Genomic DNA, 72089 nt, shown 5'->3' on the forward strand with positions numbered 1-72089 from the left:
GATGACTTCCCAACCTGCTGACCATAAAAGGTCTTTGATGCCAAGTCTAGCAGTAAAGGGAAAATCTGGGTTCAAACTCAGCTCCAGCATTTTCTATTGTTATAACTTGCGTAATATCACTAAGCCTCAGTTTCATCTCTATAAAATTAGGAAAATTTACCTACTATATAGATTATGAGGATCAAATGAAATCATGTGAAACTATTCTGCAAGGATCCTGGTATCTACTCAGTTCTTGCCTCCTCCTTCCATTTTCTATGATGTAATCTTATAGAAGCAGCAACAAAGGAAAGCAAAACAAGAAAAGCTCAAACAAGCAAATAAATAGATAAGCCTAAGGGGCCAAGAAGAAACTCTACATTTGTAAGTAACTGATGACTGTTTATACAGTTATTAATTCATTAATTATTGAGAGCTCTTTCTGGGCCTGGCCCCATGGTAGGCAATGGAAATACACTCCCACCCTCATCGATAGTCTAATGGCAGAGACGACAATAACCAAAACATCACATCAGTAAGTATGAAATTGTGGCCTTAGTTACTGCTGTTAAAGGACTCTTGATTAGTGCTAATAGGAGAGCATGTAATTGGAAGAGATAGCCCAATTGGGAGTGGGAGGGGGCCAAGAAAGACCTCCTTGAGAAATGAATGGGTTGGGGTATGAAGGGGACAGTGATGGTTATCTAAACCAAGGTAGGGTCATTGGAAAGGGTCAAATCACATGGTCCTTGGAAATGACAAGTAATTATCTTAATCCTTAAAGCAATGTGAAGTTAGGGAAAGGTGTAAAGAAATTTGGGATTTGAAAAGCTTTCTCTGGAATCAGAGTAGAGAACAGATCAGAGAGTGGCTGCAGGCAGGTAAATTAAAAGACTATGGCAGGAGTCTTGTAATTTATAATTTAGTTCAATTTTCCATAAAATAATTGTAGACCTATTCATTCTACTTTGATAAGTCCTAAGGAAATATACCCCCAATACTTGTACATTCATCAGAAGTGATCAGTGACTAACACTAGACTAATAACAATACATTTCAGAATGAATAAAGTTAACTAAATGAGTTTTAGGCAGCCAAGTCAGTGTTAAAATTCATAGATCTTTTTAATGACCAATAGGTCATAATTTTTTGGTCATTATCAATTTTAAAAATTATCTTTCCTTCCCAGCTTGGCCAACTTGATGATAACAACTTTCCAAGCAATATTGGAAGTTTGACCTCCTTATTAGTAAAATTTGTACAGACATCTCAAAAGTCCGGATTACTCCAGATAAAGTTTGGATTTGGGCTTTACCTTGGCTCCAGTTATTTGAAGATACCATGAGCCAAATTAATCTCGCACAAATTCCTAATTAACTGAAGCTTTTTACTTGATCTTCAAGTAACCCTTCTAACTGCCCTTAAAAGGAATAGACCATAAAAATACTGAATGTTGTCAGAAAAAGTTGTGAAAAGCTCTGTAACGGACCACAAAGATTATGGGACATCTACAATAATAAAAACTAGACAGGGTCTAGGGCACTGTTTGTGGTTATCTGTTTTTCATTGTTTTTGATATATTTACAGATCTGTACATTGTAAAAAAATAAATAACAATCCAAATGATTCTTGTGCATAGAGGTACCATTGAATAGTGTTCAGTGAAAAGAAGTGACTAATTTTGCATCTTTTGTAAATTCATTTCAGCATTCCTGATGTTTCTCGGACTTCTCCTCTGAACAGGTTCTAACTTCTTATTGTCTTTCTCATTAATTCATGCAGTAAATAGAGTCTTTAACCTGCATTCGTTTTATATGAAAGTCTCGATTTTACATTAAAAAAAATTGTCCTTATTCAGTGTCTAGTTTAGGTGTCCTTCGCATTGAGCTGGAGGGCTGAGAGACACACAATTTGACACCCACAAAACAGTTGCAAGCTACACCTAATGGACCAGCAGGGGGTGAGGTGGGGTGGGGTTTGAAGTAAGTAGATTTTACAATAAAGACTTCTGGTTGCCTCTAGATTTGAGAAAAGAGGGAGATTAGGGCTGGAGTAGCTAAAAAAGATTGCAGAGAAAATATAGGATTTCAGGGCTAGGGCTTCAGAAAACCCAGAAAAGATGGAAGATAGAACTTGCTGTGATAAGATAGAGAGGAAATCAGCATGGTCGGTTCAGAGAGATGTGCTCTTTGACAAGGCCTGGATAGAAGAAATGCCCAGGTGGCTCTGTTGGTTAAGCATCTGACTCTTGATTTCAGCTCAGGTTGTGATCTCAGGATCCTGAGATTGAACCCTGTGTAGGCTCTGCACCCAGCCTGATTCTCTCTCCCTTTTCCTCTACCCCTCCCCCACTGCTCCCACTTTCTGTCTCAGAAAGGAAGGAAGGAAGGAAGGAAGGAAGGAAGGAAGGAAGGAAGGAAGAAAGAAAGAAAGAAAGAAAGAAAGAAAGAAAGAAAGAAAGAAAGAAAGAAAGAAAGAAAGAAAGAAAGAAAGAAGAAAGAGAAAGAAAGAAAGGAAGAAAGGAAGGAAGGAAGAAGGAAGAAAAAAGGAAGAAAGAAAAAAGGAAGAAAGAACAAAAAAAGGAAGAAAGAAAGAAGATAATCAAGGCGAAATTTTGTTCGGCATCTACTACGTACAAAGCAATGGGTGCCAGAGATTCTCAAGCCTGACTACCCATTAGAATTACCTACGGGAATATAAAAATGCTGCTGCCCAGGCCCCATGATCAGCGATTTGAATGTAATTGGTCTGGGAAGGGAGATGCCAGGGAAAACCCTCCAGATGATTCTAAAATGAAACCAAGTTAGTGAACTACTGTGCTATGCGATTCACAAATGTCCTTTGATTTAATTGTAACCATTCTAGTAACTCCCTAAGAGAGGTATTTTCATGCTGGTGTTCTAGAGGGGGGAACAAAGGCTCAGAGAGACTTGGTGATTTGCCTCAAGAGGCTGCCAAGAGACTGAGGGAAATCCTGATTAGTGGTGGGTGGTTTGTGGAGAATGCTCCAGGTGGAGAGAAACGCAAGTGGAGCAGTAACATAGCATTCCTGTAGGGTATTAAGGAAATGTTCATAGAAGCAAATAGGACCCACAATAAACAAATGAATATAAAGGTAACAAATGTGACTCATTTGGGGAGTCTTATGAAAGTGGGGAGTCTGGGTTGGAGACTCAGCCTTTCTGATCTTGCCTGGGAGATGCTGATGATGCTGGTCCCCAGTGCACATTCTGTTTTTTTTTTCAAAGATTTATTTATTTGAGAGAGAGAGAGAGAGAGAGAGAGTATGTGCACAAGTGTGGGGAGGGGCAGAGGGAGAGAGTCTTCAAGCAGACTTCCCACTGAGCTCAGTGCCTGGTACAACACGCAGGGCTCAATCTCAAGACCGTAAGATCACGCAAGACTTGAACCCAAAGCAAGAGTCTAATGCTCAACTAACTGAGCTACCCAGATGCCCCCACATTCTGATTTTTAACTTCGGGTTTTGGATACTGGAATAATCTTGTGCTGAACTTGGCAATGCAGGTTTCTGTGACTCAGTCTTCTTTTCTGTATTTGGGGTCAATAATTGATCCTACTGATAGTGGGGGTCAAGAAAGAATTCTTGAGACATCCTCAGTTCAAAAAGGTGGTTTTATTAAATCATGAGGATGGGACCTGAGAGCAGAAAGAGCTGCCCTGGGATTGTGACAGGTGTCTGATTTTATACTTTCAGCTTGGGAGGGGGGTTAGAGGTAGAGATAAAGGAAATTTCCAAAGGAATTTGGAAATTAGAGTAAATTCACAGGATCCTGGGGGGTTGGGATAACGTTAAGCTAAGATTGCCTTTGCCTGTAGCAACGCATCAATGTAGAGGCAACTGAGTTCCTAGAGGCAGATCCCTCTACCTATTTCAAGCACTTGTCAATGGGCTGTAAGCAGTAAGAAAATTTAATTTTTTCCTTTATCTTTGTTTCCCACATCACTACTATGTGAAGGTTGTTTATGCATTAAAGCCCTCCATCCAGGATGTAGTAAACACTCCATAAACTTTCATTATAACTCTGTAATTTGCTTTAACTTTTAAAAGACTTCCCATTAGAGCAACATGGCATCCTTCTAGGGGTTAAGGAAATGCTAATAGAAGCAAGAAGGACACAGAAAAGTTAGGGTAAGGAATATGCACCCCCCTCTTTGCTGACATTATTTCCACCTATGAAAATAACGAGTATGTGTCTTGTGAAATTGGGTGGCCTAAGTGTACAAGTGTAGAACCGAACTTTTAAAAATGTATTTGGGTTTATTAAACTCCATAGTAGTTCCAATAACTGCTTTTTGTATAAAATGGATCTCAATACATGAAATAAAGTAGGAGTCTTACTTCTGTCTTTTTATTTTAGACACATGGTAGAATTCATGGGAATCCAAATATAGGAATTACATTAAATTAGGGATATTTTATATTAGAAGTCAACTACGCTGGAAAATGTTCTTAGGTCATAAACAGAAAGCTATGATAATATAGATTATATAAGTAGATTTTAGTAGCTAAGATACCGCTCATTTTCAACAGATGCTCATTTTCAAAAATCTGTTTTTCTAATGTATGTAAAGCTGAGAAGCCCCTCCACACTTTGCCCTCCCTGTAGAAAAATTCTTTAGAGAACTTTATGTTAAGAAATTTCATGGTGAAGGAGAAAACAGTTCTACATTTTACTGTCTGGGAGTTTGGGTTCTCTCTTATAGTATGCAGTATGGTTATCGTACTGGAATAATCTTGTGCTGAACTATAAGCTGGTTACAGATCCTTGTTATTAGCGTCAACGATAATTACACCATATATCTTTGACAGTTTTTACAATCTTCACAAGGTTTTCACATACATTATTTCATGTAATATGTTCCACAGCTCTGAGTGGGAGGGCAGACAGTTACAATTGTTTATGAAGGAAGACAGGTGAGGTTTGCCCCAAATTACATAGCTGATAAATGAGGAAACAAAATTTAGAACTGAAGGCTTCTAATTTTTAACCCAGTGCTCTGTACATGACCCATCTAGTATTGTATGGAGATTCTGACAGTGAACGTAATAATCTGTAATAATCTGTAGTGCTTTTGTTACATATCGTCAACAGAAATGCAAAGGTGTAGGGCAATGAACCTGGGGGAAAATCCAGAGAACAGAAGAAAGCCTGTTCTAATTGTGTTGCCTTTCTATTAGACATACATATATGTATATTTCAATATATATGCATCTATATTTTACATTTTTCGAGATATAATGGACATATAACATTGTTTAAGATACACAACATGTTGACTCGATGCTCTTCTATATTGTAAACTGATGACCACAGTAGCATTAGCTTCACCATGTCACATAATTGCCATTTCTTTTTTTGTAGTGAGAGCATGTAAGATTTACTCTTTTACTGTATTATATGCAGTATTATTAACTGAAATGACCATGCTATATATGATAACCCCAGAATCTATTCATTTCTCTTTTTTTAAGATTTTATTTATTTATTCATGAGAGACACACACACAGAGAGGGGCAAAGACATAGGCAGAGGGAGAAGCAGCCTCCATGTAGGAAGCCCAATGTGGGACTCGATCCTGGGACTCTGGGATCACGCCCTGAGCCAAAGGCAGACGCTCAATCGCTGAGCCATCCAGGTGTCCCAATCTATTCATTTCTGACTTAAGTTTGTACCCTTTGACCAACATCTCCCCATTTCCCCCACCTCCCTTCCTCTGGTAATCTTCCTTCCCTCTTTTTCTATGAGTTTGACTCTTTGTTTAGATTTCATATATGTGATATCAAACAGTATTTACCTTTATCTGACTTACTTTATTTAGCATAATGCTCTCATGGTCCATCCATGTTGTCACAAGTGCCAGGATTTCCTTCTTTCTCACAGACACATCTTTTGCCTTTTTTTTTTATACCTGAGAAATCAGTGGAAGCAGGTTGCAAGATGATAATCCTTTTTACCAAGTTTTCTGGAGTGATGATCCAGAGTGATGAACCAAGTGTTTTTGGTTTTTAAAGATTTTTATCTATCCTTTCATGAGAGACACAGAGAGAGGCAGAGACATAGGCAAAGGGAGAAGCAGGCTCTTCACAGGGAGCCTGATGCGGAACCCTAGGACCCCGGGATAACCACCTGAGCCAAAGGCGGATGCTCTACACTGAGCCCCCCTCCTCCCCCGGGGTGTCCCTTGTTTTTGTTTTTTAAATTAGTTGGTGGTTAATGCTGAATGAGATAGTATCCAGCTGGGAAAGAGATGGAAAAGCATCAGAAGGGCTAATTCCCAAGGTAATTGCCCTATCACAGTTTGGTTCTATGCCCACCCCTCACCTAGGCAGGCAGGTGGCTGGAATTTCTGGAGGAAATCCAAGCTCCTCTCTGGGATGTCTTCTTTCTCCTTGCCCTCCCACTTCCATAGTTGGCACTTGAGAGCATATATTTCCTCCCTTTTCCTCTTCCTTCCCATGATGATCTAAATAGGAGATACTTCAGTACAAGGGAAAGAACAAAGTTGATCATGTCCACAAAAAGATTGAAGACCCTACCCTACAGTACTGTGAACACATTAGACAGGGCAAGTAAGCAGTGAGATAGAAAACACTTCTTCTTTTTTTCTCTTTTTTCAAGCCAATTAGTATGGTGTGCTATTTAGCTAGCACGTAACTTTCTGTAGTTTGCTGGCTTTGTTTTGGAAGCTTGCTAAGGATTGGCTGTGTAGGATTGCCCCTGTTCTTCTGAACTTCAGTTTGGTTTCTGCATCTAATTATCCACAAAGTCCAGAAAGATCCCTTTGACTCGAAAACAGTTGTATTCATTTATTTTCATTTGTCCTGGAGGCTGGTTGATCTGGTGTTGGCTGGATCATCTGAGAAGTGGGTGCCAAGATCAACTTAGAAGTGGAAGAGATTTACAGGGGGCAATCCTTGTGAAAGTTAAAAGGGAGGGGAAGCAGAAGAAGGCAAGGAGAGCCTTCGGAGCACGATACAGATCTGACAGCTGTGAAAAGTGAAGGGGAAGAAAGGAGGATTGGGTATGGAGAGCCTCTGACTATGGTGCCTCTCCAAGAAGATTGCTACTAGAGGAATCCTGCACAGGTAGAGTGGTGATCCCTTGCACCACTTGCGTGCTCAGTCATTGGTTAGGGGATGTGTCTTATGTAGCACTTAGTCGCAGCTTTAATGCTGAGTCAGGTTCTGAAAGTACTCACAGCCAGAGCTTGGCAGCAATTTTTCTCTTGAAAGCAGATCTCAACAGGGTATAACCATAGCTAACCTCAGCTGGGGGAAGGGAAGCAGATGGTCACAGAAAACTAAATGCCTTGGTGCGTAAGTGAGAGGCTAGATCTAGCCAATGGACTTATGCCATCTGTCAATAGCATGCATATAGATTCATGGATCCATCCCTCCACTCATGCATCCACACATCCACGCATCCATGCATCCACCTGACCACCCATCCACTCATTTATTGCTTAGATGATAGCAGTATTTTCTCAAGCTTCTGTCAGAACTAGAATGTATCCTTGGTGCTGCCATAGAAACCAAATCTGGATTTTGCTTCTTCTGCTATTAAAGCCATAATCTCTGAATGACAACGGGCTTGTGTCTCCACCCAAATCTGCCTGCATCCCTGCTTGTGACCATAAGTCAACCTATTATCCATCTGAGACTAATCCCTTAAACACACCCTAATTTTTGCCTGACTGACATGCCTCTTTCTTGCATCCTACTGATATTTTGTTCCATGGATGGCCTATTACTCATGTTCTAGCCCTTTGACTCAGTCATAAAAGTCAGATCACCTGGCATAAAAGGAACATGGCAAACGATGAGTTTCACTGCAATATCCATGGGTTCAGAATCAGTGAGAAAAATTAAGGAACAGCAGAGATGGTGAGCTGGCTTGGCTTCATACCTTCCAATTTTTAGGCCACTCAAGTTGTTTACTTTTGAAATGAACCTGGCCTCTGTTAATAATATTTCATAGAGCCTCTTTCCAATTCATATGGCAACCAGCCATAAGAAATCATGGGCTTCATTTTGAGAGCACATTATTTTGGAGGATGAAGATGGTGGAAATGTCCAGGGTTTGGCATGTAAAAAAAGAGGTTGATTTTTTAAAGAAACATTTCTGCTAATTGGAATGTAATCTTCCTCTGAATCAGTATGTCCCTAAGGTTCTTTCATCTCGTTTATCCTATTCCTTATTCTATCAGGGAACATGGGTCTCACCATAATAGCAACCAATTCCCATTTCTTTCCTAGAACAATATTTATTTTTTGGCAAGTCTTCTCTCATGTGGGCTTAAAGAACCACATGTGTTTGTAGGCATGCTATCAAGTAGTTTAAAGAACATAAAACTTGTGGTAATATTTTTGGGAGTAAATTTTATCGTTATGGCTTTAAAACACAATCAAATAAAAACAAGAATTCCATTAGTAGTTGAATATTGTAATAATAGAGTTGAGGATAAATTTTACTATTATAGGAACTATAAAACAGCAATAATAAAAAACACTATTATTGTGAATAAATTGTTTGAGATGACTAACTAGAAAGCTATAAAACACAACGATAAGGAATAATCTAATCACCAGGAAAGATGTGATAATAATTCATCCTTGTTAGTGAGGAGTCCTTGGTTCCAGTTCATTGGCCCTGGGTGCTCTAGGTTACTGTTTTCATTCCATAAGGTTGCAGAAAGATAATCTTTGGCCAGTGAGTTGGCAGGAAACCACATATTGCAGTGCAATTGGACATGGGGATTGAGGAAAATCCAATTATCAGTGACTGTTAGGAAAACCCTGTGCAGCAATGTCAAATGTTCTCACAACATACTTTAAAAAATTATTTGCAGGTTTCTACTAACAATTTTATGTATTGTTTGTACATTTGCATGTTTTTCTTATTTTTATTTATGTTCTTTTGCTTCAGAATAACTGCATGGAATTATATATCTATTGGAGAGGGAAGCCTATTCTAATCTTGCTTTTTATTTGAATTACTCATGCATCTCTCTGTCCTGAATCCATCTTGGTCCAATTCCAAATAGGAGAATGGGAAAAAACCACCCTCAACTCCTCAGTTCCAGTCTCCCTCTGTGGAACTCAAAGCCCCATTAAAACCTTTGCTTCAGACCTAGTATGACTGAGGTGACTGCTCTGACCCTGCATGTGAGTGAGAAGAGTGTCATGGTGTTGCATTTTACCTCTCATCCTGAACGTCATCAAAATTTGAATTCAAGATTTCTGAATTGATGATATCCTAAAGGGATGATGGAAGATCATCACGCTGAAGTTGCTATTATGGTGAGACCATGTTCTCTGATGATTGAGTTTTCTATACTCACTGCCTCCACTTTCTCACTTGGCTTTCCTTCTTTAACCAGCTCCAATCAGGCTTTTGTCTCTGCCACATGTTGACTGAAATTGCTCTTTTCAAGGTCTCCAGGAACCTCTCTATCCTGCTGGATAAGATTGCTAGTTCTCAGTCCTCATCTGACTCCACTTCTGAACAACATTTGGCCCAGCTGGTAACTCCCACTTTCTTAAAATGCTTTTCTCACTTGGCTTCTAGGACACAACAGTCTCGCAGTTTTCCACCTACTTCCCTGGCTGTTCTTTCTTAATTTCCGTTGCTGGATTCCTCTCTTGTACCAGGACCTCTAAATGTTAGACCAGCCCAAGGCTCAATTTTTGTTATTGCCTTCTCGATCTATATTCACACCCTAGATGAGCTCCTCGTGTGGCTTCAAACACCATCTTTTACAAGCTGGAATCACAAATTTATGTACCTCACCCCAACTTCCCTCAGCTCCAGCTTGCCATAGTTGCTGCCCATTTGACAATCCCCTCGATATCTAATAAGCATCTCAAACCTATAAGAGCCAAATATAATTCTTGAATTTTCCTCTCCTCAAATCTCATCCTCCCTCAATTTTCCTCATCTCATAAAAAATCACCACTATTCACTCTCTTTCATGGCCCCAAAGTCTAGGAATTGTCCTTGAGTTTCCTAATTCCTTCACATTTCACAATTATTCCATAAGGAAATTTGTTAGAGCTGCTTCTAAAATAAGCTCCCAGTGTGCCCATTTGTACCGTCACTACGTCTGAGGCCCCAACATCTTTGCCTTGGAATGCTGTGGTATCCTCCCAGCTGGCCTTTCTGTTTCCATTCTGTCCGTCTCTTGCCTACACTCTATGCAGCAGTCAGACAAATTATTTAAAATATAAAACCAAAATCTTTTCAGTGATTTCTTAAAATAATATTCAAAGTCCATACTATGGTCTGTGGTCTCTACAAGATCTATCCCATTGCCTATTTCCTTGACCTCGTCTTCCATTACTCTCGCAGTCCCACTTTACTCAAACACTGACTTTCTTCTAGTTCATTAATGGGACCAAGTTCATTTCTTCCCTGAGACCTCTACATATGCTACTCCCTTTACCTAGCACACCTTTCCCATAACCTTTTTCATGAGCCATATCATTTTAGAACTTAACTTGAAAATCATCTTAAATAAATCAGAACAAACCTCTCCATCTCAATATAGTCTTGGCTCATGATCATCTCTATCTTCTTATTTTGATTTCCTTTACTTGAAATTGTATTATTTATTTGTATACCTGTTTATTGTTCTCTCAACTCTATTTTGAGTTCCATAAAGCAGAGACATGGTCTGCCTCATTCATCTCTGTGTGCTTTCATCTTTGTACTATTGCCTGGGATATAGTGGGTACTTGTTACATTTTTATATGAGTGAATGGATGAATGAATGAATGAGTGGATACAGAGCAAAGGATTTAGACTGAGCCCCCAAATGCCAAGGACTCCGTTTAAGTCCTCTATTTCTCTGCACTAAAGCTTGCCTTGCTCAGTTAGACTTTTAGCAATGATCTTAACTTGAGCTTTTACTTTTTGGTAGTCATGTTTGAGATTTAGGCATATCTGAGTTTGTCTGAAAACATGATGGGGTATCTGAGAGAGTCCTTTATGTGAGAGTACTGTGTGGGGAAATCCACTTGGAAGAGGATTTAAAAGGTTTTCACTGCTCAGATTTGGAAAGACCTGAATTTGTTTAAGAAGCTGGTGATGTGATCTCTCAGAAGAAGAGAAGGCATTTGACTCAAAATAAAGCTTTAAGAGGGGAGTGGAAATCCTAACACTAACCATGCCTACCATATCTGGGGCAGAAGACATAAAATCCTCTATGCCCAGAGACCCCATAGGGAGGGAGGGTGAACAGCAGGAATAATGATCTCCTAAGTACAGGTGACGGGGATTCCTCAATGAGGACTTCACATTGGGAAGAAACTTCTTTCTGGATCTGTGGAACCAAGAGCTTGTATAAATTTGGTTTTCAAGGATAAAGGAAAAACCCAATGGTAGTGTTTACTGCTATATAAGAAAAAAGCTATTTGAGGACATGATAGAGTTAATAAACAACTGCTCACATAGAATTCTGCTGAGACATCCATTAACTGACTTACCTTATCTTGATTGTGTGAGCCTCTGCCTTTATGCGTTCTCAGAGATGCTTGATCCATTGACCTACAGGAGAAAGCCTAGGATTTTCTAGTTCTCTCTGCAGAAGATGAAGCCTCTGCTTGGGACCCTTTGTCTTTTGGGGATCCTGATTCCTGAGGGGCTGGGATATGATGGGTGAGTGTGAAATGGGAAGAGGGACTGACTCTCTTGACTTAGATGGTCTAAATAGAAAGCTTTTTTCAAGATCATACACACTGCCTACTCATACACATTGCCATGAGATGAGAATAATAAAGTCTGTGGAAGTTTTATTATTCAACACTACTCTAATAATCTTTGAATAAATGAATAAATATCTAATAAACATTTTCCAGCACAAAATATGATAAATACCAGTAGATATGTCATATTTAATGATTGAAAAAAGGAAATGATAATGAAAATTCTATATCCTTCATTTACAGTTTCACAATTGGTAAATCAGATTATTCTAATTTTTGAAAAAAAACGTTTAAAGCGTTTAAAATTTCACCAAGATCTAGTTACTGCTAATATTTTTGGATAGATAGATAATTATGTATTCAGTACTACTGCCAGAATTTTTGAGTTAAATTATATTGTAGGAATTTTCCTATGACATTCATAATACATTTAAAACATATTGCAACCACGAATAATATTCCATCATTGCTACCCTGTGGGGCATATGGTTGATTTCTACTTTGCCATTTTTACAAATAATGCCATAGTTAGCATCCAACCACATGAAAGTTTTTTGCAAATCTTTATTTCCCTAATATAATTTAGAAGAGGAATCCCTGGGTCAGAAGCTGAGAAAAATGTGAGAATCTTGCTATGCATGGCTAAATTGCCCCCTAAAAAAGTTGCATCAGTTTACATGTGAAAATACTCAGTTGATTTACTTTGCATTTTGTTGATTTCTAATAAAGTTAAATGTTTTGTCTTGATTATTACTCATTGTATTAGTTTATAAAATGTCTGCTTTTATTATTTGCTTATGTTTGTGTTCTTTCCTATTCATGATGCAGAACTTCTCTAAATATATAATATATATTGAATTCTGTGTGTGTGTATGGTATAGTTTTCATATAAAATGTATATTTTCCTTTGTTCACACATGGTTCATCCTGTTCATTTGATATATATCACCAAACATGCGTGGTTCTTTTGCTTTATAGTTAAAAGAATCTTGCAACAAACTTTCGTAGACTAGGGAAATTTACTCTGATTGTTGCCCCGGATGAATGGTGCAACCTCAGCTTATCTTTTAGCTTGATAGTCTGATTTCAAATATAGAAAGAGAGCCCACGATCTCCATGGCACTAAAATCTGGTTGGACATTGCCATCTAATGTTTTTCATCAGTTTGCTTGGTTTCATATAGATACTGCATTTATCTTTCCGAGATTATTTACAAACTAGAGACAAAGACTTACATATATATTGCAGGGCTTTGATTGGGAAAAAGAATCACCTTGCTTAGAAGTTATCAAGAGCCTTAAAACTTACACATTTGTTTGAAGTAGTAAGTATCCCTGTCTCTGGAAACTTATTTTGAGAAAATAAACTAAATATGGAAAGAGTTTTATGTGCTGAGATGTAGTTTTATTTGTAACATAAATATTATGTAAAATATTATAATGTTTGGAAATGACTTTAATGTCCCACACTAGGTTATGTAAATGTTTACATGTGATATATGACAATGGAATATTATTTATTAGAATAATGATTATGAAAAAATGTTGATAGCATGAGAAAAGGCATGTTTTATGTTAAAAACAATGCAGAATAGAAAATGTAATAAGATACTTAGAAAAATAAAAGGAAAAATATGTACCAAAATGGTCATTGTTATAATTGGTAGTGATTTCCCCCCTTTTTCTTCAACTATTTTTCATTTTGTGAATATTCTTTAATGAAGATTTTAAAAAAATGTTTTTCAAACCCAGGTTAGCTTATGGAAGTGATGTGGCTCAGGCAGTGGAACTCAGACAGGATGGCTTCCATTGGATAACTAAAGTGCAGCTTCTGACTGCACTTGGGGAAAACATTTAAAATCTGCTAGTCTTGGTCCTTAGTGGTTGTTTGCATCTTCATTATTATTTACTAATAGAAAATATGTCCATTTTTAAATGGCTCTGACCAACGCAAAACATAGGTTACTTGTCATTTTTGATACTCTATCCATTACATATGACATAATAATAGTCTAGAAAACCTATGATTAACAAAGATTATGAGTTTTGTAATCTTTCTTTTCAGCATTTAGGGAGGTGGACTCATATATATTGCACACTCCCAATGAAAGTGTAAATCTGTAGAATGAGCTGGGATTTAGCAATATGAACCAAATGCCTTGAAAATACTCATTATCTTTGGCCCACTAATTCTCCTTCTTGGAATGTAACTCAAGGAAATAGACATGAGCACAAAGATTTATGCAAAAAGTCATTAACTCCAGAATTATTTACAATAGCAAAAAACCAAAAGAGGAAATAGATTTAATATCCAGCATAGATGACAATGTTTAATAAATGATGCTATGTAATATATACCTACTGTCAAATATTATGCAGTCATTAAAATTAATGTTTATAAAACCTTTTCATTGATTTGAGGGAATGTTTCTGGTATAATATGCAATACAAGGAAGTGAATACAAAATTATATGTAGACATAATCTGCACTATGTTTAAGAAAAAGTATGCACAGATAAAAGGCTGATGTGAAATATGCCAAAATATCAATAATGACTCAGGGAGGTGGGATTATTGAAGATTATTCCTTCCTTCTCTTTTTTATTTTTTCCCCTCCATACCTTCTAAATTTTCCATGATACGTGTATGTTAATTTTAGAAGAAGGAAAAAAGTTTGAAAATACATTACTATCATGAAATATTCATATAACTGTATCCTTCCTACGTATTGAAAATACAAAATTTGCCTCAGTGTTCATTAGATTTTTGCCTCTTTATACATTCCAATCAAAATTCCACTAGACTATCTTAGATCTACAGTGTTTATTAATAATGTACCCAAGGATAATTTTCTCTGTTAAACATTTTACGAATTCCTATTCAAAAAGAATACACAAAGTACAATAATCTTTTCATTTGATTGGTGAGATGAGACTGGTGATAATTTGGGGGATTAGCTAGCTTTTCCTACCTCTGCATGCATTATGCATTACCCAAGACATTGCCTAGAAACAAGGAATTGCCTTTTCTAAGTATATGGTTTAAACATTGCTTGAACTAAGTATTTGGGTTTCTGAGATTTAAGTATTGTCTTTAATCTCATGTAAAAATGATAAGCATTCTTAATAGCAGAGATTTTCACTCAGATCCCATACAGTTCTCTTTTTTTGCATGTTACATGGACCTCGTCATCCAATACTGGGCATGTTATATGGACCTCGTCATCCAATGCTCACACATTTGGCAGATATTAGCAGGGGGAAAACCAAGTATTGGTTCTTGAGGGTATCCAGTTACCGTTAGTTTCTTCCATTCTATATTGTGGAATTGCCAGAGAATACCAACTCAACTGAAACAGGAATTCACTGGGACCAGCCCTGCTTTTTGTGTAATTCACTTTCTTACTCCACTGAGTAGGTAACTATGATAAATAAAGATGCAAACATTTGCTGAACTATATGAAGGATGGAACAGAGTCGCTCTGAATAGCCACCATCTCTGTCTCAAAAGTGTTGTAAAAAGCCTCTCTGATAATCGCATTTCTGGGCAGGACAGGACAGGCAGGACAGCCAATGTGAGGAAGGATGAAGGGATGGCTGAAAAGATGTCCTTCTCAGTTGCTTCATTTCTTCTCCTCTCTCCTTTCTGAAAGAAGCATTGGAATTGTTTTCTTTATTGTGTGACTTTATAATGCTGATACTTATTTTGCTTTCTTTTAGTCCAAATCATAGCTGGACAATTTTTTAAATGGGCTAATATTTTATGCTGATTCTCTAAGGTATAATTAAAGCATAATTTAGCCTATATAACAAAATCTTCAGAACAAAACAACAACCCGAGATAATAAAATTTATCTTAAGGGTTTTTGTCAGGATTAAATAAGTGTATATATCAAGTTTTTTGAACAGTGCTGGCATGCATAATTACTAGGACAATGTTGGTTGCTATTACTGACTGCACTTGAGCTAGGAATTCTCCATCCCTATCTTCAGAACACTTAGTGTACCATTTAATTGGTAGTCAATCAGGCAATTTTCATATCGCACTTTATGCCTTATTATTTAATGGCTGAGTTATTTTGTTTTTCATGTATTTATTTATATCTATTCCCTTAAGTAGATTTTAAATTCTGTAAGAAAGAAATCTACTTTTCCACTACTATTATCTATTACTAATTTTGCCTATAGTACCAAGAGTACCAACCCCTTGGGTTACTGAATGGATTAAATAAGATGAAACTATAAATGCTTTTATCAGTTCCTAGCATATAGCACTCAATAAAGGTTAACTGGTATCATAAAAAATATATATTTTCTGATTATTTGATAAAGACATGAACTATGCTCCTGAAAATTTATATGTAGATTAAATTTTTATTAAAGACACCAACGGTTGTACATATTTTCTTTTTAAATGATTAGATGTTTTGTCAATCAGCCTCAACATACTGCTTCCACCAGTATGTGTATTTTATACTAGAATTGCTCTCTCTGAATGAAGCACTCTTGCTTATTTACAAAAAAATTAAATGAATGATAATTATTAGAAATAAATCCCTGAATAACATGGAGAAACATATTGTTACTCAACTATTATATTTTAAATAACATTTGCTTCTTTTAATCTCCTTCTAAAATTCAATTTCATTATTTTAACTGATTATTTAAACAATCTTTTCTCATGAGATTTTCATTCGAACAAGGTACATAAGGTAAAATTCATTCAACGATGTAATAAAAACATTTACAATTTTGAGGGTAAAGAACTTATTAAATCAAGAATAACATTTCTTATTAATATTAGTAATTTTTATAAATATTAGCAGCAATTAAAAATAATAAATGTAGTTCCAAGTTTAAAGTCATGGAATTGTGTAGGGAAATTGATTTCTATTATAGTGGTACATGGTGCTAAATGAACCAAATTAAAAAACTAAAATCTAGTCAATACATTTACTGGAGTTATGTAGCTATAAATGGAACTTGAGTTTTAATTAATTCTATCAAAATATTTTGTGGTTTGGTATTGTTTGAAGACAATTCCACTTAGGTGACTAAATTATTCTCCATACAATTTATTTTAAACTATTGTAACTGAATAGTGTTTTGCTTTGCTTTGTTTTGAACTCCTGGTGTGTCTTAACACTTATTAAGTATTAACTAGGTGTCAGAATTGTGCTAACACTGTAACATGGATTAATTTATTTAATCTTTGTATGAATCTTTTGGAAAGGTATGGTTATTCCCATTTTACAGATAGGAAATGAAGGTTTAAGGAAAGAGAAGATATAATATCACAAATGTTCAGGGAGGAAAAATGAGAAAATAGATAAAAGTCATTGAAACATTAATTCAATCTCTGACACATATCCTTGCAATGCAAGGTCACTATCCAAATGTTCACGCCACAGCTTCTCCAAAGGCTCACATCCTGCTGCTATTAACATAGTAATCACTCCATACATATTTCTTGGGTAAATGAATTATCAGCTAGTATGTGCTAATAATGAAACTATAATCCTAGTTCTTGACTAAATAAAGCCTTTTAGCTAGGGAACTAAAACATTCATCAAACATTTGTGTAGCATAGAGAGAAGGTACTAACTGTATGACTTACTGGCTCTGTGACTGTTTGCAAGTTACTTAATTGCTCTTGGCCTCAGTTTCCTAATTTATAAAACATGGATGATGATGCTTCACAAGGTTGTAATGAGAATGAATTATATAAGGCGCATTAATATGTTATCTTAAGTGCTGACACAATATCTGGCGTAGAGGAGAGGAGTTGAATAGTTTTAGTTAACTATTTGCTGGGATGCCTGGGTGACATAGTCAGTTGGATATCTGTCTCTTGGTTTGAGCTCAGGTCTGATCTCAAGGTCATGGGATCGAGCCCACTATGGGGCTCCACGTTCAGTGCAGACTCTGCTTGGGTTTCTTTCTCCCTCTCCCTCTGCGCCTCGCCTCCACTCTCTGTCTCCCTCTCTAAATAAATTTAATTAATTAATTTAATTAATAAATAAAATAAACTGTCAAAAGATAATAGACAAGAGGAATGGAATAGTTTTATTAAACTATCAAAAGATAAACAATAAGTAGACAATCTGAATAGGCCTATATCTATTAAAGAGATAAATTTCTTTATATAATTCTTTTTTTAAAAAAAGATTTTATTTATTTAATTCATGAGAGAGAGGAAGGCAGAGACACAGGCAGAGAGAGAAGCAGGCTCCATGCAGGGAGCCTGATGTGGGATTTGATCCTGGGACTCCAGGATCATGCCCTGGGCGGAAGGCAGGTGCCAAACCGCTGAGCCACCCAGGGATCCCTCTTTATATAATTCTTAATAATTAATAACCTTCCAAAAAAGAAAGCATCAAGCCTAGGTGGGGTCTTTGATGAATTCTACCAAACATTTAAAGAAGAAATTATACTAATTCTCTACAATCTCTATCAGAAGATAGAAACAGAGGGAATACTTCCTGATGTCTATGAAGTCAGCATTATCCTAATACGAGAATCAGAAAAAATAAAATGTATGAAAAACACAAAACAAAACTACAGATCAATATCTTACATGAACACAGACATAAAAACCCACAACAAAATATTAGCAAACTGGGGATGCCTGGGTAGCTCAGCAGTTTAGCACCTGCCTTCCACCCAGGGCATGATCCTGAAGTCCTGGGATCAAGTCCCACATCTGGCCTGTGTATGTATGGAGCCTGCTTCTCCCTCTGCCTCTCTTTCTCTCTGTAAATAAATAAATAAATAAATAAATAAATAAATAAATAAATAAAGTCTTTAAGAAAAATTAGCAAACTGAATCAACAATACATAAAAATAATTATACACCACAACCACCAACTGAAATTTATCCTAGGTATGCAAAGCTGGTTTCACTGTTGATAATCAACTAATATACTCCATCACATCAATAGGCAAAAAATAAGAAGTCACATGATACAGAATCAATAGATACAGCAAAAGCATTTGACAAACACTAACACCCATTCATGATAAAAACAGTGAATTAGGAATAGAGGGGAACTTCCTCAATATCGAAAGGAGCAGATACAAAAAAATCTACAGTTAACTTCACACTTAATGGTGAAAAACTAGAAACATTCCTGCTAAGATCAGAAATAAGGCAAGGATGTCCACTCTCACAACTGCTTTTGAACATTGCACTGGAAGTATTTAGATGAATAATGGAGATAGAAGGTACACAGATTGGGAAGGAAGAAATAAAACTGTCTATGTTCACAGATGACATGACCATCTATGTAGAAAATATGAAATAATTGACAAAAAACTTAAATTAATAAGTAATTATAGTAAGGCTATAAGACACTACAAAATTCAATTGCTTTTCTATATACTAGCAATGAGCAAGGGAAGTTTTAAATTAAAAACATATTATTATTTATATTATCACCCCCCAAAATAAATACTTGTGTGTAAATCTAACAAAATATGTACAAGCTCTATTTGAGAAAACTATAAAACTCTAATGAAAGATATCAAAGGAGAACTAAATAAACGGAGAACTGTTTCATATTAATAGATAGGAAAGCTACAGTAATCAAGACACTGTGGTATTGATGAAAGAAAAGACAAATAGATTAATGGAACAGAATAGAAAGTCGAGAAATAGACCTCCATGAATATAATTAATTGATTTTTGACAAAAGAACAAAAATAACACAATAAAGCAAAATACTCTTTACAACAAATGGTACTGGAACAACTGGACATCCACATGCAAAAAAAAAAAATCTAGACACAGACCTTACACTCTTCATAAAAATTAACTCAAATTAGACTATAGACCTAAATATAAAACTCAAAACTCAAAACCCCTAGAGGTTAATATAGGAGAAAACCTAGATGACCTTGGATATAGCAATGACTTTCTTAATACAACACTAAAAACACAATCCATGAAAGATAATTGATAGCTTGGATTTCATTAAAGTTAAAAACTTCTGCTCTGCAAAAGACTATGTCAAGAGAACGAGAAGACAAGACAAGCCAAAAACTGGGAGAAAATATTTGCAAAAGACACATCTGATACAGGACTGTTGTGTTTTTTTTTAAGATTTTTTATTTATTTATTCATGAGAGACAGAGAGAGAGAGAGAGAGAGGCAGAGACACAGGCAGAGGGAGAAGCAGGCACCCACATCGAGTCTGATGTGGGACTCGATCACGAGTCTCCAGGATCACCCTGGGCCAAAGGCAGGCACTAAACTGCTGAGCCACCCAGGGATCCCCAGGACTGTTGTTTAAAATAAGCAAAGAACCCTTAAAATTCAGTAATAAGAAAATGAATAACCTGAATCAAAAATGGGCAAAACGCCAGGACATACACCTTACCAAAGAAGATATACCCATGGCAAGTAAACCTACAAGATGATGTTCAACATCATATGTTATTAGGGAACTGCAAGTGAAAAACAGTGCTATACCACTACACACCTATTAGAACGGCCAAAATCCAGAACAGGGACAACGCCAATGCTGATAAGGAAGTGGAGCAACAGGCATCCTCATGTGTTGCTGGTGGGAATACGGAATAGTACAGGCACTTTGGAAGACAGTTTCTTGGACGGTGGTTTCTTAGAAAACTAAACACCCTCTTACCACGTGACCCAGTAATCATGTTTCTTGGTATTTACCCAAATGAACTGGTAGCTTATGCCCACACAAAGCCCTGCACACAGATGTTTATAGTATCTTTATTTATAATTGCCACTTAAGCAATTAAGATGCCCTTTAGTGGGTGAATGGATAAATAAACTGTGGTACTTCCACACAATGAAATATTGTGCAACTCTAAGAAGAAATGAGCTAGTAAGCCATGAAAAGACATGGAGAGATGCTAAATGCATGTTACCAAGGAAAGAAGCCAATCTGAAAGGCTACTCACTGTATGATTCCAGCTACATGACATTCTGGAAAAGACAAAACAATGGGAACGGTAAAAATATCAGTGGTTGCCAGTGGCGGGTGGGTGGTGGGTGGGAATGGACAGACAGAGCACAGAGGATTTTTAGGACAGTGTGACTGTGCTCTGTGATACTACAATGGTGGATGCATGTCATTATATATTTGTTTGAACTCATAGAAGGTGCAACACCAACAGTGGACTTTGTAAATACGTAAACTATGTAAACTATGGACTTCGGTAAATAAAGATATGTCTGCCAATGTAGGTTCATTGAATCCAACAAATGTTCCACTATGGTGTAGGATATTGGTTGTGGGAGAGGTTGTATGTGGAGTGGGACATTTTATATATATATAAAATATATTTACATACAAAATATATTTTATATATATACAAAATTTGTGTTTGTATATTTATATCATATATATTATACATAATATGTTTAATAAAAGTAATTATATCTTGCCATTTGCATATGGGTAGACCCAGAGGGTACAATGTTAAGTAAGTCAGACAGAAAAAGACAAATACCATGTAATTTCACTCATGTAGAATTTAAGAAACCAAATGAACAAAGAAAAAAAAAGAAACAAACACAAAAACAGACTCAAATACAAAGAACAAGCTGATGGCTGCTAGACAGGAGGTGGGGGGATGGGTGAAATAGATAAAGGGGATTAAGAGCACACTTAGCATGAGCACTGAGAGATGAATAACATTGTTGAATCACTATAATGTACACCCAGAACTGATCAATAACACTGTATGCTAATCATACTTTAGTAACATTTAAAAAAATAATTTAAAAAATATTGTAGGCTCTTCAATCAGGCTGTCCATTATTGTCAGTTATTGTCAGTCCCAATAACGCTTTCCCTGTGACTCGATTTCTTCATCTCTGAAATGGGGGTAATGAGAATACCTATCTGTGTTTTCAAGAGAAGTAAATGATATTTAAATTGCTTGAGTGTCTTGTAATACATTTCGGTTCAGTAAATCTTAGCTATTATTTCTTTTACACATTTAAAAACATGTTTATCTACAACATCTTACTGAATTATCCCAGCTTCCCTGCAAGATTGGAATGGCTGTCCTTGCCTCACTCTACAGATGAAGAAACTATACTTTGGGGGGAGACTCAATGGTTGGCCCACGTCTCACAGTCAGTAAGTCACAGCAAGAAGACTCTAACAGTGACTTTTCTCCTCCAAATCCTGTTCACAGTGCTTTCTACCACCTTTTTCATCAGCTTTCCACTCCTCGTGGTATTCTAGTTTCTTCACTCCTTTGAGTCTGACTTTCTTTGGCAGATCCCTAGCACAACCCAGACGTGAGGTTGTGGAAGAGACAGGGAGCCCGTGGCAGAGCCTGGACACCTATTCCTATACCAGATATCACCCTATGGAGGAGGTAAGGGAGGACACATGGAGTTTGGTGGTGGCCACAGTCTACTGTAGGAGGGGCGAGGGATGATTCACCGGTTAATATCCATTAGGCTAGAGAGTTTCAAAATGTGAGGTTGAGATTCGCCTGTGCATTGAGTTCAAGGGATGGCAGAAAATCATCTTTTGATCCCCACCATCGAAGCTATAAATCCTGTCATATGAAATAAAAAGGCAAACCACAAGGAAAAGGAGGTAAAGAATCCTCTAGCCAGTTTTGCTCATGTGAACGTGGACTAAAATTAATCCTTACTCTTGTTTGTCAAGTACTTAGCCGGTTTCAGCAGGCAAGGCCAATGTAACACATGTGGGTGTGGGACATGGAGTGGAGAGGTCTCGTGATTTAATCACATTTAGCTGAAAATGTGGCATTTCTTGTAGGATGCAAAGGATGCAGGCAGTAATTCTTAAGAGGGGAAGATTTCTTTTAAAGAAATACTCATATTGCTACTAAAATGAGTTTGGTTGTTTTTGAAACTGGATACAGTAGAAAAAAAATTAGCTACTATATATGCATATTTGTGGGGGGTGTGTGTGTGATTTTATGCAAAGCTTTTTTTGAAGTGTAAATTTCTAAACATAGAATTTTTGGGTTAAAGGATAAGCACATCTACATTTTTATATAAATGCACAAGTTGCCTTCCAAATAGGCTTTACCATTTATTCCCTCAACATTTGGGAGTATATTAATATTTTCCAGAATTTTTTCAAAGAATGCAAGAATGAATTTACACATTCTTCTGAAACATTAACCTCCCCCCACCCCCAAGTACTGGAGATTCTAAAAATTTGAACAAGGTCCAGGAAGGCCTATGGAAAGCTAATGCTCTAATATCAGAGATAGGTCACACCTGGCTTGGCTACTTGCTCTATGACCTTGACCAAGGCACTTAACCTCTATGATCCTTGGTTTCCTCACCTGTGGAACAGGAAATCAGTACTGATCTTGTAGCTTTTCTGTGAAAGTAAATGAAATACCCTAGAGTACTTCTGACTAAACAATAGGTAAATAATTGCTGCTGTTACACTGCTGTTTGTAGCCCTCCCAGGGCTTATGGCACCTTCATCTAGCTCAATGCATCAAGAAGCATGCACAATACCCCTGTGAGAAGTTGTCATTCTCTTCTGTTGACAGAACTGAATTGAAAATACTCCACTGACATATTATTACTGTTACAATAGTGCATTTTATCTTACAGATATTCCATGCTAAGATGAATGTCAATCAAAACACTAAGATTTTCAAATAGAATATGTATTATCCCAAATTAATTATGGTTATTTACCATAACTCTTATTGTAAAGGTATTTCTACTCTACAGAAACTGAGTTGTAGGACTATCCTGTCACATGCTGATGACTATCATAATATATCTTATGTTTATGAATTCTCTCAGTCCACTCACCACTACAGAATCCCACATTATTTACTTATGGATGAAGGCATCAGACCCTTCCTTTCCAAGCATGGCATAAGACTTGTAATTAAATCAACATCCATTCAGATCTCCTCAAATGGATCAAAAATTATTAATTTGGAATTGATTTAGAAACTTCTATTGGCATGTTCTGTGAAGGGCATTTCCAGTTCTTCTCTAATCTTGGCTCCGTGGGCATTAGCAAAGGATATTGTTGGGGCCCAAAAGGATCCACCCAAATCAGCCTGACCTGAAACTGCTGGCATGATTGGCTGCCACATGGAAATCTAGAGGTGTGTGGCCATTTGAAGGATGTGTTATTGGATGATGTTTCTGAAGTGTTATCAGTGGATTATTGAAATTATTAATTCTCAATAACTTATTTGTGAAGTTCAATAGGATGTTCTAAGATCGAATGGCAGAGTAGATCCTTACGGAAAATGGGAGGGGATCAGCAATAATTCAGTGGTTTAGTCTCGTAGTTTGTTTAGCACAGAGTCGTAATGTAGAGCAAATAGTCCAGAGTTCAGTATCTTAATGAGAGAAGCAGTTATCTTAATTAGAGGCAAGCAAACGATTTTCTTATTGATATCCACAGTCCTCCCTGGCTGTTTCAGATCTATCAGTGGATGATCCAGATAAGTGAGAAGTACGCAGGAGTGGCGACACAGCATTTCCTAGGCATGACCTATGAGACCCGGCCCATGTATTATTTGAAGGTGAGTGAGAGGGCTGGGAATTGCCTTACTTACTTAGTTCACTGCCCGTTTACCACTTTCTGTAGACATGTTAATTTACAAAGCATATCCCCAAATTTGAAAGTTATCTAGAACTACAAAAAAAAATCTATTGGTTCTGAAATTGAATTTACCCAGAAATTGAGTGAATGGTTGATATGGTAAGCATGGGGCACCTACCTACTTGATTTTCAATGGGCCATCAAATTCTGAGCTGAGTCAGCCAAAAAAGATATCTAAATATTCCCTGTCTGGGGCATATTTTAAAGAGTAGAACTGGTGTATAATTAGGAAGCAATAGAGATAAATATATAATCAAACACAGGTACTCATAAAAGGGGTAATTTTAAGAGGGAATAAAGATAAAAGTTAGATTAGGAAATATGCTGGCAGTTTGGAAAATGGGTGAAGCTCTAGGGAAAAAGTTCCTTGAATATGATGGATCCAGTCTGGTCTTTATCTCAATTTGTAAGTTTCTCACTGATGAAGAGGAAGACTCCTCATCAGCCCACCTCCCAGTGGCTTTCAGTGAATGGCTGGAGTCTAGGTCATTTACATTCAAAACAAATGTGACTTTGACAAACTTGGGAGTGTTCACTACCTCTTCTCCACCAATGAGAATCCACACTTGCCAAGTTATCCAGCCCACCCCTCTGAAAGAGGAAGAGATCTTTTTGCTGGAGTGAGGCTGAACTGATGTATAAGAATGGCACAGGGAGAAAGGAAAGAAGACTGGGTTGACTGGGAATGGTGGAGTCTCTAAGGAAGAGAGGGATTTAATGAATTCAGTAAGTATTGCAGGAAATTATGCATTTGGATGCATTCGCAGTTTCAGGAAGTTTAAATGAAGACCAAGATTCATTTTTAACACCGTGAACCTTACTTCTGGTATACTTTACCACTGTAAGTGAACCCTATGTGGTAAGGTTTTATAAGATATATTGAGATTTAGCCTCCTGGTTTGTGGCTTGGCCATTTCTGCCTTTATCCATAAATAGAGACTAGTTTAGGGTAGGGAAGCCTAGGCTTTGGGTCGGGGACATCGAGAGTCAGCACATGGGCCTAAGAATAGTCACCCAAGGTACCTGGCAGGGGAGCAAAAGCAGCCATGGAAAGGGTCATAGTGGTGGGTGTCTCTGCCATCACCCCTGCCTCATGCTTGAGATCACAGAGTGGAGGAAGAAAGGGACCTGTAGGGCAATAAAAAACCAAATAACTTGCACAGCAGCTTATGATTATAGCAATTGTTTGGTAACAGAGCACGAATGTCCCCTTCAGATCAGCCAGCCATCCGATAACCCCAAGAAGATCATTTGGATGGACTGTGGAATTCATGCCAGGGAATGGATTGCCCCAGCTTTTTGCCAATGGTTTGTGAAAGAAGTAAGTGTCTTTAGCTTTCTTGTAATGGTTAACCGCCTAACAAAATGCCTGTCACATCTCAACTATGTAGAAAGCACACTTCGCTCACAGGTAGGCAATGCAGCTCTCTACTGAGTTACTCCTTCACCCCAAGGGAAATGGAATTTATAAGTAGCTTCACTGAAAACTGAGTTAGGTATTATGATCTCTTTTTAGTGGATCCAAAATACTTTGTACTGGAAGGCAAATGTATCTAAATGTAGAAGACAATATACATCATGGAAGTCAGAGATGAGTAAAGCCTGGTGCTGCCTTTTTCAGATAGTCTTGGGCAAATTTTCTAACACCAGGACTCCTAGTTTTTTGCCTGCAGGAGGAGCTTGGAACGGCCTTTCCAAGGAGTCTGCAAGCGCAGATGAAGAGACTTACGGTGTGGAAAATACCTACTCAGTGAATTGTTACATTTTTGCTCCACCCTACAAATTATTTTTTGTGTCAGTCTTTACAGAAGCCACAACAGAAAGAAACCCATAAAGAGTAGTTCTCAAAGTGTGGTTTCTAAACCACTAATATTAACATAACGGAGAACTTGTTAGAAATGCAAATTCTGGGACTTCACCTCACCAACTTCTATAGAGTGGATTAGGGGAAGGGGATGGAGGTGGGGAGGAGACCCAGGCACTCTCTACGTTAACAAGCTCTCCAGGTGATTCTGATGCAAAATAAAGCTTGAGAACCACTACCACAACAAATAGGAAAACTGAGGCAGGGTTAGGGAACAGGAGGGTAGAGGTTCCTCATGCAATCACCTCTTATAATTAAGTTGAAATTGTTAGGAAATTGAAAAAAGACCTCTTCCCCCGAGCATTTCAAATGTTTCTTAAATTTCCAGATTCTACAAAACTATAAAGACAACCCAAGGATAGGAAGATTCCTTAGAAACCTGGACTTCTACGTGCTTCCAGTTCTTAATATAGATGGTTATATCTATACTTGGACAACTGTGAGTACATTGAGCATGGTTCCGGGATGAGTCCATGAACTAGATCTTGACTCAGGTTCATTTTACTGACCTTAGTCATTGTAGCGACGGGAATGTTTTGTGGCCAGGTAAAGAAAGAAACCCCATTTGGGATAAAAAAAATCAACTCAATATTGTTAAGCCACCAATCTACATCAAATTTAGGATGGAGAAAGTGGAGGTCTTGTTAGAATTGAAATCCAGCACGTGTTTTTATGTCTGTTTGTTTTTGACATCTTCCCAGTTTTGCAGCCAGACTTAACTTTTCTCCAAGTCCACCTCCTTCCAGTTGGTGGACTTCCTGTCAGATTGGTATAAAATTCATATACTACCATGTAACCACCCAGTTTTGAAGCATGACAGGTACAAATGATGTATAAATTCTAACCCAACTTTCATTTTCCACTGTGATCATTCACACAGGGGTCAAATGTCTCATAAAGTTTTTAGTTAAAAGAAAACTCTCTCTTTAAAATGTCTCAAAAAGAAGATCACTCCACAAACAAGAATCCCTGTTTCTAGAGAGAATTCATTTCTTCCTTTTTCCCTTTGCTCCCCACAAAGTGGTTCCTGGGACCCCTTTTTCTGCAGCAGCTTTTCAGCCTGGGTATTAGTCAAATTCTTCCCTCCAAGCTTGTCTGGAGAAACTTGTCTTTAAGCTCATCTCCACTCATCAGTCTTCTGCTTCCAGAAATGTGCAGAGACCATCACTGATACACCTGGAACAGCCTTTTTCCATCTGCCAGACTATTTACCTTTCATCTTGTATCACTCGGACATAAAAAATGACTCTGAAGCTTTCCCTGATTAAGCAGATCACGTCCACCAGGCACTGCTAATCTGCTCATGAGGAAAAGGCCATACTCCCTCCAAGCTGATGGTTTACATGTAGGTGTGCTTGGGTTGGACAGATGTTCCTGTTATTGGGTGTTGCTGGCCCATCTGTGAGACTAAAAATTATATGCACAAGCTTCATTATGTTAAAGGCAAGTTTTTCCAGACAATCGTAGGGACTATTTTTTATGTTCCAGGCCCACCCACTCATCACCAACACTGTGATTTATGAGATCCTAGGACAGAGGCATTTCTATGTTCCTCTGTTACAGGATAGGCTTTGGAGGAAATCTCGTTCATCCCATAATAACGGCACATGTTTTGGGACAGATCTCAATCGAAATTTCAACGTTTCCTGGTGTAGTAAGTACATGTTTAGTTGGTGACTCGATGAGCAAAAAATGGAGAAGAGAAGCTAAGACAGAGGTGAATTACTGGAGATATAACTTTCAAAAATAGATATCTAATTTTGCACAGCTCTCTGGACTTCTGGACCAGTGTTTTCACTCTAAGGGAGGACATTACCTATGCAGTAAGAACCAGCAACACTCAAGTGCAGGACCCTTGTCAAGTGGGATTGACTACACATGGGCAAAGAAGACCTAGCTCAAAGTGAAAAAGTTTGAAAGCTATCACTTTATTTGTAAATATATAAATTTCCATGAAGAAAAGAAAAATAAGAGAATTATCCTCACAGATTATTTTTATAGCAGGGAAGCAGAAGTAAATAAAGCAAACATTTCCTTCTCCCTAAGGCATGTTCATGTTTCTGAATCTCAACATGCCCAGTGAATCAGAAGCAAATAAGGAGGGGGAAATGGTTAAAGAGCAATCTGCTTAAAAACCAGATGGTAAGGGTTAACATTCAGTCTTGGCAGCTGTGTGGTCTTCATCTTTCTGCTTTAGTTTTCTCTTATTTAAAATGTGGTCCGTGGTCATACCATCCAATCAGTAGGCCCCTGTGGGGATTTGATGAGTTGTCAGGTAGGAGGGGCTAACGGCAGTGCCCTGCTTGTACAAGGTGCTCGGCTGCTGGTCCTTATCATCATCACTGAGGAGAACAGATCACTGTGTCCTTGCAAAATAGCTCTAATGAGACAAAAGACATTGAGACAGCCAGACAGACAGACAGGCTTAGGCCAATAAGGCTATGTCAGAGCCTGTCCTAGGAACCAGACAAGTGGTTCCCAAACATCTGCTTCAGGGCCCAGCTGCAGGTTTCCATGAAAGATTACTGAAAATGCCATTTCATTTTGCATCCTCTTTGTGGGCCATGGAAGCGGGGAGTTGGTCTCTAAATCTGAATGTCAGTCCTCCTGCCTTTCTGAGTTCCTCCCTGAATGACTGTCCTCATTCCTTAATGTAACCAGAAGGAACTTGGATAAGCCAGGGCAAGCCTCGATGCCACCCACAGATTGCCCTGAGCAGGGGGGGGGACTCCTCATCCTCCATCTGTTCTAAACTGGTATCACGTTGGCTTCTTCGTGGTTTTCTGGATATCCCAGGTATTGGCGCATCGAAAAACTGCCAGGATATAACATTCTGTGGCTCAGGACCAGTGTCAGAACCAGAGACTAAAGCCGTTTCCAGCTTTGTGGAGAGCAAGAAGGAGAGCATCGTGTGCTTCCTGACCATGCACTCCTACGGGCAGCTCATCCTCACGCCTTATGGCTACACGAAAAATAAGTCCAGTAACCACGAGGAACTGGTAAGACCATAGCACCAGAGCTTTTACAAAAACTTCCGTGGGGCCCTTGCTTTCCTTTCCCTGGTTTCCATTTTCAAGATTTTGGCTCCAGCCCTGCTTTTGTTCTCTCTGCTCTTCCTTATTTTCTTTCTTCTGCTTCTTACACCTTGCCAGACGCCTGCTGGGGAGGCTTCAGGTTAAATGCTGCTTTACCTACATTAATTAACTACCTGTTTCGTAAAGTGTCAAGTTGGGAGACATCTTAGGTATTCGTCTATAATATAAATGAGACGATTATGTTAATAATCTGCAGGAATGTGCTTTCATTTCTGTAAATTCTCTTGAAGCTCCGTTCAGCAATTATAGCTTTTGAACCGTGCTTTAAAGAACTTGCCAGCTGTTAGTGGAATATGGCATATCTAAAATAACATGGCTAAATAATATCTGCTCTCTTCTCTGCTAAACACAATGCTTTATTTTCTTCTAAGCTCTGCTTCTAGTATTTGCTTAGGGATATGTGTAAGGGGAAGTACCAGCAGAGTCCAAGCCCGGCCAGGGGAAGTGTGCTTTGTTACATCCGGGTCCTCTGAAGCTGTGTTTGCCAGACACAGTTGCTGCAAAGGCCTGGCCTCTGCCTTTTCGTGCAGCTGAGGACACAGACACAAATCAAAGGGAGGGTAAATTTAGGATTGTTGTAATATTCGTTATCTTTTTTAAAACATTATTTTTTCCCATTTTTAATTACGGTAAAATTTGCATGACCTAAAATTTACCATCCTCACCATTTTTAGTGTTAAGTATGTTCACCTCATTGTGCCACTAATCTCCAAAACTCCTTTGTCTTGCACAGTGGGCACTCTATAGCCATTAAAACAATTCCTGGTCCCTGTTGCTTCTGAAGGCCACCATTCTCTTCTCATTTTCTGAGTTTGACTGCTCTAGATGCCTCATACAAGTGGAATCATACAGTATTTGTCTTTTTGTGATTGACTTATTTCACTTAGCACATGTCCTCAAGGTTCATCCATGTTGTATCATCTGTCAAAATCTCCTTCCTTTTTATGGCTTAATAATATTCCATCATGTGTATGTATCACATTTTCTTTTTTTTTAAGATTTTATTTATTTATTTATTCATGAGAGAGAGAGAGAGAGAGGCAGAGACACCGGCAGAGGGAGAAGCAGGTTCCACACAGGGAGCCTGACATGGGACTCGATCCCAGGTCTAGGTCTCCAGGATCAGGCCCTGGGCCGAAGGCGGCGCTAAACCACTGAACCACTGGGCTGCCCTCATATTTTCTATATCCATCATCCATCAGTGCATATTTGAATTGTCTCTACCTTTGGGCTACTGCAGATAATGCTTCTATGAACATAGGTATACAAATCTCTTTGAGATGCCACTTTCAATTTTGGGGGTATATAACCAGAAGTAGAATTGATGAATCATACAACAGTTTTGTTTTTAATTTTTTTGAGGAAAAAATCATACTGTTTTCCATAGTGACTGCACCATTTTCTATTCTTTTCTATTTTTTTAAAATAAGCTCCTCATGGGGCTTGGATGGAGGCTAAGCTCAATCTGCTCTTGAGCTCACAGAGATCTGGGGACCCACTGGTTCTCTTATGTGTCCTGTCCTTCTCCCACTGAAACATGACCTGGAGAACACATGTCTGAGCATAAAAAGAAAAACCACTATCAGTCTTTGCTGAAGGGAGCCTTTTCTCCAACAGTCAAGAATATCCAGTAGTACCCCAATATCTTTCTCACAGTGTTTTTGGACATTTGTACTATGTGATCATTTTGTAAGATGTGACAATAACTAACATTTGCTTAACACTTTACAATTTACAAAGGGATTTTAGGACCAGTATCTCATCTGAAGACAATATAATAACCTCACTTTGGAAATGTGGAAATTGAGACCTTGAATTAGCAATAGACAGTGATTGGTAGAGCCTGGGTTGGAACTCATGTCTTCAGACTCCAGAGGCTACATTCATTCAGCCTCTTCATACCGCCTCTCTGCTCAGAAAGGACTTGCGACTTCTAGGAGCTCCTATCAACTTAGATGACCAGATGTGTCCTCTTTCCTTCTTTTCTTGAGCTCTAGAAATTTCATTTCCTCAGTAAAGGAAGCTGCAGAAACAGAGATTTCAACTGAGAAGCCCAGAACCCATTTTATTTCCCAGTTCTTGTGGTATTTGTGTAGATGTCTACTTTCTGCTTGAAGGGATCTGTGACAGACACAAATGAACCATCAAAGATAGGCCATTATAGATCCTTAATGGGCCAGGCCTTCTGCCAGCCGAAAAGGCAGCCTGTAACCCCCCCCTTTTATTTATTTATTTATTTATTTATTTTTTAGAGAATTCTGTTCTCTTCTTGGCTCAGGAAAACAGATATGACCATTTTGCAGAGTTTGTATTCAAAGGTGAGAGGGTCTTATGCTGTTGGTTCTCTGGTTAGAGCCCTCTGGCCACAGACTAGAGGATGTGAAAGGGCAGGAAAGACCTGTGGCACTGAAATTGCCATGACTGGAAGGAACTTGAAGGTGGGAATTACTGAGAACCTGTTAATACCATATGCAGAAATGGGCATACTGAATTGAGAAAGGTTGCTTCAATTCTGTATCTCTTACCAATCTCAGGTGCTGAGGAATTAGCATAAACATTCATCTCCAAGACAATAAAAAGACAGTGTGAAAATTTTGCCATCTTGTGTCAACCTCATTGAAGCTAGCTAGCTAGCAGTGGTTTTAGGTTCTTAAGAGTAAGCTCTGATAGACTGCACAAAGGCACAGAATCAAGCCAACTATTGGAGGAGATCTCCATTTTTGGTACTATTTACAACTACCAGAGACTAGTAATTAATCTCTATATATTTACAAAACCAAAAATTTGTAGAAATTATGATAAATATTATACGGCATGATAGACAACTTGGCAATCACTATGTAGGGGAAACATAGCTATATATAGCCCTGTTCTAAATTGCTCTGGAAATTAGAATAGCTATAAAAATTCTAATGTTTTAAGTGCTAACATTCTTTCCATTTGAACTCTTCCCATATCAACTTCTAGATCCCATCCCAAGCTCCTTCCTCCCACACACATGCCAGGGCCTTCATCAACCTTTTTGTGTGCCTCCCTGTGAACATATGCCTATAGGAAGTTCTCTGGGAGTTATTAAGGAGGCTTGAGGTCTTTAGAAATGTAAATTATGTATTACGCAAAGGGATTTTTATTATTTTGACTAAAGCTCCTTTGGACTGAGAAGAAGGGCAGCAGAGAAATTGGCACTCTATGGCCTTGTGTTATAGTGTCAAAAGGAAAGGGAAGAATAATTAGGAGGTCCACCCCTAAGGAGAGAAGTCAGAGTCTCTGGATTTTACTTCACCTTCTTGGAAAGGACCAAGTCTATAAGCTAGGGTCACAACTGTATACTTCTCATAAACGTTATACTTCCTACTCCTATTGACCTCCCCATAGTCATTGCTAATGGAATTATTGAAAAAAAAATCAGTATTTCTTGTGTCAATAAAGAAGAGGAAACTAGGAATAGGAAGACTGTTTCCCATCCCACAGGATTTGAAGGAAAGGAAGTACATAGGATAAAATAAGTAAATCCGAAGAAAGAAGTTGTTGTCTGGGGTGAACTGCAGAAGACAAAAAAAAAAAAAGAAAAGCAAGAGCCATTTGGACAGAACATATAGCCTGGAGCTGATCCACATAACCCAAATAAAAGTTAAGGTCCCACATGGACCACTTAGCATGGAGTTTCATTCAAAGAAATGCAGAAACATATGGGAATTAAAAATAATTAAAAGCAATTCATGTCTCTAGCAGACTTCAAAAGGGAGTGTAGCTGGTAAATCATAGCAACTCTTTCCCCCTCCCCGCCTCATGCTCTTCATTTCACTCACAGATAGCAACTACTCTGATCCTTTTTCTTCACCCTTCATTTTCATTTCTTTAGCAGGATTTCTCTCTCCAGAAATCCCCTTTCTGATGCTCTTATTATTTTCTCTTCTATCTACAAATAGCTCCTATACCTCTTTGCGGTGTTAATGATTCAAACCAACTTTATTTCATGCATTTCTTAAGCCCTTCCTACCCATCATGTCAATTCTGGACAACATGAGTCCAGGAACTAAACCAGACTTAGAATCTTTTACTCAAGAAGAGAGAGAGAAGGTGAATGGCCCAAGACAGAATTCTCAGTCATGAGTAAAGAGGAAGCAAAAATCTTGAAAATGTGTTCACTTCAATGTTTTTTTGTTTTATCTTCACCACACACAGAAAGTCCCAAATGCCCTAAGGTTGCTGCTCACAGCTGCTGTACATGACCTACCACCGCTTACTCCTTTTTCTATTCCTCCTTTTAAACTTCAGCATGCCTATCCCTACTCTTCCCAAGTACCATTCTGTCATACCTTAGGATTCAGTGGGACAATGCAGGGCCAGGAAGGAAGAGATAAGGTTTAAAGTTAGACTCATCACTAGTCAGAAGTTAGGGGAGCCAATGTACCCGTAAGCCCAAGAGCAGTTGGGCTACCTTAAGGGTTAAAGAAAGCAAAGGTGGAGCACAGTCCAGGCAGGGAGTGGCCAAGGGGATTTTGGTGATGTTTGTGTAAAATCAAAGGGGAAGTATTAGGGAGTCTGGAGTGGGGAATACCTGGAGAAGACTGACAGGATACATGAGGAAATTTATCAGAAAGTTAATAAACACAGCCAATACACTTGGATCTCTCAGTGTCAGTGGCTCTGATCTCAGGAAAGGGTCTGCAGAGAGCAAGGCTGGGACAATAGAAATCATCCAGTTCTGAGAGTTTCCAGTGTACTCAGGTGACGGGTGGTAGACATGGGGAAGGGTGTAGCTTCAATCTCTGAAATTCTGTAAGCCTATGAGACATAAATATCAAATACCTATAAGGAAAAATAAGAAGGGAGTTATAAGAGTATGAACAAAAGGCCATGGGGAGGAAAGTGGGGAGAAAGAGGATTTAGTTGGTGTAATGAGGAAAGGCTGAGGAAAGATCAACATTTGAAAAAGTCCTTTGAGGTTGGGTAGAAGTTCAGTAGGCAGAGAAAAGGGGTAAGGCATGCCCAGGTAGAGGGAATATCCAGAGAAAAGGTAGAAAGTCTGAGGAAATGGGCATGTCTGGGGAACAGTAGGAAATCTTGAGTTTGGCTATCATCTAGAGTAGGATATAAAGAATATGGTGTTAGAAAGGTGAGTTAGGGTCACATCATAAAGGATCTCAAAAATGAAACTGAGAAGCTTGTGATTAATTCAGTGGGCAATTAAGAATAAGGCTCTTCAGCAGGATCATGATCATAGTTCTACTCTACAGAAGTTTACCTGGAATCCAGAGGAGATCAATTGGGATAAGGACTGATGAGAGGAAGGGAAACATACTAGAAGATGACAATAGTCCATTTTTGAGGTAATGAGACTGTAATAGGGTGATGGCGCTGGGAATGCAACTTGGTAACCATTTTAAAGAAAGAGAGTCAGAGGTGACTGCAGGGTTTTATGTGGATTTGGGGGAGCATGGTAAGTCAGAAATATGGAAACTAGAATAGCTTTATTTGGGGGGGAATGATGAAATTGGGTGCGAGTGTGTTGAGTCTGAAGTATCAGAAGGCTACCTGGGTATAAAGGTCCAATGGGAAGTTAGAAAGATGGTCTGGAACTCTGGAGATGGATTTGGACAAAATACCCAACCCTCTGGATTGTTGGATTTATTTTTAACACCAGATATCTGTCTCTGCATTTCCCACCTACAGATCCAAGTTGGACAGAAGGCAGCAAATGCATTGAAAAAAAAGCATGGAACCAATTATAGAGTTGGATCGAGTGCAGATATTTTATGTAAGTCGCTTTTTTTTTTGCCTCTTCAATAGTATCTAAGGCACAAAAGAAGCCAGCGGACTTTGGGGAGTGGGGTGGGCAGGAGAGGGGCGGAAGAGCTCCTGGGGTCAACAGGAAGTTGTGCAAATCAAAATGACCAAGGAGAAAGGGGAGTTTGTGCAAATCCAGAATTATGCTCTCTAGGGATAAGGTGTGAGCTAAAAGAAAAAATGAATACACTGGCTCAGACCAGAACTCCCTCTGGCTTCAGTTAAAAGGAGCTCGCAAGTGAGAAGGTACAGGAGTTAGCGGGAAGAATGTTTTCCTGTGACCCTTGGTCAGTTGATTCAGTTCTCAGAGGACCTGTCAGGCTGAGGAAGCAAAGCAGGTAGGGCCTGGAGAAAGGACCTAACACAGAAAAGAATTTAGTTAAAAGGACATTGCACCACTTTCCTTCATCCCCAGCCACCACCTCCTCTACCCACCTGAGGACCACCTGGATAATATTTGCATAATATTAGTACTGTTGCTCATTTTGCTTCTGTTCCTTTATATGTCAGCTCACTTGCCTTGTAGGACTAGGTTGTCTAGTCTTTGATTCAAAGACAAACTTTAAGCAGCTCTCTGCTATGTGCCAGGCCTAAAGCTAGGTATTCTGGGGGGTGGGGGTGGGGGCAAGGGGAGACAGAGAGGCTAAACGAGATGGGATTCCTGCCCTACGGGGGCTTCATATCAATGAGAGGGTGAAGACAGCTCTCGGTGAATCTTTAATATGAAGAAATGTACTCATTTGCTGCCTTGAACCTTTATTCCCAGAAATAGCCATAGAAACCTGTCTTTTCACAATATAACTTCTACCTCTGCCTTCATGTTTTCATTTGTAGATGCCACATCAGGGTCTTCAAGAGACTGGGCTCGGGACATTGGGATCCCCTTCTCATACACATTTGAGCTCCGGGACAATGGTACATATGGATTTATTTTGCCAGCAGCTCAGATTCAGGCCACCTGCGAGGAGACCATGGAGGCTGTGCTCTCGGTCCTGGATGATGTATATGAGAAATACTGGAATTCAGACAGTGCTGGCAAGGTGACACCTGCCACGGTGGTGCTGGGCCTGCTAGTGTCCCTGGTGTCTATTTTCTGAGTGCATCCTACCCAGGTCTGCTCATCCCCAATTACGAGAACGTGGCTACAGGGGAAGTGTTTGTCGGAAGTTAAGGAGGAATCAAATAATTTAAAGATACTTTCCATTTCAATAAAGATGAATCATGTTTGCATTTTCATGTGTGTTTTGCTGGTAATTAATTTTTCTTACTTTAAAAGAGTATACTGTTAGTTGTTGCTATAAAAATGCCACACCAAACCATTCTAAATTTCAGTGGCTCGTGCATCTGTAGGTCAGCTGAGAAGTTCTGCTGATCTTGGCCATGCTCACTTGTGCATCTGTGGCCAGTGTCAGGGTACTACCCTGGGGCCTCGAGCCTTTTTTTCTCATCTAAATATTTTGAAAAATTTACTCGTGCTTTTGAATGAGGTTCACTTTTAATTTTGTATTATCGATTAAGTAGCAGCATTCAGAAGATGTTACATAATCTTTCTTTATGGCTCTTGCTGGCTTCATTTATTTAGTATTTTATTTATTTATTTGAAAATCCTTTTTGAGAATCTGCGAGGTATGTTTTGCTAGGCTTTGGAGTTACAGTGGTGAATAAGATAGACATGGTCCCTGTCCTCTTGGAATTTCTATTTCAGTGGGTAAGATTGCAGATGGTGGCTATAAATAATTGGAATAGACACACTGTTGCATACAGGGCAAATCTCAGCTCAGGGGAGCCAGAGCAATCAAGAACACAAATAAATAAACTGAATATTGCAGCTTGTGACAGGTGCTATGAGAGAAATAAAGAGAGGTAAGCAAGGACCGGATTGTACGTATACAGGAATACAGGCATTTAATTGTGCTATCTTGTCTATTAAACTGTGAGTGCTCTTAAGGTAGTGTCTATGACTGTCATTTCCTATGTATCTCTAGGTGACACCTTGAAATGGTGCTAAGCACTTGTCAGGCTTGGAACAAATGTTGTAGCTGTAACCAGCTGACAGAGCATTCTTGGGTGTTCAGTCACCCATTTCTAAATTTCCTTGTTGGTCACAGTCACAATATACTTCTTGGTTGTAACCCTTTTACTGCCTTTCTTTGTCCTCTTTATTTCTTCCTGTTTTGCCAGTGTGTGGCTGATAAGGGTCAGAAAGAAAAAAAAATGTCAGGGGCAATAGGGCTGAATGAATCAGAGAACAGCTATTTACATAAAAATGCCAACTCCACAATTGTGGCATTGTCAGGAAAAAATGGTAGAGTCTCATCAGTAGTCAGCCTAGCAGGGAAAAAAAAAAACTCGTGTGACCACCAATGCTATGTTCAAGAAGAAAGTGAGGGAGCTGTGCCTTGGAACCTGAGTTATTAGCTTTCATCTAGCCTGTGTTTTAGTTTCTATGACTATCTTTTAACAATTTGGACCTCTAAGTATTATAGGAATTCTGACCTACGAATCTTAATTTATGTCAAAAGATTAAACTTGTGGGCAAATAAAATCGGAAGGGAACAGATGGAAATGCAAGCTACTAGCTTGCCTGAAACTTCTTACAATGGATTCTTCCAAGAGTCTAGGACACAATCATAGCTTTCTTGGGGGGCTTCACATGGCTGTGAGGGCATGAGGGGATCTGAGGGCCAGAATATGTTTTTTACTTCTTCTGAAAGTTTTTTACTTCTTGTGAAAGGATCCTAAGAGGAAGGGTGGAATGGTGATAAACAACCATACTGATCTTTTCAAGGAAGTTTTCAACTTCTTGTCTTAAATGGCAATAGGTTGGGAAAACTTCACAACAGAAGCAATTAATTAAATCTTGAAAGTATCTTGTCTTCTGACTTTGTGGGGCCTGGGATTTGATATTACCCTACTTTAAAGCTAAGAAGTTGCCTTGTTACTGTTTCATGAATGTTGGAAGACAGGAGACTGGAGTCAGAGACACAGGACAGCATTACTCACAGCACAGTAAGCAGCTTGAGCATCAACATATTTACATTGGTTCATCTTGCTCTCAAGTTCCAGAGGAGCCTGGATGACACCTGCTAAGGTAGTGAGTTGTGTTATAGGAGAGAAATACTGAGCTTGAAGACTTTGCTGCTTTTATAGCAAGCAGTAAGCAAGCCTGCTCTTTATCCCAGTAAGAGACACTTACTCATTAATCTCTGTTGCTTGCTTTCTTCAGACACAACTCTGAGAAATGGACCAGAGCCTCACATCCTTAGCATAGCCAGCAAGATGTGGAGGAGCAAGAGAAGCCCATAGATGACTGCCTTCTAACAGGCTTTATGTATTAGGTTGAATCATATGAAATTGTTGCTTTCATTGATCAAAAAAAGTCCAAGTATTGGTGATTTTATATGGTTCAACATAACTTCTCAGTGTTAATAAAGGTGCCTCCGTGGTGCCTTTTAAAACATTTTTTAGAAAGTTTGAATATACTGCCTTTTCTGTTACTATTTCTTTCCTTCTACCAAATTCTGTTGGTACTTTTTTCCATAACTGTTCCTACAAAGGATCTAAATCTTCTTGACTTATAGGTAAATTTAGAGTTTAAAATGATGCAAAATGATAAATTCAGATGGTATCCAAGCCTCTAACTCCTATTTTTTTCTACATCAGTGTCAAAATGAGTTATATTTTTGTTTCCACTATGTATGACCAAGCTCCCGTTTCCCTTCCTTTTCTCATGCAGTTTAACCATCTTTTGATATGTTACTAAAAATACATTCTTCATATCACCCCAGTATTATTCTTATCTTGTGCATATAATTTGAATCTGGCATAAATGTATCATGGCACTAAGGGAAGCTCACTCTCCAAATATATAAAATTACAATACTAACTATAAAGGAGTTAAAAATTAAAATGAATAATTATTAATTTCTGTTACACTATGAAGTGATTGAAATACTTTATGTATATCACCTCGTGTAATACTCATAAGAATATGGAGTTAGGGGGCTTCTGAATGGTTCAGTTGGTCGGGCATCTGCCTTTGGCTCAGGTCCTGATCCCAGGATTCTGGGATCAAATCCTGCATCGGGCTCCCTGCCCTGTGGGGAGACTGCTTCTGTCTCTGCCTCTTTCTTTCTCTGTCTTTTATGAATAAATAAATAAAATCTTCAAAATAATAATAATAAAAAAGAGTCTGAGCTAGGTACTTTTATGTATTTGATGGAAAAATTGAGACAAAGAGAAGTAGCATGCCCATGCTCACACGGTTCTTAATAATTGTTGATTTATCAAATAATTATTGAGAATTTCATATTTATAGGAATTTTCTGGCTCTAGGATATCAGAAGCACTGTCCAGTGGCCACTGTCAGTGCTTCATCCAGATCCCTTCAGGCCCCTTCTCCTGTATCTCTCTCTCTGTCCTTGACATGTTTTTTCTCTAACAGCTCACACATAGGTGACTCGTCTTCTGATGGCTACCCTTTGGCTACTGCATATACTTTTCCTGCAGCCACAGAGAGTGAGACACATATGGAGTTTGCACTCACCACCAGAAACCCCTAGCACCTGCCTGGATTGGAACTGACAAGTATAACACCCTGTCCCCTTGCAGTAAGTTGGGGAAAACATAGAAGTATAACTCATGTTGCAGAGATTTTGTGGCATGAGGTTGAAGTTACCCTCCACAGAAATTTCTCTGAGGTGCATGGCTTCTTCCCTGCTCCTGTCCTGCTACTCCCACTCCTTACCAGCTTATCTTGGGAGCACCTCCTGAGTAAACCATTTGTACATGAATCCTTACTGGTGGGTCTATGTCTGGGGAACCCAACATAGGACACCTCCCTTGGGAGTTATTACCAAAACAAAATATATTCTTAATTTCCTAAAATGACCATTAATAAAAGTCATACTAGGATTTAATAATCAGAATATGTCTGAGGATTATGAATGTCCTATAGACAGAAATATTCTTATGTTGAAGATGTTATCATTCTAGAATGTGAGGAATCTTGTTTCAGATAAGACTTTTATTTCAGAAAAGCATATACATTTCCAGTTTTGTCCTTATTGAATGCAAAGAAAAAAAAACGATCAGCGTTCATGGACTTGTAAATTTTGAAGTATCTGATGTTTTGATAAAAGTTTATTGGAAAATAATGCCACTTAACCACAGTTTCCCACTCTGCTAGAGTGAAGACTGCATAGTCTTTTCTTAGCTCCCAAAAAAGGAATTTTATTTCTTTCTAGGAGTCATTCATTTAAAATAATAATAATAAAAAGTAAGGCTCCAGAGAGCTTCAATGGTGAGTGTATTAACTCCTTCCGAAGTTGCATGTACTTTTTCCGTGGAGTTCTTATTACGTTTCTTTCTGAGAACTTGTAATTTTTTTAAAATATATTTGAAAAAAATAAAAAAAACATTTGAGCAAGTCACCCCGAAAATAATGGTGCAAATCAAAGGTGAACAGTGCTTTTGCTCTTCCCACAGATGATGCAAAAGCAACCACAAAAACACAGAAGAGGCAAAGAGTAATATGTATTCATGGGTTTGAACTCCCTGAAAACCCAATTAACTAGATAGAGGATCATGAGACGTGAGGTAGAAAGTCAAGGTGGAATCAGGTGGTTGAAGATCCTAAATGTGGAACAATTTGGATTTTATTCCTATAGGCTGCTCAGAGTCCCGATGTTTTTGCACAGGGAAGATAAATACATGCACGTTGTGTAAAGTCTGGGAGGATGAATTAGAAGGAGACAGTTGGAGTGGAGAAGTCTGAGGCAAACAGTTCGGAAAATATACTGTGCACATATCAACTGAATAAGACTCAAGTGGATTTGGAGGCTGTAAAAATGGAAACAAGGGACAGAAATCAGAGGTGTTTTTCAGAAAGATTCAATATGGGGTCAATTTGAAAATGGATATGTGGAAAAGGAAGGTAGAAATTACTGCCTGTGGACGATTAGAAAAATTACGGTGTTATCAGATCATGAGAACTTGCCTTAAGTCAAATTGGTTTCATCCCTACCTAGAAAAGGTAGAAGAGACCAATGCTGAAAGTGAACTTATAAATTCATGGAAGCCAGAAGGGAAGCAGTATGAAAAAATGAGGAACCACTAGTTTTAGACAGGAAATAGGAAATGCCAAGTTGTCATGTTGAAGTGTCAGTTGAAACTTAGGTTTGCTTTCCAACTTTAGAGCAGGTCTCTAGTCACAGGCAACCCTCATTTCAACTCATGTCTCAAAATTTCCTTCAATATGGAAACTTGGTAAAAGCTTTTTAAAAAAGTTAAAAAACATAATATCCACGAGCTTCTTCCTGCACATACGCTAATGTACCCTCTGACATTTATTTTATAATTAGGTTTGCAAGTCTATCACTTTAAAGGTTGACTATTTTCTCTAACAAGTCTTCAAAGACTTGTTTTGCAGCAGAATTCCTATTTCAAATAAAAATGTACCTTAAAGCGTGATATATCAATCAGACAAAATCAGAATTGCTGTGCTGATCTGGGGAGAGGGATGCTGGTGGGTCTAGAGATGCCCCTCAGCCCCCTCCCACAATTTCTCCGAAATCCTGAAGCACTTTCTGTTTTCTTTCTAGTCCCTTACTGCTCAAAATGTGGTCTATGACACAGTAGCTCCCATCTCACCTGAAAGCTTGTCAGAGATTCAGATTCTTGGGTATCAGAATTTGGGTTTAACAGGATTCTTAGGTAATTCATTGACCTTGAAAATTTAGGAAGCGCTGCTCTAGAGTACACAAATCACTCAGGAAGCATGATAAAACACAGATTCTTGGGCCACACCAATAGATCTGTGGCAAAGCATAAAATTTCCATGTTTAACAAGCTCCCCAGTGATACTGCTGCTATTGGTTCTCTACGATACATTGAGTAGCAAGAGGCTAGAGCAGTAGTTTTCCAATGTTAGCATGTATCAGAATCATCTGGAAGGTTTGTTAAACATGGACTGGTATCAGGGCCCTATCTCAGTTTCTGATTCAGCAGGTGGGCCTGAGAATTTGCATTTCTAAAAGATTTCCTGGTGATGTTGATGCTGCTGCTCCAGGAAACACAGTTTGGGAAACAATAAATTAAAGCCCTTGGCTCATAATCAGGATAAAACTACCTCTAGGTAAGCAAAGAGTACCTTGATTGATTGATTTTAAAGATTTTATTTATTTATTCATGAGACACACACAGAAAGAGAGGCAGAGACACAGGCAGAGGGAGAAGCAGGCTCCATGCAGGGACTCGATCCCAGGATCCCGGGATCATGCCCTGAGCCAAAGGCAGACGCTCAATCACTGAGCCACCCAGGTGCCCCACCTTGATTTATTTTTTGAGTAAAAGGAGGTGAACTATGAAAAACAAAATCTCTTCCCTCAAAGATCCTTGAGTTTAGTTGAAAATACAGAAAAGTAAACACTCACTTAAGGATAAGTAGTGAAACGGAGGGCAAGTATATGAAGCTAAGAATAAAAGAGCCATTAACTCAGCCTCTGTGTGAGGTGGGTTGGGGCCAGGGAAGATTTCACCTGGTCGTCTTAAAGCTTGAGCAGGGGATCCCTGGGTGGCGCAGCGGTTTGGCGCCTGCCTTTGGCCCTGGGCGCGATCCTGGAGACGTCGGGCTCCCGGTGCACGGAGCCTGCTTCTCCCTCTGCCTGTGTCTCTGCCTCTCTCTCTCTCTCTGTGACTATCATGAATAAATAAATAAAATCTTAAAAAAAAAAAAAAAAGCTTGAGCAGAACTTGGAAACAGTCTAATTGTTTAAATGATCTGCAGTCTGTGAAAGACACATTCTTTAATTTGAGATCCTAATGATAGCCATGGATTTTCCATTCAACTATGCTTTTGTAACGAAAACTATTCTTTTAATTTAAAAATGTCTTTTATGAAGCAGAACAGGGTAGGGTGGGTTAGGGTGGAAAAGTAGAGTTGGGAGTCAGGGGGCTTGCAGGGGAGCAGTGGAAGCAGGGATAAGTCTGAACAAACCCTCTCTCAAGCAGGAAGGAAAAGGTTAAATCTCAGTGAAGAAATATCTGATTGTTTATGGATCTTTGCCTCGTAAAAAGTCAGGCATCTGATGTCAGCTGTTGTCCCCAATAACAGGAGGAAATTCCCAGGACCCTGCTTCTGAGGGAATGGAATTCTTAAGCCCTAGGACTGAGGAGTGTGTCTTCTTCAAATCGCCCACAGGTTCCTAGCCAGATTTTTTTTTTTTTTTTTTTTTTTTGATACAAGGGACTGGAACCTCAAACAATCTGGCTTCAAACTTAAAAAAGGGAATTTATTGATTTGTTTAATAGAAATGTTTAGAGGGAGCTCAGGAACAGAAGGATCTGGGAATTCCAAAAATGTTTTCAGGGTTCATGATTTTTCATATTTTTAATTTTGCATCAGATTTTTTTCAGTTGGTTTTACTGAAGCAGGTTCTTCCCCTCTGGGGCCAATGACCCCTAGCAGCCCTAGGACTGTATCTTAGCCTCTCTGCCACTAGGAAAAGTGCTTTTCTTTTCCAATAGTTCCAGTAAGATGCTCAAATAGGGACTGAACGGGCCTCCTTGGATCACGAAGTGGGACTATGTTGATGTCCATACCTGGGCCACTCATAGATCAGCTCTCCTAAACCATGTGGATTGAGACAGAACATGAAGTCAGGCACTCGCAGTGTAAGAAGAATGAGTGGACGCTGGTCAGTCAAAAAGCAAAGCTGGCCACTCTCCCAGGGAGAAGCCAGAACTTTGCACAATCCTAGAATTTATCCCAACAGATTCAGAGGATCAAATTCTCTCAAGAAGGAATTCAAAGTCTTTCTTGAACTGTGGGTTGGGCATATAACCAAAATTAGGTTCGAGGTTCCCCAAACCAAAGCCCAAGCCCATTCTAACCATAATGTCTACTTAATTGTAGCAACAATGTCCTTGGGGCTCAAAATCTGTGCGTAACTATTTTCAAGGACTAATCCCAGGTTTCATGTGTAGGAAACAATATAGAGCAGTGTTAATGGCAGAAATTCTGAAACCTGTTGCCCGGGAGTAAAGTGTAGTTTAGTCCCTTCAAGGCTATCTATCTGGGGAGGAGCTGTGGATCCTGTTTGTGTTTCAACTGTCTTAGTGGTAAAATGGGAATAGTAAGCGGATCTACCTCATAGATTTGTTGAGACAATTCAATAAGATAAAGTTTACAAAGCACTTTGAAGGGTGCTGACTTTCCACAACAAAGTCACTTGTCCACCCTGGGCCACCTCACTAGTCACAGAGTAAGTGCTCAATAAATACAGGGAGTGAAGCCTATTATTTCTATCACCTCAGTCCTCAGCTCTCATGGGAAATTCCAAGATATAGGAAGGGAACTCTTACCATAGAGTAACAATAAAAAGGAAAGCACTTTTGAGTATATTGAGCTGCTAACTGTCCTCCCCCATGATGACTTGCCTAGCCTAGGGTATGTCTGATGTGATGGTCAATGACTAAATACTTCCAATATTCTCTCTTTTATCTCCTGGTTTCTTAGCATTCAACTTTTCTGGGATCAGAAGATGTCTCACAGTAGCATCATTGAAAAGGAATTTGCTTTTCAAGAAGGATAGCTGGTATGGAAATATGGAGTGGAGGAGGAAGGCAAAGTGTAGATGAATGACTCCGGAATGCACCACAGGGGACCCCATATCTTGGCTACCTGCTGGGCCTCAGCACCTACTCTAAGATGTAAGCCTCACTGATGTCACCAGGAGGAGAGAGCTTGTCTCCTTTCTCTTGTAAGAATCTTCTCTTATTCCTTTCCCTCTTACTGCCTTTCCCCTTGCTGACCGCAGAGTCACTTCTGGTCCTCTGTGGGCTCTCTGGGCTCCCTTCCCCTTTCCCTCTGTAAAACACGTTTCTGTATCACAACAGTGAGGCATACACATGTCTGGTGAGGAGCAAAGAGCAAGTTATCAGTAGTTCCTTAAGAATTATTTCAGGTTAGGGGAATAAGGAGATGAAGAGTAGAATCATTGTCTAAGGTAATCCAAACAGATTGCTTCCAGAAAGGAGAGGAAAAGGAAATGTCATAAACCTGGTGTGAAGGTACTAGATGGCTGAGTGATCAGTCAGCTTTTTTGCAATGACCTCTTTACTAGCTTTCACTGGCCGCTTGCTGGGGGGTGACATTTGGATGCCTGGCCCTGACAAGGGTTCATATCCCATGAGATTATCTGCAGTTGACATCAGCAATATAGCTCTGAGTTGAGGTTACAAAGTTACAGAAACTAGGTCATCCATTCCCTGGCAGGCAAAGGTTTCTTACCTGTTCAGTCATCCACTCTTTACCCAATTTTATTTTATTCCAATCTCATTAGTTTTCATGGATCATTTTAAGCCATTGTCCCATTTCTTTCTGTCTTCATCTGGTTCATCAATGTTGGCTTTGCTCTCCTGCTGCTTCTCTTGAGGTCAGACCCTGATGTTTCTGGCCCTTATATCTTTTCCAGCAGAGTACAGTGTTTCTGACTTATCTAAAGTTAAGCATGCTACTACAAGGGGTAATACCTCCCAAATCACTACTTAAAAGTGACTTTGAGGCTCAACACTTTTGACCCTTGCCAATATAGACAGAAGACAAAATGAGACATTCTCTTCATTTGCTCTGTAACGGTGATGTAAAATATGAGTTAAATATTCTGTAAATAGTCAACACTGGGTAATGGATTATTGTTGCCAATTCTTTCTCTGTCCCGTTTCTTATTCTTCCATCATTGCTTCTTATTAATAGCTTTTCTTTTCCACTCTCATTTGTTTGCTGATAGTAATTCACTCAATCTATCAGGAGACAAGTTGCATCTGTAAGATAATAATAGTGGCCCTTTGTTAAGTCCTTGTGATGTAACATAGCAGTTAAGAACTTAGGTTTTTTGGCCATCGGAAAAGACGAATACCTACCATTTGCTTCAATGGGGATGCAACTCGAGGGTTTTATGTTGAGTGAAATAAGTCAATTGGAGAAGGAAAACCATCATATGGTTTCACTCATATGTGGAATATAAGAAATAGGAAAAGGGGCTATAAGGGAAAGGAGGGAAACTGAGTGGGGAAAAATTAGAGAGGAAGACAAACCATGAGAGACTCCTAACTCTGGGAAACCAACAAAGGGTTGCAGAAGGGGAGGAAGGTGGGGGGATGGGGTAACTAGGTGACAGGCACTAAGGAGAGCACTTGATGGGATGAGCGCTGGGTGTCATACTATATGTTGGCAAATTGAATTTAAATTTAACAAAAGGGGTAAAAACCCTTAGGTTGTAAGCCTTGTTCAAATTCCAATCCTGCCCCTTAGCTACTTGGGTTCTAGCTCTTCATGTTTCCCTACATCTACTTTTGCCATGGTTTCATCTTGGGAAGGGTGGGCTTCTCCATTCTTTGAGTTTGGGCTCACCCATGTGACCTGCCTTGGCTAATTTTGAAAGGAATTAGCTCCATGCTAGTTCTGAGCCTATGACTTAAGTGGCCTCATAAGTTTCCACTTTGTCGCTTTCATCTCTACCAGCACCATGGGAAGAATATGCCCCAGCTAGTCCACTGGTCCAAGAGGATGAAGGAACAGAACCACCCCCGCTGAATTCAGCTTAGCACAGCCAACCTCCTGAAAACCCAAAAAGGCATGACATCTATGACTTACTATTGTTTGCCACTGAGAACGTGTAGTTGGTTACACAGCACAATTGCAGCAACAGCTAGCTGAATCTTCTCTTAGTTTCCTAACTTGAAAAGAAGGGATCATAATTGTACCTTTGAATAGGGTTGTTGGGGACAGTAAATGAGACAGTGCATGTGAAGTGCTAGACAAACTGCCTGATACCCAAGAACAATTAATGCTTCCTTGTTATTATCATCACTGTGTGCCAGGAGCTGATGTGCCTTCTCTTTATCTATGTGTGCTTCAGTTTTCCCACCTACTATGTGGAAAGAAATGAGGTTTAAATGTGAGAAATTTTGAAAAAAAGTTGAAAGCACCCTTTAAATATTAAAATCCATCATTTCTATAACCTTCAGGTGGAGAAATAAGAGTGAGTTCCCAGTAGCCTGCTGAAATGGGCCAGAAAGAAGCAAAACTGGAGAGCGAAAACTTCCTTGAAGGCTCAGTCAGAATGGGCTCATGTGATCATACAACCTCTGCCATCAGATTAGGAAGGGAAGACCAAAGACTTCCTTCTAGGAATTGATGATAAAGATGAAAACAAGGAGCTAAAGACTGTTTTTGGTTAGAAACCCGAACCCTGGGATAAAGCCTGCATGTCACTATTTCATCACTATTTTTTTTTTTTTTATAAATGGCTTTATTTATTTATTTATTTTTTTTATTTATGATAGTCACAGAGAGAGAGAGAGGCAGAGACACAGGCAGAGGGAGAAGCAGGCTCCATGCACCGGGAGCCTGACGTGGGATTCGATCCCGGGTCTCCAGGATCGTGCCCCGGGCCAAAGGCAGGCGCCAAACCGCTGCGCCACCCAGGGATCCCTTTCATCACTATTTTAATGTAGCATTTATAATCCATCTCACTCTTTGCATCATGAGATTTGTTCCTTTTTTCATACACCAGAGTCCCCTGGAAGGGTTGTGGAGCTACTACCATGACCTTCTAGGAAGAAGTGGTGTGTGATCTTCCTGTCACATAGAAGGCTGTGTTCCCGAATTACTCTCATTAGGGTTTCTCTCCAGGGGTGAAGACAAAGGACGAGCCCAACCAGGTGCCATGGCCGAGCCCTTGCTTCTACTTTGTTTTCCTGGAACCAGGCTGAAGCAAGGTGTTATCAGAGTTTTTCCCGTGTATGCCTCTGCAAGTCCAGGATTTTCAAAGGAAAAACATTTAAACCTACTTTCGATATAAGGCCAGGAAATGGAAGGGGAATTTCCCCCAGCCATTCCTTGTAGGTGCCAACCCACAGGTCAGCTCATTTGCAGATATTCCTGAGGCCCCTTCCTTTCCCCCTAAAATAACCAGGAGACCCAAAACTTAAAACCAGGCTTGCAAAAGAAGTCTAGCTGCAAAAGGCATTTTAATTGAGTGCTGTTAAAATCACTTTGGCTTTGACGTCGGTAGGGATGAGCTTCATTAAATCATATGCAGAATGCGTCTGCATTTTTCTGGGGAAAGGATACATACGTTTTCAGATTTTTCAAAGGGTCTTCAGAAAGATAAGAACTACTGATTCAGAGGGTTGCTAGTTAAATTTAAGCAATTCAGTTAATTAACTGAAATCAATTAATTCAGCTAATGAGAAGATTTTTGTATTTGTCTTTACACAGATAATCATTTATTTCAAAAGAAAGCTGTTAGTACAGAAAGCCTATTCTTGTTCATGATGAAGAGCCTGATATCTTCCCAAATGCATTTCGTTCTAGCCAAAATCTGACAACTACCCGGCTCTAATCACTAAAGCCGTGTCTTAGAAAATCCACTGTTGCCTCACAGACACTGTTGGGTGTGCCGGCCTTCATATGTTGGGAGTGTAAACGGACACTCATAGGTGCTTTTCTGGGTCTCCAGTGATTTCTGAAAATATCTCATTAGTTATCCCAATATGTCTGTAAGGTGGAATTTCAATAAGCAATTGCCACAGAGAAAAGGCTGAAGGACGCAGGGCTTTCTGGTCTCTGATGCTCTGCCTGAGAAGGTGACTTCCTCCTGGAGTCCTCAGTACTGTCCTTAATGGTGTAAATAAGGCTCCTGCTTTTTCTCAAGATCCCGAGGGCAGGATTGTACTGGTGCCAGGCACTCATTTATAGGAAGCAGCGTCTGTTACCAGCCTCAGGAGCAGAAGGCAGGAGTAGTAATCACAGTCTCAGCACCAGTGGCCTCCCCAACCTAGTTATTTGTTTTTAATTAAGATGACAATACAACACCTTTTCATTTCCTTCAGGAATTGGCGTGTTCCAATTTGAAGGGGCAGAAGAAGAAGGTTCTGTGTACCCAGACCTTTGGTGCTAAAGATAGAGGGCCATGACCAAGGCCTTGTTTTCTGATTTGTGGCGTTGGAGGAGCGAAGACAGCAGGCCTCATGTATAGAGGGTTTTCCAGGAGATGGCAGTGCTCTCTAAGGCTGGATCCTGGCTCATGCCTCCTGCATCAACCAAAGAATATTGTAATTGAGACATAGCATTATAATGCATTCCGGACCACACAGCTGCTGGAGTGTCACCTCAAAATGCTTCTTACCAGTCTCAAAGTCACTGTAAACAGGGTAGGGAGATGGAAGTGACACGGAGGTGGGGGAGGAGGAGGGAGGGGACTCTTGGAGACACCAGACAGCAACAATTGGCATTGCTGTCAGTGGAGTTTCAATACCTTCAGGCCAGGAGCTACCCTGATACATATTTACAACTCTTCCTGGGTTCACCTCTGAAGACCAATAAAAGGAAATTGAAGGACATGTATTGTCTGCATTTTAATTTCCAGGTTTACAAGAAATATTTCATTATTCTAATTCAGGAGGAAATAAAACACCTTTCCTTTTTAAATGAAAGGTCTCCTTGTTCGGGGTGAAGAGCATAGCCAATCAGCCTCTCCCCTGAGAGGCAGAGCTGTTCTCAAGGCTGGGCCCAGATTCCACACAGCTAGGGACACACAGCGATGTGAGGATGATGGGGAGGAGGGAGGGGGAAGGAGAATACTGGCCATTGACCAAACCACCGCGTGTGATGCGCAGGTAAGAAATGTACTCCTGAAGCTGACGGCATTACTGGTGTGGCAGACAGAGACTGTACTTCCCAAGCCCGGACAATGACATCTCAGGACAGACCTAGGGACAGAGAATGAAACAGAGGGCAAATATCTTTCCTCTGAAAGTAGCTGTTGGCTGAGGTGCTGGTTTATGCAGGCACATTTATAGGAATGAATGAGCCCAATAATGTCAGGGCCAGAGGGATGGCAAGGACTCTTCAGTAATGTCACAGAATTTACTAACTGGGTTCACAGCTTGAGAGCTAAGTCTCTATTTCCAGGGTTCTTATTTGTATTTTTTGTTGTTGTTTATAGCTCCTTGGACTTTGCCAGAGACCTCCATATGGGTGATAGAGCGGTAAGATCAGCCAGGTGGATTGCCTGGGAAATCTGTGCAAAGGAAGATGATACTTAAAGCAGCAACAGCCTGTCTTTCAATGTCTTTGAATTCCTCCAGAGTCTGTATGTGATTTCCTTTTAATTTTTGTAGAAAACTAGTTGCATTTTGTCTTCCTTTACCCTCTTCCAGTGGAACTCTGTTCTATATTCCCCACAGATCTTTTTCGTCCGTTGAAACTCTTTCTTCATTCCACCCTCTTACCTAATTCTGACAGTAATCCTCACTTAGAGCCTGTAAAGTGTAGACAATAAATGCATGGAAGTGGTGTTCCCATGCTCTGCCGATAGCACTTGAAGTACACCTGCCTTTGCCCCAGCCAAGTGATACTTTAAAAGTTAGGAAACAGACCAAAAAAAAAAAAAAAAAACAAATGAAAATTCATAGGTAAAATTCAGTTTTGAGTGCTGGGATGATGTTCTTTCAAGAGGCCAGCCTTTCCTAAGAGAAACCAAGCTGCTTTCTGGGCAAGTAGGAGGAAGTGCCTATTTTGCAGAGAGGAAGAAAAAATTCAGAGTGCAGAACTGAGCTATTCAGCATGTGCGTTAATAGTAGTAGTTAATAATCTAGTGAAGGAGGCAGAGAGACGGAGGCCAGGAGGACTACAGAATGGGCACATATTCAGGGTGGAGACTTGGAAGGGAACAGGGGTAAAACAAAGACTCCTCTGGGTAGTGCAGGAAAGAATGAATAGTTCTGACTACCACAAAAGAAGGAGAGGAATGCAGTGGAGACCATGAAGGTGATGAAAATGATCGGGAAAAATCTATGCACATTTACAACGAGGCAGAAAGGTCCTCTAACCAAAGTAAGTGAACGCTGGGCAGCTCACTGAGGAAACACGTTAACTCTCTGCAACCTGTATGATAACAGGTGTCCCCGATGGAACACACAAGTAGAGTCCCAAGACATGGACCAGCCCTGGTGGGACACCAGTTACCCATCCTGCTGAGAAGAATGCGTGGTGCATGCTAAGCTCATTCTTGTTTCACTTATCTGAGCTGGTTACTTCTGTTTACTTCTTACAGTGTTTATGAATCTTCAGAATTAAATTATTTTCCAAAAAATGGCTTTATGTTTGAGTCTCAGTCAAAGGAATCGAGCTTTTGCCTGATGCTCAAATATCTGAATCCATGTAGTTCCTATTGACCATCTGGCGGAATTGTTATATCATTAGCCATATTTAAACTCGTAAATATCAGCCAGGAAGACTGAGGAGGAAGTGCCAGGATTGTACAAGCTATTCACCAAAAATGGCGTCTCCACTGTACAGAAATGGTGCAAACCTAAAGAGCACTGCATTCAAAGTCAGCAAGTGCATGGGACAAGGGTCTCTCTCCTCCATTACAGAGAGAAGTATGCGGTGAGGTTGACAAAGAAAAGTCATATCACACAGCTCCAGAATGTGCAAGCCTGCAGCTTTTGAATGTTTGGACATTAGAAAGAGCTAAATTTCACAGGCCGGTGCAGAAAGATTGGTGGGAAATACACTGAGGCATCTTTTATGCAAGAATATTTCTGACCTAGGTTTCTTTGTGGTTCCTGTTGGTGGTAATGTTGGTATTGAGTCAGCGGCCTGATCTCCAATAAGCATTTTCTCATGTTGTTGTTTTTTTTTTTAACTTAAACACATAGGACTAGGAACCACATCTAAAATTATCTGGCCCAAATTCTAATTATTTTAACAGTGGAACTCTATGTAAAAAACAAACAAGCAAAAAAAAAAAAAAAAAACAATCTTAATGAAACTTTATCCATTTAGGGTTATTTGGTTGTAGAGCTAACTAAAGCATAAGAGAATTTACTGGAAATACATTAGTGGTTTCAGATGATTAAAGGAAAAATGGAAGCGTAAGACTGGGAATATACATAGTAGCAGGAGATGAAGTGGTCTTGAATGAACTCTAACCATTTCTTTTGTCCTTATAGTCACTGGTCTAAGGGTCAAAATCTGAGAAGAATCTGGTTAAGGTTGGGTCACATGCTTGGCTATATCTGGATGATGAGAAGAAAAATCCATCAAACATACACACACCACAAATAAAACAGATGAAAACAGTTGAGGAAAGGAAAGGGGGGAAATACAGAATCCCATCCCTAACCTTTTAGAGAGGTGTTTGCGGCATTCCATGGCACAGAATGAAAACAACTACTTTGGTTCATCTTTCGGCGATGTGGTATGATGAGACAATTTATGGTACCCCAAATTTTCAGAGAATGAATTTCACAGTGTCTTTTCACAATTTCCTCTAGGAATTCTTGATAATCATGATTACCTAACATCAACTCCTCAATATTTGCTCTTAATTCCTAATGTACATCAGTACAATCCCAAATTTATGTGTTTCCATTACTGGTTCTGTGATGTGATTATACTTCCTCACCTCTTCTGAAGTTAGCTGTGACCAGGTTTTGGCCAAAGAAATGTCAGTGAAAAGGATGTGTGTCACTTCTAGGCAGAAGTTTCAGGAGCCAGTGCACAATTCGCCATGGCTTTGGCTGACTGCTGTTCTGCTGATCAAGCATGCACCATTAACCCGGGGCCCTGACTGTCATAGGAAGAGCTCCCCAACCCAGCCCTGCTGGATTTACTGAGATACGCCACTAAGATTTTTGAATTGTTCATTGTTGCAGCCAATCCTTACTGATAGATTGATTATCTTTTATTCTGAACTCATTGAAGTAGAGTATCTGGTCTCGTCTCCCAAAAGAAGGTCCTACTCAGAATCATGGTATGTTTTCTTTGGTAAAGACTTCAGGGGTCACAGGCTTTGCTGGGCAGAAACTGAGGTCCAGTAAATTCTTAAAATTAGCATGCTAATCCTTAATAGTTGTTTAATCGAACCCCCTCTAAGGCAGGGATCTCCTTGGCAACATCTCTACTTTGAAATTAAACAGACATGGGTTCAAATTCAGACTCTGCCACTTATAAGTAATACAACCTTCAACAAGTCACTTAACCCTCTAGACCTCAGGCTACCCATTTCTAAAATGGAATAATAAGCTTTCTGCCTTGCAGGATTATTGTGAGGATTTGAGGTAGTATATATAAAACACTTACCATGGAACCTGGCATGTAGTGGGTATTCAATAAATGGCAGCTAGTATTATCATTGTCAACCTTCAGTCTTTCTTGGATACTTGCAGGGACTCGTAGACTCTTGGCAGTAAGGCCTATTCCCTCACATTGGGCATCTCTAATGGTTAGCAGGCTCCTTTTTATTCTGCAGAAATCTGCTTCTGCCTCTCTCTACTACTTAACACTTCATGTACTTCTTTTACCTTCTTGAACAGCAGAAACCAGCCTTATTTCCTCTTCTACATGACAACCTATTGAGTATCTGAATACAGCTATCTTGCTACCTCTAGAGGTCTTGTCTCTTCTAGTCAAATCATTCTTGGTTCCACTTCTCATAAGATTGTATTTCCAGATAAGCCATCTAACCTGAGAACTAGGTTTTAAAATCTCCCTGTCTGTAGTGTCTAGTAAATAGTCACTGCCAAATCACTTTGCTCCCTGGCTGTGATTGATTGGTTCAGGGCTTCCTTGATATGAGTCAAAGTTCCTTCTCTTGGAACCAAAATGGGAACAATGGAGTCCAGTTCAATCTCCTCAAAGTGAGAGAGAAATATTCTGGTATACTTCTGTTCCCCACCCCACCCCCCAAGGCCAGATGAGTAGAGAAGAAAGCAATGTAGCAAGTACAGAGGAGAGAGAGAAGAGGAAAGAAGCAACAGCTCTTGCTGCTCATACTGTGAACAGCCTTCTACTGAGACCTGTGTACCTTAGGTCCTCTGAAGCACCCAGTTCTTTGTAATACTTCCTCCCTTTTACATTTAAGTTACTTTGAGGATGGGGCCTCCTGTTCAGTGGAAAACGTAGTCCTAATTCTTTTGAGTACCTTCTAATTCTTTTTTTTTTTTTTTTTTTTTAGATTTTATTTATTTTGAAAGAGAGAGAGTCAGAGAAGGGAGGGGCAGAGACAGAGGGAGAAGCAGACTTCCTGCTGAGCAGGGAGCCTGAGATGGGGCTTGATTCCAGGACCCTGGGATTATGACCTGAGCTGAAGGCAGATGCTTAACCCACTGAGACACCCAGGTGCCCCAAGTACTATCTAATTCTTGTAATACATTAGCTCATGGAACCCATCTTGAACAAAGGTTCTTGGCTCCCGTTTATTTGTTAGTTTGCATTTTTATTTTTCTGCCTCTATACAGAATGGCCTCTGTTTTAAGTCAGGTTCTCTGGAACCTAAATCTGAGGCAGAGATCCAGGTGGTGTATTTACTAAGGGGCAGCTCTTCAGGAAGAAGTTGTAAGGGAGTCAAAAAGAAGGAGAAAAAGACTAGAGTCCAGCCTTCGCCTGAGGCATAGGGCACTTAGGAGACAAAGTGGCCACAAAGGTGTCTCAGTTTGAGGAAAGGGAGTGGGGCTTTTGCATCACATCAGTTGGTGATTGGCTGGGGTTCAAGGAGGGAGACAGGGATTAACATCCATCAGCCAATCGCAGTTCATCTCCAGAGAAGGGGGCAACTTTAAGCTGTTAGTGGCCCACACTCCTAGCAGCTGGGAAAAGGTGCCTGTAACCTGGTGAAAGGGTTATAGGTAGGGCACAGATTATATCTAGGACAGCCTTCTTTGATTCTAATTATTAAATCCACCTTCCTGTTCGGGCTTGCTCTTTCAAGGACAATTCCTATTAGACCTCTCTGAACACAAAACCCCTCACCTGATAATTAACAGCTGTCCTTTTCTGCCTTTTGTTGTTATACTGGTTCTTTCATTATTCTGCAAAATATGCTGAAATTAGCACCAAAATATTAACTGTCAATTGTAGTTACTGAACATTGTAGTAGGTACCTGGGGTTTTGCTGCCTGTATCCATTTCCTTCTTTTCATGATGATAGCATCCTAGATTTCCCTTGGTAAAAAAAAAGCCCCACTCTCAATGGGAATGACCTCCACACTCTTCCAGAAATGAGCTCTGATAAACTTAAGCCAATCTGCAAAACCGACTCACCCCTTCCCAGGCACGAAGGTTGCCTTAGTGATGAGCATCAGGTTTGAGCCAGTAAAATGCAAGAATTTCTCTCGAGGTTTCATGTGAAAATGCTCCTTTAGTCTTATTAAAGACTAGAAAAGATGCAGTCTTAGTTACTGACTGGCATGGGAAAAGGATGTGATGCTCTGAGCTGTGAAACCATTTTTGGAACTTGAACCTGGGACCGACCTGAAGGAAGGATCTGACATAAAAGGTGGACAAAAGGCTTTCAAATCAACAGAGCCCAGAGGATACCATGAATCTGTGCTTTCAACCACATGGGAAGCCCATATACCCCTAAATCTGTCAGTATGTGACTCTTCCATTAGTTGCTTATGCCAGTTTCAAATGAATTTTTGTTTTTTGAAACATAAACTATCCTAAGTGATAGACTGCAGGGGGTGGGAGGAGAGATGGATCATAGTCGGGGAATGTCACCACCTACTCATTTTTGGCAAACTTTCACGTATAAACCCTCCCCTCAAGTTCCCTCATCAAATTCAAAAGCAGGAACAGTTGATTCAGCATCTCTGATAACCTGTCATACACAGCATCCTAACCTAGAAGCTGGGTGCCTAGCTGTCCACTGCAGGCATCTAGTTTTAGGATTTGGTTTCTGATATGCTGAACCATTGATATATCAGCTTCATTTGGAACACCTCCAAGAGCTAGCAGAGTTTTGCAGAAACATTCCCTGAAATGAGAAGAAAATGACCTCTTTCATGGAGGTTTCTTCTAAAGTTTATTAATAAAACATGTGACTGAAACTGTACGTTAATGAACTGCTGAAACTACTTTGGAAATAGTAAAATTGCACAAGATAGCTTAGGGGTTACGTGTATCATTTCACACTGTGGCCCACACTGTCCTAGAACTAGTTCCAGGTGTGGGGTGGGTGCAAGAGTCCCATTCTGGGCCACTCCTGGACACCAGGAGTCCTGATCTGGTCTATTTCTCTTTATCTTTCTTCCTCTCCAGAATCCTCCTAGAGCTCTTTAACATGAGGGCTATTGTTTTTGTCTCATGCCTGCAGGTTACAGTACCCCTGGATGATTTTTTTAAATAATAATCTCAGTTATTATCATGGTTAGATATCTCTTTGTTTCTTTTCTCCATCTATGGTGCCTAATGCTATCTTTGACCAGATGGAGAATGCAATTAAAATAAATATAATGTAATATAAAAATAAAACAGAACATATTGCTTTTGCAGGGCAATCTGGGCCCAAGATTTTCTGCAGTGGAAATTACTGGCTAAATAAACCTATCTCCTCATTGACACAAAGCTGAGGAGAGAGATTGGTTACAACAACAAAAAAAGAAAGAAATGTGATTATTTCCTAAATCGAGGCAAGAGAAGTTTTGCCCAAATGCAAAATTATTGAAGTAGAAAGTTTCTTTATTATTTTTTCTTTTTCTTTTTACATTAACACCATCAGCAAATTCAATAGCATCACAGTCTCGGTGCTACAGGGGATGAAAAGTTGATAAGAAGAATCATCTCCCTAAAGAAGCTTCCAATTTACTGGGGAGAATACAGGTGCATGAAAGGGGAAATAGAACTACATGACAAGTGACCTCAAACAAGTGATTGTTGTAGCTGTGTTTTGGCAGAAGCCCTGCTCCCTTGGATCACTGGATGAGAAACTCATCTTTCCCAACAAGACACTTCCAGTGCAAGGAGGCTGGATAATAACCTTGACCACTTAATCATCATAGACACTGCCTCAATAAAGATATTTTTAATACAGATAACAAAAAGACTCAAGTGTGTGAACATGAATATTTGTTAGAAGAATCCATGTGTATCTCATAGAATGCAACAACCCTTGTGCTCCAGCAAAGAAAGTAATAGGGGCTAGACAATCTGTAGAACGAAGGGTGCTATTGCCAATCTTTCTGTGACTGTGGTGCCATTTGCCTCCACTTCTTTCTGAGCACTTACTTTTTTTCTCTCTTCACACCAGCTCCTTTCGTACATGGTGGAACATCACAGACCCAGCCCTAAAACCATCACCTCCTAACATCAAGGTGCACAAGAAATGTATTTCCACCCTAGGTGTCCAAACACCTAGAAAAGAGTCTCATTGGCCCAGACTGGGTCCACTGTTCATCTCTGGTCCAATCAGCTATGGCCAGTAAAAGATGTGTCAATTAATACAAACATAGCAACAAAAGCCCACCCATTTGGGTGAGTAGCCAGCTCTTAGAAAAGTGAAGTAGAAGCTGGGAAGACACAAATCTGGGTACAAAGCATTATATTAATTCCTGGCAGTTTCGTACTTTCACTTGTGATCAGTTCTGTTTTATAATCCCATAAAGGATCTCTTTATCTTAACTAGAGTTTATGATTTATCATCGATATATGTAACTCAACCTCTTAGAACTCTGTTTCCCATTTCCAAAACCTGAGAGCAGGACTGACATATGCATATACCAGAGCCTATAGCTTTGGAAGAGCTATATTATTTTATTCAACTGCTCTCTTTATTAAACCCATACAGATACTGCCAACAGACATATGAAAAGTTGTTCATCATCACTGACCATCAGGGAAATGCAAATCAAAACTATAATGAGAAATCACCTCACACCTGTCAAAATGGCTAAAATAAAAACACAAGAAACAACAGGTGATGGTGAGGATGTAGACACAAAGGGACACTCGTGTTGTTGGTGGGAATGTAAACTGGTTGCAGCCACTGTGGAAAACAGTTAAAACCACCCTACGATTCAGCAACTGCACTGCTGGGTATTTACCCAAAGAATACAAAGACACTGATTCAAAGGGATAATGCACCCTTATGTTTATGGCAGCATTATTTACAATAGCCAAGATATGGAAGCAGCCCAAGTGTCCATCAATTGATGAATGAATAAAGAAGAGGTGGCATATATATATACAATGGGATATTATTCAGCCATAAAAAAGAATGAAATCTTGTCATTTGCAATGATATGGATGGAGCTAGATAGTATTATGCTAAGCAAAATCAGTCCGAGAAAGACAAATACCATATGATTTCACTCTTATGTGGAATTTAAGAAACAAAACAAATAAGCAAAGGGGAAAAAAAAGAAAGAGAGAGACAAACTAAGAAACAGATTCTTAATTACAGAGAACAAACTGATGGTTACCAGAGGGGAGGTGAGTGGGGGGAACGGGTGAAATAAGGTGATAGGGATGAAGGAGTGCACCGAATGATGTATGGAAGTATTGGATCACTGTATTGTAGACCCTAAACTAATATAATGGTGTATGTTAACTGACTGGAATTAAAATGAAAGCTTCAAAAAATTCTGTACACATACTAATGTAGCACATCAAAGTTAGTAGAGGTAAATTTTTATCTGAAGGATTTAAGTAGGGACATTTGGGAAAGGTTAGAAAGCCATATTCTCCTTGATTACATGCCAATAAAAATGTATGAAAAGTCATAAAAAGAGAGGAACAAATGGCAATGCCATGGAGAAATCTGATCAGAAGCCTCACTGAAGTAAATGGAAGTATTTCTGTTAGTATCTTAATTATACCTAACCAGTTATAGATTTTTTGTTCTTGTCCATCTTGAGTATTTTGACTGTTGACAGAGGATATTTGAGAGAACAAGCTCTAACATTTCTTGAACATGTACTACATGAAAACCATTTTATGTAATATAAGAAGAGCCATACAATCTTTATATTAATCTCATGAGGCAGTTATAATTGTCATTATTTTGTAGATGAGAAAAATTAAAGTTTAGGGAAGTTGAGTGGCTGGTCATAGTCATAAGCTAGAGAGGTATATTTGTGCATGAGTAGAATATCCCAGCTCTGTTCACTGCTCAAAATTTGCCTCCCCATACTTATATCTCAAAATTTGCCTCCCCATAAGTTTAGATGTCTTTGATATGATGGCTACATACCCATCCCCAGAAGGAATGACTGAAAATATAAAGGTTTTAGGTCCTCTGAATCGAGTGGATATGGAGCCTTAGGAAAATCAGTTCACCCCTGCAAGCCTATTTTCTTTCTTTATGACAGCAGGACACTACCCACGGAAGAGCTCAAGCTGCAGTCACCATGTCAAAGGATTGAAAAAATGAGGAGTTATAGAGACCAGTCAGGGTGTCCTCAGGACCTCACAATTTTAATTTTGACACTAATTATTGGAGGATTAACCAAAAAGTAAAACAATATCCTCTGTTTCCCTTTACTTCCAGTCTCTTAGAAGACACGTTGGAAATTTCAATGAAAAAGTTTCAATGGTAATAAAAGGGAAAAGTTTCTATTGTTTAATAACTTGATATTTTGGCTCTTGATTGAATCATCAGTTATCCCACTGCCAGGTCCTTCTTTATCTATGTGCCACTCTCCCTCTGCTCCTCTCTGAACATGCCTGAACATGCAGTGGAGTCACTTTCTGAGGAGACCCTTAAGTCCCGCTTAGGAGAGGCACCATAGTAGTGTGTTCAAAATACACTGTATCAGAAAGCCATGAGGCCTAGGTTCTGGACTCAACTCTGCCATCACTGACCTAGTACCTGGGGAGTCAGACCTGCATCTGGCCTTAGTTGCCTCATCTGTAAAGCAGGAGGGCAGGAGAAAAATGTTTTCCTGGGCTTCTTCTAACTTTAAGTTCCTTGACCCTGATTGAGAAGTGAGAACACTCCTCAAGGTTTATCTGGTCTCCTCAATCAAGTCTTTTTGCCCTGAGAACACTAACAGGATTTTCTTCAAGCTCCTGTCTTTCCTGCTTTTTGAGCCTAAGAGATGTGAGGTCAATACACAGGGACAAGCTGCAAAATCAGTGTAGAGCAGAGAAAATGATACTCCATTTCTATGTTATTTTATTGTGACATTCTGTGGTTCATTTCAAATGTTTTGTTGACTTGTTCTCTAAAGAGGCATGAACTTTAATGAGTTCCTTTTCATAGAAAATGCTTGAGTCCCCAGGGCCACCATGGAGCATAACTCTAGGTATGAAAGATCCCTCTGGATTGTGCAACCCAGGAACTTGCTAGAGGGGTGATGGGTGAGGCATCTGCAGCATGATTTTGACACCTTTGCTCAAAACCATTACAAGGAGTCAAAGGGCACAAACTGGTTAGCACTCGGTTCAGATATTTCATTTTCAATTCAGAGATTTCAAATTCTAACTTCACTACTCACTTGCCATTAGGTCTCAGGCAAGGTATTTACGGTCTTTCTTATCGGCACAAAGAGAGCATTTATTTCTCCTTCACGGGATTGTTGTTGAAGATAAAATTTCATCTTTCATATAAAATGCTTAGCAGAGTGCCTAGTATATAGTAAGTATCAAAAACTATCTTAGTTAATATTATTATCTCTTAAAATACATGCACACACACACACTAAATTCAAGAAAAAAGCATTGTTTTGATTATAAAACACAAAGACCATATCCCTATTGCATAAGCAAAGCAATTATGATTTTTCATTTCTTTGAGTTTTCAAGCAAAACTATGGGTATAAAATTCAGAGCAGGGCCAAATTGAATTTCCAGGAAAGTAATATCAGAGAAGCTTTTAACAAGAGAGGTTTGTTGGCTGAAAGGCATAAACACGTCTTAACCTTGGAATCAGAATGGGAGCAGACAGTGTGGCTAGTCCCTCACTACTTATTGATGAACTTCCAGCTGCACGAAGACCAGGTTATGCCTGCCAATTTTAACTCCATTCTGTGTCTTTGTTCCCTGTTACTTTATTTCTTTTCCTTAGTGAGAATATTCTTTTTTTTTCTTTAGTGAGAATAGTGAGGAGTATGGGAAAACTGGGTGCATTCATAGAATAAAACTATCGTGGGGAATGTGGCACTGAAGGGGTGGATCACGTTGGATATGGTGGGCATTCTATTTATATGTAAGATAATCTGTTTTCATACCAAAGTCACATAGAAAAATACTATAGGGGTCAGAAAGACAACATAACTAAGTGAAATGGACTGGCTTGGGGCTGAGGCAAACCAGAAAACACATATCCTCTCTGAAGAAGGCAATCACTATTCTGCTCCAGGCTGCTGTGGCCATGTTTATTCAGTGCCACTAGACCTTTCCATTTTAAAGAAGTTAGGAACTCTGGACTCTCAGGTCAAACTTTTCAAATTCTTAATTGATGGCAACTCATTTAAAAAAAAATAATAAAGTAAAACACCACTGGAGTCAAAGTCTAAGCCACACAGTTGTAGCCCGTTGTAACACCCAGCAGTAATTAGAGTTCAGATTTTGCAGATAATTGGTGTATGTGTGTGGGGAGGGGAGGGCCTGGGTGAAGTGACAGCAGTTAGACAGACATCAGTTTCTACTACATTGCTTTCACCAAACACATTTGTACTTAGTCATCGAATCTATACTTAAAGTTACAACTTTCAAAGTTTTGCTCCCAGCCATAAGGGAGCAACTGGTACCAGAACCAGATTTGCCCTCCCATCATAAAACAAGTATAAAGATGGTCAAAGGATATGATGTATTTGTTTTTTAAGCATCAAGCAACAGACAATGAAGAATTGCAATCCTTGAGAGAAGAGAAACACACAAGGCGAATCTCTTATCACTTTCTTGGGGGGCATTTTCCTGTCACAATGTAGAAATGCAGAGCTGAGATAGAATGGCCATTTAGCTGAGTTGAAAAGGCAAGGTCAGAATTCTAGACTGCAAAAGTATCTAGAATTTTCAGGAGGGTGTACTAGAAAAGAGGAAACTCCAAAAGAGGGTGTTCTAGAAATCAATGTAGGAATTCACTCTTGAAATTAAAAATGATAAAACTGTATTTATTTTGTTTCATTGCTTAGGTACATATAAAACACATGGCCACAATAGCACAAAAGATAGTGATAGAATTTTATTGTTGAAACTCATACATTTTATGTGAAGTAGCACAATATTAACTGAAATTAATTATGATAAATTAAATATGCATATTTTTAACCCTGGAAACATGGTCCTCAAAGTTTGGCTTGCAGACTAATCACTTCGGCATCACCTAGGAATTTATTAAAAATGCAAGTTATTGGTCTCTACACAGACTTACTGAATTAGGAACTCTTGGGAAGAGGGCCATCCATTTTTGTTTTGCTTTAACTTGTAGGTGGTTTGAGAATCATGGCCTTGGAGCAAGAAAAAGCAAACCAAAAAAATTATAAAGATGTGTTTTTAAGGTGATAGCAATGGAAAGGAATAAAGGACTCTTCAACTAATTTTATGATGCCAGTATATCCCTGATGTGAAAACCTGAAAAAGACATTACAAGTAAAGACAATTACAGACCAATATCACCTGTGAGCATGGATGCAAAGACCATAAATAAAATATTAGAAAATTGAATTCAAAGGCACCTGGGTAGTTCAGCGGTTGAGCATCTGCCTTTGGCTCAGGTTGTGATCTTGGAGTCCTGGGATTGAGTTGTGCATCAGGCTCCCCGTGGAGAGTCTGCTTCTCCCTCTGTCTATGTCTCTGCCCTTCTCTCTGTGTCTCTCATGAATTCAGTGAAATGTGAAAAGAATAATACATCATGACCAAGTGAACACAGGCTGGTTTAATATTTAAATATTTAACATTTAAAGTCATTCAATATAATTCACCATATTAAGAGATAATAAAAAGAGTAACTATATGATTATCTTAATAGAGGCAGGAAAATATTTGACATAATTCAACACTTATTCATAATGAAAACTTTTAATAAACTGAAAATACAGTGAACTCTTCTTAACTCAATCTATATCTATCTATATCTACATTTTTTTACAAAGAGCCTAAAGCTAACACCACATTCGATGGTGAATCAATGGATCTACTCCAACATTGGGAGCACGTAAATTCCACTTCATTCAAATTGAACTGTAAGTCTTAAGGCAAGAAAAATAAAGAGCATAAAGACCAGAAAGGAAAAAGTGAAACAAAGTTTATTCACATACTCATATGATTATTTATGAAAAATATTTTAATATTTTGAATATATTGCTATATACTACCAACAATTTGACAAATGAAATTCTAAAATATTTAAAACAACATCAAAAAATCAAATTGCTGAGAATAAATCTAATAAAACCTGTACTGGGTCTATTCTTATGAGAAAATAAATAAAACCTAAAAAAAAATAGAGAAATATACCATGTCTGTGAATTGGAAAAGTCACTATTGTTAAGATGTCAATTCTCTCTAAACAGATTTAAATATTCTACACATTCTCAATCAAAATCTCAACTGACTTTTCTTTGTGACAATAGACAGGATAATTTAAAAACATATGTAGAAAAAATGCAAAGGGTTTAGAATAGCCAAAATAATTTTGATAACCTGGGACAAGATGTGCTATCTGTTTTAAAAACTTACTATAAAGGTATAGTAAATCAATAGTGTGGGATTGGTGTCAAGATAGACAAATAGATCACTAGATTATAACAGGTCCAGAAATAGACCCATATTAAGTCACCTGATTTTCAACAAAGGCACAAAGGCAATTCAATGGAGAGAGGAAATCTTTTCAATAACTTGTGCTGGATAGCCTTATCCGGAAAAACAAAGCAAAACAAAGCTGTGACTTCTACCTCTCACTATACACAAAACTGATTTTAAATGGCTTCTAGACCAAAATATAACAGCTAAAATGTCAAGTTTCTAGGAGAAAACAGAAAACTATCACTGAATTCTAGAGTTGGCAAAGATTTCTTAGATGAGACACAAAAGGCACTAACCATAAAAGAAAAAAATTATCGGGTAGACTTTATCAAAATTCTAATTTCTCTCCTTCTCAAGAAATACAGGTAGGAAAAAAAAAAAAGAAATACAGGTAGGTAAAAAAGCAAGCCTAGGAAAACATATTCACAAAAGCAAGCCTAGGAAAACATATTCATGTTAGTTTTATTTGATAAAAGTTCTCATCTATATTTATCAAAAACTTCTACAAATGTGCAATTAAAAACAACCAAATTTAAAAATGAGTGAAAAACATGATCAGACATTTCACAAAAGCAGATGTATGGATGGCTAATAAACATGTTGAAAAGTGCTCAGTATCATTAATCATTAGGGAAAACCATCAAGGAAACTTCCAGAGTGATGAAAATGTTCTATATCTTGATTGAGGTGTTGTTTACATAGGTATATATGTTGACAAAACTGATTGAACTTTATACTTAAGATTCAAAAAAAAAAAAGATTCATATCTCACTGAGTATATATCTTATATCAACTTAAAGGAGTACAAATGGCTTGCATTTTTTTCTAGCTCATTTGTTGCTATTCTAGTATTCATACTTGTGAATAGATTTGGTTTTGTTTTCTGGTTTATTTTGTCATTTATTCATTCAACATTTACTATGTATCCAGCTTTGGGTTTTAGGGAAACCAGCTTGTCATCAATTTGGGTATGATGGGGCAGAAGGCAGTGTGGCCTGAAATTGACTTTGGACTTTACAAGATGAACACAGAGGGAAAATGACTGGGGCATAAACCAAGGAGTTGACATTGGAGATGGAGAAAAGAAAAAAGGAAACTTATTAGAGACGTATTTGGAAGGTATACTCAACAGGACTGATTAGATTGGGGGGCAGAGTAGGGAGGTTCAGTCGAGGGAGAGCTGTAGAAGTACACTTAGGTACCTGTCTTAAGTGACTAAAGATGAATGATGGTATCCAGTGATCAAGAAAGGAATAGAAGAAAGAATAGGTTAGGGTAGGAAAGGGATATGGGTAATAGGCTAATACAAGATGGTAAGTTCAGTCCTGCACAGATTGAGTGAAGGTGCCAGAGAGAAACCCAAAAGAAGAGGCCAATCAAGCAATTGGGTATAACATCAGAACACTGAATGCTAATTACTTTCTGCTTTGCAGTAGAAATTTGGCTTGGTCCCACAGTCCTTTTTCAGTCTTATCTATAAAATGGGCTCAGTCCATCTGACTACTGTCACCAAAATATTTCAAGATTAATGGCAAAATTTTGACTTGGTTTGTATTTTAAAAAAATCATCCCCAAACTTCAGGTCAAGCTCTAAGATGTGCTCTCATGGTGGGAATCAAAAGCATACGGTGTGTGGAAGCAGGTGGACCTTGATTTCAATTCCTCTCTGCCACGCAGGAGCTGGGTGATCTCGGATAAATTAATTTTTACATACCAGCTTCAATTTCTTCTCCTACAAAAGAGGATTAGAATCCTATTTTGCAGCAATGTTGGAGTCTGTGTGGGAAAGTACCTCTCCCAGAACCTGGCACACAGTAAATGCTTAATACATATCCGTATACCAGTAGCTTTGCTTTCAGCTGATGAACGGATGACGTTTCACCAAGAAAACAGACCTAGCTAAAAGGGCAAAGTATGCCAAACCCTGGACTCCGTTTTCCTCCATCCCTCTTCAAAGCCCAGGTCTTTCTCCCCTTTTTGCATCATCAAAATCAGCCCTCAGGAGAGAATGTGACATCAGTCATTAGCCTCTCCTTGTTAATGAGCTTACATCATCTCTTCCTCCCTTGCCAGGGAGACTTCACATTCCAAGCCTTCTATGTAACAATAGAAAGAATGGCTTTGTTTCTGGTTAAAGGTTCAGTGTGCTGGTGAGGAAGGAGGCTGTGCAGAGCGGGGCCCTTTCCTGGGACTCCTGAATTCCTAGCCATGAAAGTAGCTAATCCTTTCTTTTCTGCCTCCCAGTTTGTAGTAAACTGAAGGAAAGCCCTATTTCACCAGAGCTGGTGTACAGACAACCCAACCAGGCCTCTGCAGCTCTACTCTCCACCCTCTCTGCCTAATCACCTCCCTGGCTGTGTAGTTTTATTTTGGATTTCAATTATTATATTATTAGTAGTTGTAATTCTCCATAAGAGACAAATAGGGGAAAGGGGAGTATTTGTCTATTATTTGTTACTCTTTAAGCTAAATGTCTACAGGTTAATTAAATTGAAAAGTATTCCCCCTGGGATGTTCCAGATCCCTGGTGGTCCAATAAGGTAATAAAACCATGGTGAAACTGAAAGCATTATTGCATGGTGCTTTATTCTCATCAGCAATGGCATCCAAATACAAATTCAGTCAATTATTGGGTGATTCAGAACAGGTTTTCTGGGAATTTAATTATCAGAATGGTCTGTGTGGGCACCGTGGTTGCTGTGGGGCTAACGAGCTGGAGTCGGCCAAGGGCCAGTGGTCTCATGTCCTGACTAAACACATTTACCCAGAAAGCAACTATTGAACAAAGAACTCTGCTCTGCTTTTATCAAAGAAAGTGTCTACCACAGCAGCAACCTCTGTTAGGAATGTGTGTGTGTGTGTGTGTGTGTGCACGTGCACGCGTGCGTGTGTGCACGTATTTAAATCACCTCATTTTCTTTGTTTCTCCAACCTCCCTCCATTAATTCATTAATTTGGTAAGTCTTTGTAAGCATCCTAAATTCCCCCAAACAATAGGACAGATGTTATCAGATCTGAGCAATAATGAAATCAATAAAGACTTTGGAGGGGAGCAAGAAGAAAGGTACAGGGTAATAGCAATTCTTCCCTGAAAGCAATCTAACCCATTTTTAATTTAATTTGGAGTGCCATTATTTCAGGATTCCAAATGCTAAGGCCATTTTAATCATGCAGATCCCATGTCTTATTGAGTTGTGGCAGAGAATTACTCTTCTCTGTGACCCTGAGTTAGCAAGGACATGCTGGGCAAACAGCCAAGGTGCTATAAGCTCAATAATAATAATAATCTATATTTAAAGTTAGCATGATGGCTATTAGCCATTGGCTCTCCTGATAGGAGGAGTGTCACCTCTTCACACCTTATAGCTGTTTGACTTAGCACTTTCTTTAGTGAATGAGAAAAATCATCAAATAAGCTATCTTTCTTGCAAGAGAGGAAAGAAGGCATAAAACACAGACTATAGAGAAAAGCTATGAAGTAATTAAACATATAAAAGAGAATGCCTGTGGGGGTGAGGAGGGATTTGGGGAAAAAATGGAAAGAGACTGACCTTGCAAAGGAGGGCAAAAACCTCCCTTTCCTGGAGGGTTGTCTGAGGGTGTATGATGAACCAGAGGTTTATTTTGAGCCCATCTGCTCTTCACCAAAAGAAAAAAACTTGGTGATCTACTTTCTGTGAATAAAGCAAATAGATATGAAATCCCACATCATGTTAGCCTGCATACTAGGTTTGGATTCTCTTTTCTAATAGCTATCATTTACTGAATCCATATTGTATGCACGGAGTTAACAAGTTCTTTGCATGCATTATTAGCCTTATTTAAATTTTCACCGCCAGACTCACACTATGTATTTTCCACATTTAATAGACGAGGAAACGGAAGCTTTAGGAGGAGATATATAATTTGCCCATTGATAGCAAGAGGCAGAGCTGGAATTTTTATCTGGAATTCCAAACCTCCACTTTTTATTCTGCATTACCACGCTTTTTTCAACTTATAAAGGTGTTTTGTTGTTGCTATTTATTTTAATAAAGAGTTCAAATATGACCTTCTAAAATACGCTCTTCTGGAGTTAAATAGGTAGGTAAGCTCTCAAACAAGTACTGAGATGTCTGACCATTTAATCTCTCCTTTTCAGGGTGCTCCAAACGTTTAAGTTCAATTTTAAAGGCACGACTAGTTCAAGCAGGCCTTAGAAAATTGGCATGCGATCGGTTTGGGAGATAGCCTCTACTCCACAGTCTTAGAAATCAGCGACCACAGGAATGTGGATGTTGAACTAGAGGACACTTACTGTATCTTACGCTGGGCCAGTGTGTGCTAGAAGGTTCTATGAATATTCTGCAACCCACTCATTCTCAAAGCCACTGACTTACCTTCTCTGTGCCTCACTAGAAAGCAGGATGAGTGCTTTTAGTCACTACTTCATTTTGCAAAAACGGTCAAGGATTAATAAAATAATATTAGCAAAATACCAATTATCTTTTTAACTACCTCAAAAACATTAATTCCTTCAATTCACCTTCTAGAGAATGAAGTCACAGACAGTCAATAATTCAAATTCTCCAGTAAAATGGGAAAGTATTATTGACCCTAAAGAGCACAGAGGTTAATTTATTTGCAAAAAAAAAAAAAAAGGCCTCCTGCCACATGCTCTGGGTGGAAAAAAAAATTATGTTAAGCCTCATGAGAAAACAATCATCTCTCTCCCTTTATACCTCCTCATTTCTGTTTGTTTTGGGTGTGTGTTTACAAAGGTTTTGATCCCCAGGAAGCCATGGAAGAGAGATGTTCAAGTATGCTTGAGTACATCAAAGTTTGTATGTTCTTAGTCTGCCCATGAGAGAAGCTGTAGGGATCAAGAGGAGAATTGGTAACATGGATGACAGCCAAGCACATTTTGCAGGCCAAGCAGAATTTTTACAGGTCTATTTATTTATTTATTTATTTTCCAATGATTTGCAAGGCTGGGTAAATTAAATTACTCAGTGTTGATTATAAAGTAGGTTAGTAGGCAAGCCCAGAAGGTCAACTTTTTCACCACTACAACTGCTATTCTTTATCTCCACCCCAAATTATTCTTCAGGGAAATTACTCCCATCCTTAATCCAATCTATAAAGACAATGGCATTTCCTCAAATAACTCCCAATAATTTAAAAGAGAGAACGCTAAATTTAAGTAATGACTTGTTGACATTTGAATTTTAAATTCATGAACACATTCATTAAGAACTTTTTGATTTAAAACATTATTTTTCTAAATTGCATTTTGGAATGATATACAATGGACAATTGTTCTTTCTTTGTTCACTGAGAATCCATTCCCCCTGTCTTTTGTTGACAAAATCCCAGTTCCCCGTAGGGAAAATATGTCTCCCCCAGGGCGTATAGGTTGAGCGGGACTGCAAATGAAGGCTTCTCAACCTCCCCTCAATATGTGATAGAAATGTCACTAAGCCAAGTCAATCAGGGCCTTGCTCCTAAATATCTTGAGGGTGGCATGTACTCATCATGGCAGCAGACCCTGATGAGATATCTTGAAATGGAGAATTCTAAAGCAATCTGGTTCCTTCTTTTCCCCTTAGTCCAATTCCTCAGTTTTCTCTTCAATTCTGTGAACCTCTTTCATCTGTAATCTCTCTCCCCACTTATAAATTCCCATCTTATGTAAGTTAGTCAGAATCCATTCCTTTTGTTTGCCACCACATATTCTATTATACCAGCTTGAGATGCTAAAATGAAATGGGAAACAATGATATTATGACTAAGGTCTAACGGGGGCAAGGGTGTGGATTTTTTGTTTTCAATAATGCTTTTATCTCATTTCTATCTCACATTGTTCTAGAAACATCTGAGGGAGAAAAAACACATTGCAGTGGAATTTCTTAATTAGCTACAATTTCTTAAAGGAAAAGTCAAGACTTAACCTTTCCTAGTATTTTCCTTTTTGTATTCAGTACCCTGGATGGTCTCAGTACAATACCCATACCAATTCTAATATAAAAAGTAAACAAAAATATAGCACTTAACAACAACAGCAAAAGGACTGGGTAAGATTTTCATCTAACATTTTCATACATGTTCCTTCAAAAGGCAACATTGGGAGATTATGAATGAAATGAATTTTGAATTCTATATCAGACCATGCCAGTTCCTTAGTTTTGCAGATTCCAAAATGTTTCCAAATTAGATTTTTCATTAGCTTTAATGCATCTTCTAACCTGATTCAGACTCTAGGATGCATTTTGCAATGTGGGTTCATTTATAATTGACTTTTTAGGAAATTATTGTATGAATAACAGTTGGAAAAAATCACTCTCCCTGCTCTGTTCTAAGAACTGAGATAATAACAGCATGTTAGCACAAGTTTCCTTGGGCACTCAAATAACAAGCTACTTGGGTAATATAGTGGCTGCGACCACAAGAAAAGAAAGGTAAGGAAGGAAACTAATATTTATTGAACACATACATCTTGCCAAGCATTATGTTAGGAATTTATTAGCCCCCTTTTTTAAGAGAAGGAAACTGAGGCTTAGTGAGGCTAAGAATTTTTTTGTTTAATACTTATTTATTGAAAATTTACCATGAGCCAGGAACTGTGGTATGCCCTGAAGGTACATAGATGACTATGATGCATAATAGGTTGTGGATCCATGAATTAAACCAAGCTCCATCTGTCTCTGAAGCCTAGACCATAACTAATATTCCTCCCATCAAACTTTCCGTAGGTCAGAATTACTTCTGACATGAAAACGACACCAAGAACCAGAAGAATGTGTTTTTCCAAAGGTCTAGCATTACAACAATAACCCTGAGAATTTTTATAATTAGGATTATTTCTAGTTGTGGTAAAGGAATTTCATAATTCTCAACCTTATGATTTCAATTTTCCCAAGATTCCTACAAAACTGAGAACAAATATTATCACTCAATTAACATATGGAAGAAAAAAAAAACAGAGCTTAATAAGATTACTTAATGAAGGTCCTGGAATAAAAAAGAAAAAAAGAAATGATGATTTGGGTTTAACAGTCTGGGCAAGATGATAGGTTACTGCAGATTATTGGTCGCCTTCATGTCCCCACTCAGGTCAATCTTGGGGATGTCACATGAGAGTTTGTGAGGCTAACGGATCACAGAACCCTAATAAAATTACCACTAGCTGCATATAACCCTTCGGAAGACCAAAAGTGATAAGAAGAAAAGCCTTATTAGATAGGTCAGAGGCCAAGGAACGGGATGACTACGGAACAGCTTTCTTTGTCCTGGGAGATCTCTGCTCACTCACTGCTGTCTCAGGCATGCCAAGGTGGTCTAACATCCAAGGTGGTCTAACATCCAAGGTGGTCTAACATCAGGGCAGTGATGGAGCCCAGTAGACCTTTGGAATAAGAAGTAAAAACATCCTGTTGGAGAACTGCTAGCCTTCACAATATCAAGAACTCAATGGTTAGGTTGAATACCAGAATAAAAGAACATAGCTGAAGAAAAAATTAGTGAGTTAAAAAATTATATATGAGAACTATCCTAAAAGTCATTAGAAAGGGATAAAAGTTGAAAAGAATGAAATAAGAGTTAAGTAATATAAAGACAGAACTGGAACAGCTCTGTCAACTAGGAGTTGCAAAAGGAGAGATATTAGTCTCCAGATGGAGAAAAGAAATGTTTGAAAAGGCAATGATGAAGAATTTCCTAAAATTGAAAAAAATATATATAACCTTTGCATACTTTGTCCTGGCTGCCATAGTATGTGATCCACCAAGGAGACTCAACTAAGAAAGAAAAAGACATGAGATCCAAGAAACAGGACTTACTTACATCACAGGAGAGGAAAAGGAGGTCTTCAAGTTAATGGGGAGAAGAAATTCCAAGATAACTGTCAAGTGGCAGAGCTAGGGAACTGTGTTAGAGAAGGTCAGAGGGCTCTGGGAGAAATGCCTCCAAGAAAGTGAAATTTAAAAATATCTGGCATATTTGAATGTTGAGAAGAGACTTACCCATGGAAGAAATTTTAGGGGTGAATTGGTGTTTATGCCAACAAAACTAAGCAAGTAGAAAATGAATTAATGGTTAATGCCAAAGAAAAGAAAAAAATTGCTCAAGAAAGAAAATGTAATATGAATATATTACAATGCTTAGTTTTGAATAATCTCCATTTTATATAATTTGTGCCCAAAAATGGGAAAAGGGAAAGCTGGCTGTATTACTTTGCTAGGACTGGGCAGCCTGGGTGGCTCAGCGGTTTAGTGTCACCTTTAGCCCAGGGTGTGATCCTGGGGACCTGGGATCAAGTCCCATATCAGGCTCCCTGTATGTAGCCTACTTCTCCCTCTGCCTGTTTCTCTGCCTCTCTCTCTCTCTCTCTCTCTATCTCTCTCTCTCTCTCTCTGTCTCTGTCTCTCATGAATAAATAAATAAAATATTTTTTAAAAATTTGCTAGGACGGCCATAATAAAATGTCACAAAGAGAGTGGCTTATGCAAC

At 39.0% G+C, this 72089-nt stretch overlaps 1 protein-coding gene and 1 long non-coding RNA gene across 4 annotated transcripts; one reads left to right on the forward strand and one right to left on the reverse strand.

Moving 5' to 3' along the window:
- Positions 1 to 11470: 11470 nt before the first annotated feature.
- On the forward strand, positions 11471 to 36296 carry CPO (carboxypeptidase O). Of its 2 annotated transcripts, none has more exons than XM_038585103.1 (9): positions 11471 to 11657; positions 21965 to 22064; positions 24132 to 24233; positions 25530 to 25634; positions 26506 to 26616; positions 27741 to 27831; positions 28974 to 29176; positions 34949 to 35033; positions 35897 to 36296. In XM_038585103.1, exons 1-9 carry the CDS (start codon positions 11590 to 11592, stop codon positions 36157 to 36159), a joined length of 1128 nt encoding a protein of 375 aa, XP_038441031.1. In that variant the 5' UTR covers positions 11471 to 11589; the 3' UTR covers positions 36160 to 36296. The 2 variants fall into 2 exon arrangements, with proteins under 2 accessions (XP_038441031.1, XP_038441032.1); XM_038585104.1 differs by having other exon boundaries at positions 11641 to 11657; positions 24113 to 24233.
- Positions 36297 to 43354: 7058 nt separating this feature from the next.
- On the reverse strand, positions 43355 to 62592 carry LOC111094437. 2 transcript variants are annotated; one of them, XR_005384962.1, is made up of 3 exons: positions 62534 to 62592; positions 45354 to 45886; positions 43355 to 43688 (listed from the first exon to the last, which is right to left on the reverse strand). It is a non-coding gene; the product is annotated as an uncharacterized LOC111094437 (long non-coding RNA). The 2 variants fall into 2 exon arrangements; XR_005384963.1 differs by lacking the exon at positions 62534 to 62592 and adding an exon at positions 46719 to 46953.
- Between the last annotated feature and the right edge of the window lie 9497 nt (positions 62593 to 72089).

Source organism: Canis lupus, chromosome 37, assembly GCF_011100685.1.
Source record: "Canis lupus familiaris isolate Mischka breed German Shepherd chromosome 37, alternate assembly UU_Cfam_GSD_1.0, whole genome shotgun sequence".
NCBI lineage: Eukaryota > Metazoa > Chordata > Mammalia > Carnivora > Canidae > Canis > Canis lupus.

Coding starts and splice junctions, on each gene's coding strand:
- CPO (XM_038585103.1), top strand. CDS start 11,590: ATGAAGCCTCTGCTTGGGACCCTTTGTCTTTTGGGGATCCTGATTCCT. Junction 26,617..27,740: donor ATATCTATACTTGGACAACT/GTGAGTACATTG, acceptor CCTCTGTTACAG/GATAGGCTTTGGAGGAAATC. Junction 29,177..34,948: donor CCAGTAACCACGAGGAACTG/GTAAGACCATAG, acceptor TCCCACCTACAG/ATCCAAGTTGGACAGAAGGC.